The sequence below is a fragment of the Lithobates pipiens genome, unplaced genomic scaffold (assembly GCF_037356315.1).
Source record: "Lithobates pipiens isolate NorthernLeopardFrog02 unplaced genomic scaffold, aLitPip1_a1.2 Scaffold_8, whole genome shotgun sequence".
In the NCBI taxonomy this organism is placed as follows: Eukaryota; Metazoa; Chordata; class Amphibia; order Anura; family Ranidae; genus Lithobates; species Lithobates pipiens.
Window position 1 is genome coordinate 473437596 of NW_027507903.1, and position 64583 is coordinate 473502178.

Here is a 64583-nt window from a genome sequence, read left to right on the forward strand (position 1 = left end):
ATGCACCACATACTAGCACATTATGGCAGGCTTCTTTAAAACTGAGCTCCCAAAGCTACGCTGTCACTGCTGCTGGTGCTCCAATCTTTGCCCAGTCTTCCTTCCTGGTTCATGATCTCCAGGTGTTTGAATGGCTGGACCACAATGACGTCACTACCGTGGATGCACACAGGGCTGGACTGGGACAGAAATTTGGCCCTGGACTTCATCCAGACAGGCCCACTTACATTTTGAGTGTCCCATCAGCACCCCCTTACATCAGAGTGTCCCATCACCAGCCCCCTTACATCAGAGGGTCCCATCAGCACCCCCTTACATCAGAGTGGCCCATCACCAGCCCCCTTACATCAGAGTGTCCCATCACCAACCCCTTACATCAGAGTGTCCCATCACCACCCCTTACATCAGAGTGTCCCATCACCAGCCCCCTTACATGAGAGTGTCCCATCAGCAGCCCCCTTACATCAGAGTGTCCCATCAGCAGTCCCCTTACATCAGAGTGTCCCATCACTAGCCCCATTACATCAGAGTGTCCCATCACCAGCCCCCTTACATCAGAGTGTCCCATCACCAGCCCCCTTACATCAGAGTGTCCCATTACCAGCCCCCTTACATCAGAGTGTCCCATCAGCAGCCCCCTTACATCAGAGTGTCCCATCACTAGCCCCATTACATCAGAGTGTCCCATCACCAGCCCCCTTACATCAGAGTGTCCCATCACCAGCCCCCTTACATCAGAGTGTCCCATCACCAGCCCCCTTACATCAGAGTGTCCCATCACCAGCCCCCTTACACTAGAGTGTCCCATCACCAGCCCCTTACATCAGAGTGTCCCATCACCAGACCCCTTCATCAGAGTGTCCCATCACCAGCCCCCTTACAACAGAGTGTCCCATCAGCACCCCCTTACATCAGAGTGTCCCATCGGCAGCCCCCTTACATCAGAGTGTCCCATCACCAGCCCCCTTACATCAGAGTGTCCCATCACCAGCCCCCTTACAACAGAGTGTCCCATCAGCACCCCCTTACATCAGAGTGTCCCATCACCAGCCCCCTTACATCAGAGTGTCCCATCAGCACCCCCTTACATCAGAGTGTCCCATCACCAACCCCCTTACATCAAAGTGTCCCATCAGCACCCCCTTACATCAGAGTGTCCCATCACCAGCCCCCTTACATCAGAGTGTCCCATCACCAGCCCCCTTACATCAGAGTGTCCCATCAGCACCACCTTACATCAGAGTGTCCCATCACCAGCCCCCTTACAACAGAGTGTCCCATCACCAGCCCCTTACATCAGAGTGTCCCATCAGCACTCCCTTACATCAGAGGGTCCCATTACCAGCCCCCTTACATCAGAGTGGCCCACTGAGCCATCGGCCCACCGGGAAACTCCCGGTAGTCCCAATGGCCAGTACATGCCTGGATGCACATGAGTGGTAGCGCGGCACCGTGCTCTACATTCAGGACATACTGCCACGATTGCATCACTACACATGAGCAGTGGCTAGAGGGATTGTGAATATATTCTAAACGGCAAAAGTTTAGGAGATATTTACCATACCTACAGGTAAGATTTACTCTAAGCCTACCTGTAGGTACAAATTTTAAACTGAGATTACTAGTGCTTTAAGAAAAGCATGCTAAGTAATGTTTCAATAGAACATTTCTAGGTATTTATTACTTCTCACAGAGATCACAGTACTCCCCCTGACAATGCCTTCAGTTGCTTTTCTCTCCAAAAGGTTGGCAGTGGCACCATCTTTGATCACCCATCACCCAGGATCACCGTCTACTTCCAGCTCTTGTCTGTGTTCACAAATATGAAATGTGTTCACATGGATCAGTCCCTCCTGCAGCCTCTCCCCTTTGACAAAGTTACAATGTTACAGTCTGGGCATTCTATATTGGAGGTATAGGCTTTATTCTGTGTAGGTATGTTTTGTTTTGTATGTATGTTTTGAATGCAAATACTGTAAAAAGTAATAATTGAATGAAAAGTGCTGTAGCCCAAGAGCCAATCGCATTTCAGACGTCATCACTGGTACAACAAAGGGACTGTTTATTTCTTGTTCTGACTGCACGCTGTACAGTAATGTACAATGGTGCCAGCCATGTGACATTGCGTCTTCAGTGGGGTCACTGACTATTTATTTTCTGAGTGTGCAGAAAGGGGGTCACATTCTCCATCTTCACCCCAGAGTTGCAGTGCTTTGTAAACATCCCATGAGTGTCCTGCGACATCTTTATAAGGAAATGTTGGCAGAGGGTTTACCCTGCCTATGGAGGTTTATTTTATTATTATGATAAGAAGCCGAGCAGAGACCACATACTGGGAAGAGAGACGCCATCCTCATTATCCATGAAGTGACGTGTGACAAAGGTGATGTGTGAGACAGCTGCACAAAGGGAATTTATCTGACGTTGCATTAACCTCAGAACCACGAATGATAAATGCCCTTCCGATCTCTTTGGGGTCTGTGGATTCTCTTGGCTCTTTTCTTCTTTTTTTTCATCCCTGATTCATTCTGTATCACTCGCTCCCTCTTTATTATTGATCATGTTTACCCAGGGCTGCTGTCAGAAATCACAGGGCCCCATACATCCTTCCTGACGGGGCCTCCCAACTCCACCCCCCCCCCCCCCCCCCTCCAAAATGCAGTGGAACAGTGGCACTGACTTTATCCGCCTACTCCCCGAAAATGAAAAAAGTCCCTCTGCTGCTCCCACTTCCTGGGTCTCTCTATTGACGTGATGGGGCCCAGGGAAATTAAATTTAAGTCCTGGTAAGCAACTAGGAGAGGAGGGTGTGGTCTAGTAAAATCATAGTATTAAGGCCCCTTTCACACATATGGATCGTTTGTCTGTTTTTCATCCATCCGTTGACAGATGAAAAACGGATATCAATGCATTCCAATGGAAAAATGGATGACAACAGATGATCATCTATTCATCCATTTTCATACACTTCTGTCAACATCAATTTTTTTTGAACGGATGAAAGCCCTATTTTTCAACCATCAAAAAAACGGATCGGATGTAAACTGACATATGGTATGTTTTTCATCCATTTTTGCATTGGTTGCTGTCACTGTCAAATTTTAATGTAATTGCCTGCTTTTTTTTTCTTTAGCACCCTGATGTAGGTAGAGTTGCAAACACATTAGGTGATACTTAGTCTGGCTGATAGGGTATTCACTGGCTTTTCCCCTAACTTTGGATTTGATGCACTTCTCTCTTCTGTCACTAGGTGGCATTGTTGCCTGTGGCAGTAGAATGATAAGAGCATAGGGGAGCCAGACTAGGAGTGAATAGGTTGCCTCTGTCCCTTGGCCTGCTGGGAGTGACTATTTATTCAGGAGAAGTCAGGTGATCGGGGTTCTGTGCCACCTGGACGGCTGTCTGGGTGGCTGTGTGTCACAAGGCTCTGGGCTGCTAAACCAGAAGCCTGAGGCCTATCCTCGGAGCACCTGGCTGCTAGGCTGTCTGAAGCCTATCCAGGTTTGAGAGAGACAGTGCGGGGTTGGGGCTTCAGGCTTAGGGTTGCCACATCATCCCTTTTATGCAGGACACACATTAATTACACAGGTTCTGTGGCTGATTAAGGTGGTAATTAAACTCACTTGGTGCCTTATCTGCATTAAATCAGCCTCAGAACCTGTGTAATTAATGTGTGTCCTGGATTAAAGGGATGATGTGGCAACCCTACTCAGGCTGGAAGCCCAACCAAGTTGCAGAGGTTCCCGCTGGACGGGGGGAACTGGATCATTGCCAGCGGTAAGGAAGAAGCAGTTGTCACAAGGGACAACCACTCTTATCGCTAGGGGCAAGTGATGATCATGGCCAGAGGTAAAGGGAGGAATAGTCACCAGCAAGGGACAACCATTCCTGTTATCAGAGGCCAGTGTATTGAAGTCTGAAGGAGTACCAGAGCAGCCTTTTCACCAGCCGGGGATGGTGAAGAAATGGGAAAGCTTAAGCAGAGTGCCAAGCCAGGGACCCAGCGGGTTAACATGGGTGAAGCTTGAGAAGTTTACAGCGGATCCTCTGAGCTGTGGAAGAGCTCAGGTGATCCAGTGATGTTTGGGATCTTGAAGTCTATTGAGACCAAAGACATGCTGGTAGGCTAATTGGCTTCTGTCCAAAATTGGCCCTAGTATATGTATGGGGACCTTGGATTGTGGGCTCCTTGAGGGTAGGGACCGATGTGAGTGTGCAATGTACAGGGATAGGGACAATTGTAGACACTCAGGTTGAACTGGATGGACTGGTGTCTTTATTCAATATTACTAACTATGTAACTATGTACAGAGAGACTGGGAGCTCAGTGAGTAAAGATCTACAGTAGGATACTGTGAGATGTGAAAGAAGATCTATAACGGGTTACTGTAACGTGTATGGATCTCTATTGAGTGTTCAAAGTTAAGTTGCCATAAAAGACAGCCTTTCTAAAAATACAGTTGCTGCATTTAGCTTAAAGGCCCTCTATCTGTATAGCTGTCTGCCTATTATTTTGTCTCGGAGTCTACCAATTACTATTGCATCTGCCTAAGGGTGTCCTGGCCCTATCCCTCTCTCCCCCCAAGGAGAGGGGAAGAAGAGCTTTTAAATGTAATTGTCGGCTTTTTTTTTTTTCTATGAACAGTGCAGAACCAGAGTCAAAAAGAGACATTCTGCGCTGACTGAGAGTAAGGCTACTTTCAACCCGCAGCACCCGGCTGTTAGCGCTAAAGCGCTGCTCATTTTTGCAGCGCGTTAGCGGCGCTTTTGTGGCACTTTTCGGCCACTAGCGGTGTGCTTCTAACCCCCACTAGCGGCCGAAGAAGGAGTTAAATGTTCCCGTGTTGTGGCGCTTCCGAAGTGCTTTTCAGGCACTCTGGAAATACTGCCCATTCATTTCACACTGCACTCCCAAACTACCACAAAGATGCTGCTTGCAGGACTTTTCCTAACGTACCGCCCCAACGTAAAATAAAAAAAAACACACTGAAATGAATGGGAGGTGGTTTTCAGGCATTATTTAGAGGCTATTTCTAGAGCTAAAATGCCTGAAAACTTCCTAAGTGTGAAAGGGGTCATAATGAAGTGATACAATGTATCTCTTGGTTCTTAGAACAAAGAGATGAACTTCAGTTTGTAGATGAGGGCAGTTTAACCACTTACCCTACGTAAGTGGTAAGTGGCTATTAATAAACAAATTGTCAAAAAAAACGGTTCTTGTGTTTTTATTGCATTTCACAGCTTTTTTCGTGAATGGGTAGGGATACGATTCACCTGAAACCCATTCACATTGGTGGAGCAAGATCTGGGGGGCTTCCAGATTTCGATAACCCCCCCCCCCGCCCGCAGACCCCGACAACCACCAGCTAGGGTTGTCAGGAAGAGGCCCTTGTCCTCATCAACATGGGGGCAAGGTACTTTCCCAAAGCATCCCCCCACCCCCCCATGTTGAGGGCATGCAGCCTGGTATGATTCGGGGAGGGGGGGGGGCGCTCACTCGTTCCCTCCCTTTCCTGACCTGCCGGGCGGCATGCTCAGGCAAGTGTCTGGTATATATTTTGCAGGGGACCCCACACCATTTTTTAAAACTTATGGCGTGGGGCGGGGGGGGGGGGGGGGGTTCCCCTCCGAATCCACAAATCCATACTAGACCTGAAGGACCTGGTATGGACCTGGGGGAACCCCACACCATTTTATTTTTTTGTGAAATTTTTTGCCGGCAAATTTATTTATTTTGTTTATTTATTTTGTTTACATTCAGCTTTCAGCGGGGAACACCGCTGACAGCTGATGACTGGGTTGCTAAGAATGTGGTGGCCAGCTTCTCGGCTCCCTCCTTACTAACCACCTATATACAGTGTGTTTTACAATGCGTTTTAAAGAGAAAAAAAATGTAAAATGAAAACTGCATGCAAAAACGCATAAAAAACGCTGGTATAAAAATGCAAAATGCACTGAAAAAACGTGCCTGAAAATGCATCAAGCGCAGCCGCATAGATGTGAACTTAAACTTAAAGACTAAACCTTTTTTTTTGACCCTTGTTGGTTACAAGTTAAAATCAGTATTTTTTGCTAGAAAATTATTTAGAACCCCCAAACATTATATATATATATTTTTTAGCAGAAGCCCTAGAGAATAAATAAAATAAATAAGTCACGCGGTATTTGCGCAGCGGTTTTTCAAACACAATTATTTTGGAAAAAATACGCTTCCATGAATAAAAAAAAAACACTAAACAGTAAAGTTAGCCCAATTTTTTGTATAATGTGAAAGATGATGTTACGCCGTGAGAATCGCAAGAGAATCATGATCTTTATTATAGGCAAAAAAATTGTGATTGTCATTTTATCCAGAATCGTGCAGCTCTAATGTAAACCAAAAATTTGACTCAAGTGGTTAAGTGGATGTAAAGAAGTGATGTAAAGAAGTGATGTAAAGAAGTGATGTAAAGAAGTGATGTAAAGAACTGATGTAAAACTGATGACTGTAATATGCTAATTTTATGTATTTAAACAAAAGAGGAACCTCATTTATTCTCATTTAGTGGTGTTAGTTTAAATGTTTTTCTTTCCTTTGTGTTTTTTTTTTTCTTATGATTTTATGTTCTGGTTTTATTGAATTTTTAGCATCTCTACTTGCAATTCTGTACTTATTGCACGGCATCAGGAGAGTTCAGTGTCAAACAGAATGTGCCGAGCCTGAATTTCTGAATGGCCATAGTACCCTTTATGATAATAGTGAGATATGCTAATTCAGAAGTTTTATGTACTTTCATCCAAATCAACTGTTGAACTACATAATACCAGTTGTTGACTATTTTGGTTGCATAAATATTGTAATATGCTGTGTATATTTAAGCTTTAATAAAAACTATTTGAAAGAAAAACTGATGGCAAACTGATGTGAATTGATCAGTTTTTTCTTTGAAAAACCATGACTGAACTGTTGAAGCAAACTGAAGGCATGGGTGAAAGGTGTCTTATTTACGCAGAAAGGAACAATAAAGCTGCCCCAGGCCCTCCCGTTTAGCTTATGAGACATGGGCCCAGTACGCCATGGCCAGTTGTACTGCCTTATCAGTGGCCCTGGGTTTACCATCATACTTAAGCCTCATACACACGATAGGACTTTGTACAAACTTTCCCTTGGATTTTTGTACAAAGGGCGTCGGCCCTGAACTTGTATTGCATACACACAGCAGGACTTTTTCAGCCAACTTTCACCAAATCATGTGGTTTTTCTGCTCTACCGCCACCTTTGGTCAACTTCTGTATTGTTGTCTGATCTTTTGCATTGGTCCTGAGCATGCCTGTTTGTACTTTGTACAAAAGTCCTATGGTTTTCTGTACACACGATCAGACTTTGCTCCATCTGACTTTTGTTGCCAGAAAGTTTGTCCGTTTGCACAGCCAACAAAAGTCCGATGAAAACCAAAAACGTTTGTCCGATGGAGCGTACACACGGTCGGATGTTGCTCCAAAACAGCTCATTTGCATGTTTGTTGTCAAAAAGTCTGATCGTGTGTATGGGCCTTTATACTTACCCATAGTTACTTCCCTTTCGGGTGGACTTGTCTACTCCTCTCACAGTCACAGCAGTCCTCGTTGGTGCCGGGTGGACAGTGGGGTGTAATCTTCATCACTTCCCCTTTTTTCCTTTATTGGCTGTTGAAGGACAGTGGGGCGTATCCAGGGGGGATCTGCCAATTTGTCTTTTTATGATTGTACAACGTAAGTACTACATTGATGTCAGCGTGAATCCTATGCACCTGCATTTATTATTACCTCTAGAATATTGTTTATACTTGCGGCATTTCAATTAAAATATTATATTGTATTATATTATATATATTATATTATGGAATATTGCACCCTCCTCTTCCCCTGAAGAAGTAAAAAAAAGCATTTCCAAAACACATCGGGATTTATCCTGGGAACACCCTTTATGACCCGGCCTTACACTCTTAAAGGCCAGTCTGGTGCTCCAGTATTGACCGTAGCAGGGTATCTTGCATAAATATTGTACATTGCTTAGTCGCTTGTTTTTAAAGATTGTTTTTCTGCTGTGACTTTTCTGTAATTTTTTTACTGTTTGCAAATAAATTTTTGTATCTTTTATTCTTTCACATACGTCTACCACTTCCTATTCTGCCTTTAACATCCCATTGGGGTCCAGGATTGCGTATTGTAGGTATTGATAGGGATGTTTGTAGATCATTAAGTTTAGAAACAGCACCCATCTGTGTTATACTTTAATCTCCTGGCTCTTTGAAATTTTCATCCTATATGCTTTGAGTTCATCTTCGCTGCAGTTTAAAGAAGAACTTCAGGTAAATGGCTGTATATGTAGATTAAATACTTTTAATGGCACTACTGAAGGATATTTATTTCTGTCCATCCATCCATGACATTTTACTTTACCACACGGCACAGTCATGTTTATCAGGGAAGGGATTTTTCTCTTCTACAGTTAAGTATAGCTTGCAGGTCTTGTCCCTCCCCCAGCCTGTGATTGGAAAGTAGAAGCAGCACAGTGATGAGCTCATCTTTCTGTCAATCTGCTCTCTACTCCTGTCTGCTGACTTTCCAGTGATATAACTGTTTAGATCTATAAACAACACAACCACTCAACCCAACAAAAGAGGGGGAAATATAGAACAAAAAATTAGACTTTAAGTACACCACAAAAAAAGAACTTTAACTGGCAACCAATTGCGCGGTCATGCAATACTACTATGCAATTGAAATTTTTATCATTTTTTCACACAAATAGAGCTTTCTTTTGGTGGTATTTGATCATCACTGTTCTTTTTTTTTTTTTTTTTGCAATATAAACACATAAAGACTGAAAAAAACAAAAAAACTAATTATTTCTACTATCTGTTATAAACATATCCAATAAAATCACATTTTGGCATAAATTTAGGACAAAATGTATTGTGCTACATATATTATAGTTATAGTGTCTACAAACTATGGGATATGTATTTAAAAATTGATCAATGTACTGACGACCTATCTCATTTCTTGAGGCCCTAAAATACTAGGACAGTACAAAAAAAGTAGACAGTCTGAGGCATTTAGGAAGAGGCATGGCGAGTTTTTTTGAAGTTGTATCTTTGTCACATTTTTATATTTTTAAATCAAGAAATTGAATAAAATTATTATTATTTACTTATTTAATTTTTTTACATACTGTCACCAGTGCAGTACAGTGTCATTATATGACTGATGTGGCAGTGATCATGGACACTGGTGGCAGTATGTTTAAAAAAATGAAAAAAAAATTGTATTCAATCCTTTAAACACTTTTTTCATGTTTTATATTTTGTTACATACTGTCGCCATAGTACACTGTACTACTCTGGGGGGGGGGGGGGGGGGGGGGCGATCAGAATTTTTTTTTCCTTTACACTTTGTTTTCTGTTACAATTGGTTAAATGACTGCTGTGATCAATAGCGATCTGTGACTGACTACAGTTAATAACATGGTACAGGGCACTGTGATTAGCCCAGGTACCATGTGATAGCTGTGTGCCAAATCACAGTATAGGAAAGACAGCTGTTATGAATTAGTTCATTCATAACAGCTCTGTTAACATTAGAATTATGTGATTGCATAGCAATCACATGATCACTGGGCCCTGAGTACCGAGATCTGTCTCTAATGCTGGAGCAGGCAAAATGACGTACATGATGTACACGTGCCGCCCGTTGCAGTATATGTACTGTGTCTGGTCGGCAAGTGGTTAAATATTCCCAAAAGAAAGCTATATCTTTCTCAAAAAATTATATAAAATTAATTTAGATACAGTTTTGTATGACTGAGTAGTGTGACAAAGGTGAAATCTGAAAAATGGCCTGGGCAGGAAGGGGTTTAAACAGTCCAGTGCTGAAATGGTTAAGGATTTTTTTATGATAAAAGGTGGAGCTTTTCAGAAAATGTATATGGTTGCTGTATACTGTGACATGTCACTAATTTATTCATGGTGACACATAAGGTTACTGTCAGTTATTCACAGATCTATTTTAATAAGGAAAACAAAAATCATATATTTTTTTCTATTCCTGGCTTTCTAGTTTGATGGGCCAGCCACCTGCCTTGTGTATGCAGTCCTTTAAGAGAAACACTAAATCTGGGTCCCTAATCTCTTGAATCAGACACATCTACAGCACAGAACCCTTCCAACCTAATTTATGGCAGAGTCAGATCCAAAAATTTGTTTCTAATAGTGCAGTTTTCCATAGTAGATCACCAGCCATGCGGCTTGTGACTTATTAAGGATTATGGGCTGCCGACAGATGATGAATGACAACTTTCCATCCTGCGTCTTACAGAAGGTGCTGCGTTGTGTCTGCTCATGGATGGGTGTACAGTTGGCAGAGCCCTGCTTGCAGAATTATGTGCTCTTCTCACCATGAGCGCATTCAGTTCCTTGCCAGATTAATAGGAGCTGGAGCCCCATCCAGAATTCCTCTCCTCTGCCAGGGAGGATGGGATCTTTCTTCCTTTTGATTTAGACAGAAGTGTTTCTTTGTTTATTTCATCACAATAACAACCCCCACGGGATGCAATGCTCTGCAAATTGTATCTGACCCTGCAATGTGCAGTCTGTGCGTTCACAAAGGGTGCCATAGTGCAGCTGGGCATCTGCAACCAGACTTCCACCTCTCTCAGTAATAATTTTTTTAGCCCATAGTTTTACTTATCATTGCTTTATAGCCCCGGAGCTGTGCAATAAACTATTTTTAACCCTTGTGTGTTGTGTTTTATTAAAAAAATTTTCACAGGTGAATGGGTAGGGGTATATTGTATCCCATACTCATTCACATAGGGTGGGGGGCCGGTATCCGGGGGCCCGCAGACCCCGACAACCAACGGCCAGGGTTGTCGGGAAGAGGCCCTTGTCCTCATCAACATGGGGACAAGGTGCTTTGGGGTGGGGGGGCGCGCGGCCCCCCCTTCCCCAAAGCACCCCCCCATGTTGAGGGCACGCGGCCTGGTACGGCTCAGGAGGGGGGCGCTCGCTCGTCCCCACCCCCTTTCCTGACCGGCCGGGTTGCGTGCTCAGATAAGGGTCTGATATGGTCCCAGTGGCTGGTGAGGCACTGGCTAGTATCAGAGCCAGATACACATAGCTTACATACGCTGCGATCGTTAGAGCGAGAACAATAATTCTAGCACTAGACCTCCTCTGTACCTCTAAACATGTGTAGCACTAACCCCTGAAGGAGCTGCTGGTTATTTTTGGGCTTACCATTACCTTCCGTTCTCCTTGTAGCACGTCTAGGGGATGTCCCGTGGTAGAGGGCCCAGTAACTTGAGACTGACAATAGATCCACTTGAATGAATTTTATTTGCAAAACTCATGCAATTGAACAACTTTCAACTTGGGATCAGAGGGTTGGGAAGAGGGTTCAGCTACTCTTAGTGTCAAAGTCAGGAAAACGTTGAAGAACTTGCTTACTTTGAATGCATCCAGAGAATAGCCATTCACAACTGGATGATCACTCAGGTTGTACAGTCCTTTTCTCACAAGGCCTAGCAGCAGGGGTGGACTGACAACTCATGGGGCCCCCGGGCAATAGGAGATTATGGGGCCCCCAGGCAATCAGACATTATGGGGCCACACAGTATACACAAACACACACACACAGTATACAATCACACAGTATACACAGACATGTTTCTATTGGCTGAGAAGGTACTGGAGAGGTGGCGTAGCTATAATCTAAGGATTTTTAGACCAAAAGGATGTTGGTAAGGGACATTTCAGAGACAGATGTAAAAAAAACACAGATTTTTACATACTTTCCCTGGTTTTACTGAGGCTGGCAACCCTGATGGGGCCCCCTAGTGGCACAGGGCCCTCGGGCAGTGCCCGAGTGGCCCAATGGTCAGTCCACCCCTGCATAGCAGCCAACTTAGTGCCTACTCAGGAACAAGTCTCTGCCACAGACGTTGTTGTAGAAACGTGCAAAATAATGTCTCTGCCATAGACGTTGTTGTAGAACCCGTAGGAAAACTAAGCTTGAGAACACTTGTGGGATACCTGGATCTCTCAGCCTGCTTGGCGATATCCACAAGACCGGATTCTCTTGGTTCCTTTAGCCCTTCCAGGCTCTTGCTAAGAAAACCAACCCGCACTTGGTGTTTTTCTGAAGAGTCCTCCCCTGGAATGCTGGAAGTATACTGGGTCTCTCTCAAACCGGAGACGGCACCCAACCACCTCAGAATCCTTCCTTAGTTTCCTTGCCTCAGGCTAGCCAGCCCCGAGACATTAAAGTCGGGTGGATCCGCACCCCAGGCCATAGCCTTCCTGGGGGCTGGTCAGGAGGACCAGGACCATGAAGTCAGCACATCATTCTGGACCGGAACCCCGAACCACGTATCCTCCACATGTTAAATAAATTCTCCCAGAAAGCACAGCGAGAGCGCCCCTCCCACTGGGCGGGCTCCGAGAGAGAGTAACTTAAGCACCTGACCAGACCATAGTTCCATGCCTGCCAGAAGAGACAGTGCCCCCTGTGGCCATGTTGAACATCTCACAGTCCAGTCAGACTGATGCTGAGGCCCAATTTAGATAATTGTACCCAAACCAAACTGCAGTTTAGGCAACTTTAACTTTAGAAAAAAACGCATAGCGCGTTCTCTTCAGGAGTTGCCGCTACACATGTAACCTGTAAAAAATTGTAAAATGAAGTTTGGCGCCATTCCACAAGTGTGCACAATTTTAAAACATGACATATTATGCCGCGTACACACGATCAGACTATCTGGTGGACTTAGTCTGGCGGACAAACCGCTGTAAAGTCACCGCTGTAAAGTCACCGCTGTAAAGTCACCGGACTGTCCGAACGAGCGGACCTGCCCACACACAGGACTTTTCCAGCGGACATATTTTCCGCCGTACTTTTGAAATGAACAGACTCCACACACACACGGAGGAAAGTCCGTTCATTTTGAGCGCGGCTCCAGGTAGCCGGGACTAGCGAAGGAAGTCAATGTCGCCGCCTTCAGACAATGGTCCAGTTCTGGGAGGGAGTCTATTGATGTCCTCCCAGAACCACACCCCCCGCATGCCCGCTGTGGTGCACTCCCGTAATTAATTGTGTCCAATTTATAGCTGATCACAATGTAAACACACTTGCAGGTTATTGGCATTCCTTTACTCACGCTGTCACAGCTTGGGGAGAGGAGAAATCTGATAGTGGGGACATTTACACTGATAATTAGGGCAGCCCCAACAGGGGGGGGGGGGGGGGGGGGGGCGGAGTGGATATCTTCTTTTTAGAGGGTTCTAGCTCCCACTTCCTCCCAGCTCACTGCGGCACCGGAAGGGAGATGACCTCTCCCCCTCCCTCTCGGCAATCATCTGGGACACGTCACAGGTCCCAGATGATTGCCAGACAAGTCACGGCACGCCACGCAGCTTGCGACTGCGCAGTGGGTATTCGGCTGTGAAGCCACAGCCGGGAGCCTACAGTGACAATGCTGGAGCCACAGAGAGGAGGGGGAGATGAGCGGGTCTTCTTTTCCCCGCATCGCTGGACCCTGGGACAGGTAAGTGTCCTTATATTAAAAGTCAGCAGCTGCAGTATTTGTAGCTGCTGACTTTTTTTTTTCTTTAAGCGGAACTCCGCTTTAAATACCACTAAAAGAAAGCTCTATTTGTGTGAACAAAAATGATAAAAATGTAATTTGGGTACAGTGTTGCATGACTGTGAAATTGTCCTTCAAGATGCAACAGTGCTGAAAACTGAATATTGCCCTGGGCAGGAAGGGGGTGAATGTGCCTGGTTGGCAATACTGCCATAAAAATCACAGACAGAAAAAAAAATCAACTACAACTCCTGGCACATATAAAAGAGACAAATTAATTCAGCTCTGTAATCATTATTACATCACTATGAGGGTTATTTATGAAAGGCAAATCCGCTTTTCACTACAAGTGCACTTGGAAGTGCAATCACCGTATATCTAAAATGAGTGGAAGCTCTGCCGATTTTATCATCCAATCATGTGTAAGCTAAAATGCTGTTTTTTATTTTCCTTGCATGTCCCCCTTAGATCTACAGTAACTGAACTTCCAAGTGCACTTGTAGTGCAAAGTGCATTTGCCTTTCATAAATAACCCCCTATGTTCATTTAATTAAATGCAAAAAGTGTACCTGAATGTGAATTGGTATCAGCTTCTTGCAAACTTCTATACAATGTAGCTCAGGTTGATGGTGGAAAAAGCAGCACAAGGAGCCAATCAATTGTGCTGCAGTGCAAGGAGTATACTGATAGGAGGAGAAAGCAGAGTGATAGAGATATAAGCTCATCAGTGTGCTGCTTTGACTTTCATTGGCCAATAACAGGCTGGGAGTGGCTCAAGATATAAAAGTGTTTACTGAACCAAAGCAGAGAGAAATCAGACACATCACCATGACAAAATCAAAAATTGTGATATTGTATTATATAAATATACTGTATATATTGTATTACATAGCATCACACTGTAGAGAACTGGGGGACTTACATGACACTCCCCAGTTTTTGAGGCCACACAAATACATTTGTAATTGGTTATCATGTTATAGATCATGTTATAGATGTTAATAATTTTTTTATTTTTTTTAAGTTAAATGATTTACTGACACTACACTGTAGGAAAAATGTTTTCCTGGATATTTTAATAATTTGATGACATTTTGTATGGACTCCCTGTTAACTTCTGGCTGGCAGGGGAGGCATTACACCAACATTTTGCACCATATAACGTAAGCCCAGCCAGGAATCAGGATTTACTATGGGGATCAGCTAAACATTTCCAACTGATTTGATGTTATAGATTTCCGCATACTCAGTTGCTATTCTGTCAAATCACATCCACCTCGTACATTGTATAATAATTGGGAAGAGGATAACAATTGCAAACAGTTACCAAGATCATTCATAGGGATAACTGGGGGGGAGCGGTGAATTTTATGTACAGCATGTATGTATCCCTTAGCAACCGAAAATTTCTGACTGAAATTCAAATGTGTGTGGGGAACTTTGGATACAAATGTTTCAGTTTTTCTTTTTTATGAACTTTCTGGCTTTCTATCAAATGATTTCCTCAAGAAAAAAAATAAAATGATAAAAAAAAGTGGCACTCACATAGGCTTTGGCGCAGAGTCAGTCATCCAGCTCTAGCCTGTGCGTGCTGCGGAGGGACATTTGTACGCCAGTGAAATAAGATGGTTGTTAAGACGTCTGTGAATCTTCCTTATAAGGAATTGTGTGCTGCAAGCCGTGAGTTGGAGTCACGTCTGTTTCCAGAGCTCAGCTCCACACAATTCTTCTTTATGCTCTGTGTGTGGATGGATGAAGCCGCCTCTGTGCAGGGCAGCACTGGATTTTAGTTTAAAGAGTCACTCCACCCAAAGCTTAAGTATCTTTGGGCCAGTTCACATCTGTGTCATGCCCTTTTGATGCGCTGCATTTTAGGTATGTTTTAAAGTGATTGTAAACCCTTTACAACCACTTTATCCTACAGGCAAGCCTATACGACTTACCTGTAGCTATACTGGATATCTCCTAAACCTGCACAGTTTAGGAGATATCCCTGTATTTGTATGCGCCGACTTCATCGACATGTAACGCAGGCTCCTGAAGAGCACGCGCTATGTGTTTTTGAAATTTAATGTTACACCTAAACTGCAGTTTGGTTTGGGTTTAATTACTCCAAATTTTGACCTCAGCATTAGTCTGACTAGACTACAGGATGTTCTGCCTGGCCACGGGGGACGCTGTCACTTCTGACAGGTATGGAAACACAGTCTAGTTGGGTGCTTTAAGGTTACTTTCTCTCGGAAACCAGCCCAGTGGGAGTGTCGCTCTTGCTGTGCTTTCTGGGAGAGGGTACTGTCACTGATGCGAATGTCATGTGTTTCGGGGTTCCGGTCCAGAAGTATGTTCTGACTACATGGTCCTGGTCCTCCTGACCAGTCCCCAGGACGCCTATGGCCTGGGGTGCGGATCCACCCGATTTTACGTCTCTGGGCTGGCTAGCCCAAGGCGAGGAAACTAAAAAAGGGATTCGGAGGTGGTCCAGTGACATCTCAGGTTGTGGAGAGGCCCAGCAGCTGTGAAGTTATCCAGGGGAGGACTCTTCGGGAGAAGGCAACGCAAGGGTTGGCTTCTCAACAAGAGCCTGGAAAAGCTGAAGGACCCAAGTGAATCCAATCTCGTGGGGTATTGCTGGACCGGCTGCAAGATACTGGTACCACACAAGTGTTCTACAAGTATTCAAGTTTCCTTGTTCAAGTACTATAACAAAGTCTGTGGCAGAGACTTATTCCTACATGTTCTATAACAAAGTCTGTGACAGAGACTTGTTCCTGATTTAAACACCCCGTTGGCTGCTAGGCCTGGTGAGAGAAGGACTATACAACTTGGGTGAGGATCCAGCTGTGAATGGCTATTCTCTGCATTTTATTCAAAGTAAGAAAGTTCTTTATTACTGACTTTGACACTGAGCCCCTGTACACACGGTCGGAGATTTCGACAACCAAATCCGTCGGATTTTGTCCGTCGGATCTTGTCCGAAACTGTTGCATACACACGGTCGGACAAAATTGTCGAAAAATCCGATCTTTCAGAACGTGATAAAGTAATTTTGTTACGATGGGACTACATTCAGGCTAGTAGCCAATAGCTTTGATGTAGGAATTTGATCTGAGCATGCGTGGCACTTGGTCCGATCAGAATTCTCTACACATGATCGGAGTATGTCCGATCGGCCCAGTTGGTCGGGAAATATTTCCAACAAGTTGGAAAATTGGGTCTGACGGATATTCTGACGGAATCAGTCCGATGCATACCACACACAGTCGGATTATCCGACAACACGGTCCGATAGGACACATTCCGACGGATTCTCTGACCGTGTGTACAAGGGCTAAGAGTACCTGGATCTTCCACCTAAACCCTCTGACTCTATACTGTTCGTTAACTACGTTCTTTGCAAATAAAAATCCCTTTAAGCGGATCTGTCGTCAGTCTCTATAGATTTTGGGCATCTACCACGGGAAACCCCTAGACACATACGAGGAGCAAAAGGTAACGGTAAGCCCAATAAGACCAGCTGCTCCTTCGGGGGTCAGTGCTACAGACAAATGCGCACTTTAGAAAACTGAAGCAATGGCACGTACGTGCCGTTTCTTCAGTTGTACTGTGCCATTACCGGCGGCTCCCCCGTGCATGTGCGGGAGTGACGTCATAGCAGATCCGGCCAATCACAGTGCCCGAGGCGCGATTCCCGGAAGTAACCCCCCGGGGAGATGTCAGCCACCAGAGCGGTAAACGAGACCCACTGCGGGGGCTTTGATCTCAGGTAAGTAATTCATAATGAACTATTATGCTATGCATATGAGCTCATTATACTTTGTCTTGCAGTTTTTTTTTAAATGGTTTACAACCACTTTAAGGGCCAGTTTACAACACATGCCGTCCAGTGCATTTTTTTCTGCATCAAAAACGCATGGAAAGTAGGTTATATGGTTTTCAATGGCATAGTTCAATTGCAGTGCTTGCAGTTCCAGTTCCAGAAAAAAAAGTAGAACATGCTGCATTTTTCCTGCACTGGACGGTACTGGAATGCTGTAAAATGCATTAAAAATGCCCTGGAATGCACCTTATTAAAGTTAAGAGAAAAGAGGGGGAAAAAAGCACTGGACTGCATCAAAAACGCACCAAAAATGCGCATGCAGAAAAGCATCTGGAACGCATCCTGAAGGCGTTTCTATGGTGTGACCTGGCTCTTAATGCATTTTAGGTGCATTACCATTGGACTCTACAACACGTGCATTTTGATGAAAGCATATAGAAGAGGCAGCATGCAGGACTGTTTTTTAAAGTGGTTGTAAACCCAAATTATTAACTTTTACTAAGAGGTATGCCTATAATAAGACTTACCTGTAGGTAAAATGAATATCTCCTAAATCTGTACAGTTTAGGAGATATTCACTTTGCATGCAGCCGCTGACGTCAACGGCGCATGCGTTGTGAATGCCCTGCTGAAGGTATAGCAGACGCTGCCGGACCTCGCCGGGAAGAAGACTCTTTGTAGAACCACCTTTCACTGCAACTACAGCTGCAAGTCTTTTTTGGGTATGTCTCTACCAGCTTTGCACATCTAGAGAGTGAATTTTTTTTTTAAATGTAAAATAGCTCAAGCTCTGTCAGATTGGATGGAGAGCGTCTGTGAACAGCAATTTTCAAGTCATGCCACAAATTCTCAATTGGATTTAGGTCTGGACTTTGACTGGGCCATTCTAACACATGAATATGCTTTGATCTAACCATTGTAGCTCTGACTATATGTTTAGGATTGTGCTGGAAGGTGAACCTCCGCCCCAGTCTCAAGTCCCTTGCAGACTCAAAAGCCCCATTCACATGATCAGAAATTCTGCCAGAAAAAGTCGGATGTGAGCTTTTGGTCAGAATGCTCCATTTGCTGGCAGAATTCCAGCCAGCAAAAGATTGAGAGCAGGTTCTCTATTTTTCGGTCGGGAAAAAGTTCTGATCAGAAATTCCGATCGTCTGTACAAATTCCAACAGGCAAAATTCCTACACATGCTCGGAAACAATTCAGCGCATGCTTGGAAGCATTGAAATTCATTTTCTCGGCTCGTCATAGTGTTGTACGTCACCGCATTCTTGACGGTCGACAGTTCAGGGAACTTTTCTGTGACTGTGTGTATGCAAGCCAAGCTTACGTGGAATTCCTTCAGAAAAACCATCCAAGTTTTTTCCAACAGAAAATCCGCTCATGTGTACGGGCCATAACAGGTTTTAAGATTGCCCTGTATCTGGCTCCATCCATCTTCCCATCAACTCTGACTAGCTTTCCTGTCCCTGCTGAAGAAAAGCATCCCTACAACATGATGCTGGCACTACCATGTTTCACGGTGGGGATTGTGCGTTCTGGGTGATGTGTTAGTTTTCCGCCACACATAGTGTTTTGCTTTTAGGCCAAAAATTTTAATTTTGCTCTCATGTGACCAGAGCACCTCCTTCCACATGTTCGCTGTGTCCCCCACATGGCTTCTCTCAAACTGCAAACGAGAATTTTTCTCTTTCATTTATTGACAGCCACAGCATATTCATCTTGACCTTAGGGTTATATTGCCCCTTTAGGAGAGGACTAGGCAGAAAGTGTTAAAAACAGCAAGACTTGCACAGTGCCGCCCAGGGGGCGGTCCTACTGGCTATAACCTCTCATACTACATCTAGCAGCTCTGTTTTTTTCTGCCTAGTGTAGGAGAAAGACCTAGCTCCCGATGGGAATTTTTTAAAATTTTTTCTGTATTTTTGTTTCCTGTGACCTACAATCAACAGCCGGGCTGGGTGCAAGGCTGGATAATATAGATCCTGGTAGTCTCTCCAGCCTGGTCATCGAGCGTGAGCAGGCCCTAGCTATGTGCTGGGTCGGCCCCAACATGCCCCATCTGATCCAGGGGCGGCCTGTGAGCTATATGCTCCGGGGCACACATATGACCAGGCTACTACTGTCTGTGTCACAGTGTGCCATGGCCGACAGCCACCCCGTACTGCTTGGGTGATGGGTCTGTCTGTGGAATATCCCTGCAGGAGGGGTAAGTATGGTTCCACCTGTCTCGGCAGGATTGAGCAGCTGGGCATTCCCTGGGAGGTCGACTAGAGGGTCTCTCACCCTCCCTTTCTTCTCTCCCCTTCTCTCCATCCTCTTCCCTGTTTCTGGCCCATGGTGGGGTGTTTGTGCTGTATTTGACATGTGGGGAGACCAGCGCGTGCTCCGCAGCCATTTTCCTGGGGCCGCAGCCATTTTTCTGTAGCCACAGCATGTTTTTGCCTTTCCGACATTTTCTGAAAGTTCGGCGGCAATTTTCTCGGTGCCCTCAGATGGTTTTTGCTGAGACGGCCGGTGGCCATTTTCTAGTAGCCTCGGGTAGTTTTGCCTTTAGCGCTGGGTGCTTGTTTCCTTCTAGAACAGCGCTCTTTTCACACAGACACCTCGTGGATGACACAGGGGAGAGCAGCTAAGCGCAGTACCTGGGTCAAGGTGGTGAGTCCTACGGGGGGCACCTCAATCTGTGGTAGCTAGGAGGGAGGACATTTTTGTGTGACTTGCCTTAGGTCCCTAAGTAGTGACAGGTGAGTGTGGGTCAGCATGGCGTCGGAAGCTGGCGCTTCTTTTCCAGACATCCCTGTTATTGCAACAGGTTCCCCTGCACATCAGAATTAAAGGAAGGATGTGGCAATCACTATGCAAACTCTTCGGGAGTTTTTAGTTGGGTACTGAACCTCCAGAAGTCGGTGTTGGTGCCCACTCAACGCCTGGAGTACCTGGGCCTACTTCTGGACTCCTCCAATTAGAGAGTCTGTCTCCCTTCGGACAAGCTGCAGACTCTTAGGCCGCGTACACACGCGGGGACTGTTCGCCCAACTTTGTCCGCTGAACAGTGTTTCGGCGGACAGTCCGCCCGTGTGTGGGCTTTCAGCGGACAGTTTCAGCGAACAGTTTGCTGAACAAGGTTTTTCGGAATTTCCGAAAAACTGTCCGCTGAAACTTGGTTTCAGCGAATAGTCCCCTCGTGTGTAGGCTTGTTCGTCAAACTAAGTTCCGCGCATGCTCAGAAAGGATTTACACGCCGAAAGTTGTAATGCAGTGTATAGGACGTTGTATTTTCCGTCCCGTCGTACGTGCCGTTCACGTCATCGCGCACGGTTTCAGCAAACTGTTCGTTCGTCGTGTGTGGGCAAGTCCGTCCATGCTAATTTTGAGCGGACTGTTTGCTGAAACTGTTTGACGGACAAAGTTGAGCGAACAGTCCCCGCGTGTGTACGCGGCCTTAAAGCTGCAGTTTAGTTGTCATTTTTTTTAAACCTTCATTCAGTCACATTGATGTACTGTATTATGTATATGTAAGCTGAGTTTACTGCTAAAATCAGTGTGGCATTCAAGACTTGCATAGGTGTAACAAAATGTCTGCTGCCGCCTTTGTGTTCTTTCAGAATAGGAAACCTATTGGAAAAGCCTAGCAGCCATGCTGGAATGCATTGCTCATGCGCAGTAAGCTATTTTTGTTGGTAACGTCACTTCCGTTCTGATGGGTCGCCTAATCTGATGAAACACCTGTCTTCTGAACACTTCTGTCTACAGAGGTGCTGAGAAGAGATGTTTCAGGAGGCGGAGTTAGTATGGAAATGACTATTTGCAGGCAGAAAGGTACCATGGGATATGTAGTCCTTAGAAAGTGATAGTAAACATCAGAGGAGAAGCTGCAAAACATGGAGGGAGTGCAGGAAGTTGTGGAAAGAGATGATCGGGAGACAGGCAGAACTCCCAACATGAAAGGAGATTTTTCAAGTAAGCGTATATTGGATTGTCAAATATAACTATTGTTCGTATTGTTATTACAATGCTGATTTTATAGAATGAAGGTGAATGTTGTGACTGCTCAAAAAAGCGTAGCCATAAAATGCATCAATTTTCTTTTAGGAAATAGGAAAATATTTATATGTAAACAAGGTTATACTCCAAAAATGTATCCATGTATATGATAACAGGATAAAAGATGTGCTGCACTCATGTCTCCTAGCATCATACTGTCACTTTAATAAAAATATGATACGTGGTACAGCGCTCCCCACTAATAAAATACAACACACTAAGAGCACACTACACGTGAGGTCCTTTACATCATTAGAACCAAAAACATTGTGTGGAATATAAAAATAATAAGCAACAAAAGACACTTTAAATAAAACACCAGTGTGATGTCTAAACCAGTGATAATCAGTGATAGGCATTCCCAGTGATATAAAGTAAGCTTGAAACACAAAAAGTCCAATGTAGTGAAGAGGCTTTCACCCACCAAACGTGGTGCAATCTTCCTCTGAGAGTGAGTATATTAGCTATTCTCCTTGATAAAGTCACGTGGAGTGTGACGAAACTATTTGGGGCAGGGCCTGGTGACGTCAGCGCACTCTCAGAGGAAGATTGCACCCTGTTCGGTGGTTGCCAGTAAAGTGTTTTTAAATGGTTCAGCACTATGTCCGATTTCTGATTCCTTTATGAGTACTACCGATAATGATTGTCACAGGAGATAGAGGATTTACTTATCACCAATGATCCAACCACTCACCAGAGGTTTCTTTAGCTCCTTAAAGGGGAAGGCACAAATTGACCTATGGAAGGTCAGTAACGGAGGTGAACGTATAGTTTGGAAGGTGGCAGGCACTAGAAATTGCTGTGAACCTTTTATGGGACCCATGGACTAGCCTGTTCACTACATCACCCCTACAACACCCCTGACATGAAATGGTTATCTGTAATAAAGGTTAAAATCTTGAATAAAAGTTAATATTTGGTTATTGTTAATAAAGGCCGGACAGGCCATTTTCATCCAGCAGGTGTCAGTGTCTTTTTTATATATAGTATTAAGTAGGGTAAGTGTTAAAACCTGTTTGGGCATTGGGTAGTAAGGTATCTGGCTACCCTAGTCATGTTCTGGGCTGCTGGGAGGCAAGACACTGGGACAGGGCGGAGGGGGGACAGGCACACAAAAGTTGCTTAAACAAAAAAATTTTGCGCTAGTCAGGAATAAATTCAAGGAGGAGTATAATACAGTCAGTACATAAAAGACATCCAAATTGCAAATAAATAAAAAAATATATACCGGTAAATTAGTTCAAAGTTTGTGCAGAAAGTGAATCCTTATAATTGAGGTATATGAAAGTCCAAAAATCATCAAAACAGATAATTCCACCACCAAGTAGTCATCCAGGGCCTACTGTAACACTCCAAGCCCCGTAATCAGGGACACTTACCAGATGGTAGGAACCACCTAGGATGGTCAAACAGGCAAGCAGAACAACCCCTGCAGGGTATAAGGCACCAGGAAGCATCTGGGATACGCCGATGGTGAGTTGGATTCTCTATTGTAGTCACACTCACAGGGGGATCAATATGACAGAAGTCAAGAGGTAGACCATACAAAGGAAACTCTGATAGTGTGATACCGTTTATATGACATTTATTGAAAAAGAAAGCCAATTTGCTACTTAGAATGAATAAAAAACGATCTCACATGTATTAAATTGCCTGCTGGCAAACTCAAATTCTATCACCCACACTTCCGGGTCATGTGGGGTGTGATGGTGTCAGTGCGTAACTCCGCCCCACATGTTTCTTCAAACGTGACGTCTACCCTGGGCACTAAAAAAAGTTGCTGCAGACAGCTTTTTATGGCTGTGGCTTTTCTGGTGGCAGGCATGGGTACCTGCCTCGGGTGTCTCTCCCTGTTCACCACTATGCCTCCCTTCTCTTCAATAAGCCAGGGATAAGCCGAGCAGAAGGGGTGGTCCTGCAGCTTCTCAGGGCACAGCAGACACCCAGCCCCTCCACAGCTGATCCTAACAATCACAAGCTGAGCAGGGAAAAGGCTGCATATTGAAAGGAGTGTAAGTGGGGGGGGGCGTGAGTCAGTGTGACAGGGGGGCCACACTGGACCCCTGCAGCTATGCCATAGCAATGCCCCTGACAGAGACTATTTTTCTGGATTTTCTGGGCAAATCGGGACTGTTGGCAACTATGATATAGGATTCATTCTTTGAGTTTAATGACAATGGTAGGAAACTCGAAGAGCAGTTAATCTACATGTCATATTGGCATGACAATCAACTTCATCAGGAGAATGAGGTGAATTGCCAATAAAATCAATAGGAAGGTTACCTATCTGTCTCACTGTGTTAGCTGACATTCACACTGTAGACATGGGGGGGGGGGGGCTGCAGGGGGCATCAGGGCAAGAATAACAGTCCCATGGGACTACATTCAAACCTGATGATTAAGGCCGGTGCAAATTTTATTGGCAGGAATCTTCTGATCACTATAATGATGGGTCACTGGTGGCTGCATCTATTTGCGGATGTCTGCACAGCCAGTGATTACTGCAGGACACACTTTACTGGACACACTGCTGTTAATCGCTGGCTGTGCAAAGATCCGTGAATAGCCGTAGCCGCCAGAGATTTGTCATATAGTGGACGGGCCAGTGGCTGCACCTATCTGCTAAGAACCGCTGAGAACTGCAGCAGGGGCTGCCGCTACAATTCGCACCAGTCCTAACAGGCGGTGTGAATGTTGCCTTATTTTTCTTTGATGTGACAGGAGAATTGGGCAAAACTTTTTTTTTCAGTTTTACATGGATTGGAGAGGGATTAGAGCCCCTGTCAGGTTTTTATTGCTGTCTGTACCCCTATTAAGGAGATTCACCCCTTCTATTTGCCCCGTTTACCATTATCATTGAATGTGAAAGTGAAAGAAAACCTAAATTCGCACCAGTCCTAATAGACGGTGTGAATGTTGCTTTATTTTTCTTTGATGTGACAGGAGAATTTAGCACTTAAAGTATAACTAGAGGCAAAACTTTTTTTTTTCAGTTTTACATGGATTGGAGAGGGATTAGAGCCCCTGTCAGGTTTTTATTGCTGTCTGTACCCCTATTAAGGAGATTCACCCCTTCTATTTTCCCTGTTTACCATTATCATTGAATGTGAAAGTGAAAGAAAACCTAAAATTTTGGGTTGTCCCCAGAAAAGTAATAGAGTGGAAATCTTGGGTACACTGATTCTGGTGACCTGGGGGTCCCCAAGAAATTCCCTTAACCACTTGCTGACCACAGTAATCAGCGTTTGTCCCACCCCCCTCCCTGTCCCCTCCGAGGGTGCAGATGGGCATCGATCAGGCTGCACTGATGGCAATGATAAGGCTGCATTCATGGCACATAAGGCTGCATTCATGGCAATGGTGAGGCTTCATTCATGGCACATGTGAGGCTGCATTTATTGCAATGTTAAGACTGCATTCATGGCAATAGTGAGGATGCATTCATGGCAATGGTGAGGCTGCATTCATGGCAATGGTAAGACTGCATTCATGACAACAGTGAGGCTGCATTCATGGCAATGGAAGGCTGCATTCATGGCAATGGTGAGGCTGCATTGATTGCAATAATAAGGCTGCATTCATGTCATTGGTGAAGCTGCATTCATGGCAATGGTGAGGCTGCATTCATTGCAATGATGAGGCAGCATTCATGTCAATGGTGAGGCTGCATTCAGAGGCTGCATTCATGGCAATGGTGAAGCTGCAGATGGGCACTGAATAGGCTGCATTAATGGGCACTGACCCTTATTTTGCTTCACAGTTCTTTATCTAAAATATATTTATTTTCCTGAAACTTCCCTCTTAACCACTTTCAGACCGGACCATTTTGCTGGTAAATGACCAGAGGTCTTTTTACACTTTGGCACTGCGCTGCTTTAACTGGTAATTGCGCGGTCATGCAATGTTGTACCCAAACAAAATTTGTGTCCTTTTCTTCCCACAAATAGAGCTTTCTTTTGATGGTATTTGATTGCCTCTGCGATTTTTATTTTTTGCGATATAAACGTAAAAAGACCGCAAATTTTGAAAAAAAATGATATTTTCTACTTTTTGTTATTAGAAAAATCCAATAAACTCAATTTTAGTCATACATTTAGGCCAAAATGTATTCAGCCACATGTCTTTGGTAAAAAAAAAGTCAATAATTGTATATTTATTGGTTTGCGCAAAAGTTGTCACATCTACAAACTAAGGTACGTTTTCTGGAATTTACGCAGCTTTTAGTTTACGACTGCCTATCTCATTTCTTGAGGTGCTAAAATGGCAGGGCAGTACAAAACCCCCCCAAATGACCCCATTTTGGAAAGTAGACCCCCTAAGGAAATTGATAAGAGGCATGTTGAGCCCATTGAATATTTTATTTTTTTGCCTCAAGCGATTGAATAATGACAAAAAAAAATATATTTTTTTTTTTTACACAAAGTTGTCACTAAATGATATATTGCTCACACATGCTATGGGCGTATGTGAAATGACACCCCAAAATAAATTCTGCTGCTTCTCCTGAGTACGGGGATACCACATATGTGGGACTTTTTGGGAGCCTAGCCGCGTACGGGGCCCCGAAAACCAAGCACCGCCTTCAGGCTTTCTAAGGGCGTAAATTTTTGAGTTCACTTCTCACTACCTATTACAGTTTTGAAGGCCATAAAATGCCAAGATGGCACAAAACCCCCACAAATGACCCCATTTTAGAAAGTAGACACCCCAAGCTATTTGCTGAGAGGCATGTTGAGTTCATGGAATATTTTATATTTTGCCACAAGTTGCGGGAAAATTACAAACTTTTTTTTTTTTTTTTTTTTTTTAACAAAGTTGTCACTAAATGATATATTGCTCACACATGCCATGGGCATATGTGAAATGACACCCCAAAATAAATTCTGCTGCTTCTCCTGAGTACGGGGATACCACATATGTGGGACTTTTTGGGAGCCTAGCCGCGTACGGGGCCCCGAAAACCAAGCACCGCCTTCAGGCTTTCTAAGGGCGTAAATTTTTGAGTTCACTTCTCACTACCTATTACAGTTTTGAAGGCCATAAAATGCCAAGATGGCACAAAACCCCCACAAATGACCCCATTTTAGAAAGTAGACACCCCAAGCTATTTGCTGAGAGGCATGTTGAGTCCATGGAATATTTTATATTTTGCCACAAGTTGCGGGAAAATTACAAACTTTTTTTTTTTTTTCACAAAGTTGTCACTAAATGATATATTGCTCACGCATGCCATGGGCATATGTGAAATGACACCCCAAAATAAATTCTGCTGCTTCTCCTGAGTACGGGGATACCACATATGTGGGACTTTTTGGGAGCCTAGCCGCGTACGGGGCCCCGAAAACCAAGCACCGCCTTCAGGCTTTCTAAGGGCGTTACAGTTTTGAAGGCCATAAAATGCCAAGATGGCACAAACCCCCCCCAAATGACCCCATTTTGGAAAGTAGACACCCCTAAATTTAGGGGTACACTAGTGAGACTAGGTAATAAATGGCGGGTGCCCTGAAACTATAAAAAAATAACTAACCAACCAGCGTCACCTGTAACAGTTATATGGTGATCACTGGTGAAAGGGTTAACTAGGGGGCAATCAGGGGGCTTTATGCGGTAGTATATGGGGGTCCCTGGCGCTATAAAAAGCTGCGGCGAACCTAAATACCTACCTGCCTAACTAGCGTCACCTGTGACACTAATACAGCGATCAGAAAAACGATCGCTTATTAGGCTGGGTTCACACTGGAGCGATGCGGGAACGCCACGAATGCGCGGCGGGTTCCCGCATCGCATGCCTCCCGGCGGCAGTTCACACTGCCCTATGCGAACTGCTGGGAGTGTCAGTGAAATGTTACTGACACCCCCAGATCAGTTCGCATATCGCAGTGCGATCTGCAAACTCGGATCGCATGGTGTGAACACCCATGCGATCCGATTCTGCTGCGGGCCAAAAAAAGGGTCCCGTACGAATTTGCGGCAGGTGCGGCGGGTGCGGCGAATGGCTGAACTCGAATCGCACAGAGATCGGATGTGATTTGCACTGCAGTGCGGTGCGAATCACATCTGTTCTCAAACCGCTGCAATGTGAACCCAGCCTTAGTGACACTGGCGACGGGGGGTGATCACGGGGTTAAACCTTTATTGGGGGGGTTAGGGGGGTACCTTAGAACTAAAGGGGGCTAACCCTAACTGCCCTAACAGTTATTAGTCACAAATGACACCCGCCGGGTGATCAGGGGGTTAAACCTTTATTAGGTAATAAATGGCGGGTGCCCTGAAACTATAAAAAAATAACTAACCAACCAGCGTCACCTGTAACAGTTATATGGTGATCACAGGTGAAAGGGTTAACTAGGGGGCAATCAGGGGGCTTTATGCGGTAGTATATGGGGGTCCCTGGCGCTATAAAAAGCTGCGGCGAACCTAAATACCTACCTGCCTAACTAGCGTCACCTGTGACACTAATACGGCGATCAGAAAAATGATCGCTTATTAGGCTGGGTTCACACTGGAGCGATGCGGAAACGCCGCGAATCCGCGGTGGGTTCCCGCATCGCATGCCTCCCGGCGGCAGTTCACACTGCCCTATGCGAACTGCTGGGAGTGTCAGTGAAATGTTACTGACACCCCCAGATCAGTTCGCATATCGCAGTGCGATCTGCAAACTCGGATCGCATGGTGTGAACACCCATGCGATCCGATTCTGCTGCGGGCCAAAAAAAGGGTCCCGTGCGAATTTGCGGCGGGTGCGGCGGGTGTGGCGGGTGCGGCGGGTGCGGCGAATGGCTGAACTCGAATCGCACAGAGATCGGATGTGATTTGCACTGCAGTGCGGTGCGAATCACATTCGTTCTCATAAACCGCTGCAATGTGAACCCAGCCTTAGTGACACTGGCGACGGGGGGTGATCACGGGGTTAAACCTTTATTGGGGGGGTTAGGGGGGTACATTAGAACTAAAGGGGGCTAACTCTAACTGCCCTAACAGTTATTACAGTCACAAATGACACCAATGCAAAAAAAAAAAAAAAAGAAATGACATTGGTGTCACTGTGACTGGGGGGCAGGGGTAATTGGGGGGGTGATCGGGGGGTAAAGGGGGGGTGTGAGTGTGCCTGGCATGTTCTACTGTGTGTGTAGAGTGTTGGTGCAACTCACCGATCCGCTCTCCTCCGTGTCGGAACGAAAAATACCGACACGGAGGAGAGAATACATCACTTCCTCTCCTGTGTTTACATTACAGGAGAGGAAGTGATGTCACGGGGGATTTCCATTCGTCGAGAGCGATCGCGAGGGGGTGGCCATGAATGAATGGCCGCCCCCTCATCCCGGATCGCTCTCGAAGGAATGCCGACCGCCACAGGCACCGGGGGGGGGGGCCCGATCGGGCCCCCCACCCGCGGGCAGGCAGGGACTTATATATACGCCCATATGCCTGCCCGTGCCATTCTGCCGACGTATATCGTCGTGCGGCGGTCGGCAAGTGGTTAAAGTGAAGGTGCGTGTTATATGCATGTACGTGTTATACGCCAATAAATCATTAGTCCTAAGCGGCGCTTGAGGATTCGTTTGGGGCTACAAAAGATATATACAGTGGGGAAAATAATTATTTGATCTGCAGATTTTGTAAGTTTGCCCACTTAGAAAGAAATTAAGGGTCTATATTTTTTTATCATATGTGTATTTTAAATAATAGAGACAGAATATCAACCAAAAATCAAGAAAAAACACATGATACAAATTGTATAAATGGAGTTGCAGTTCAGTGAGTAAAATAAGTATTTGATCTCCAAGAAAAACATGACTTAGTACTTGGTGGAGAAACCCTTATTGGCAAGCACAGAGGTCAGACGTTTCTTGTAGCTGATTACCAGGTTTGCACACATCTCAGGAGGGATTTTGGTGCACTCTTCTTTACAGATCTTCTCTAAATCATTAAGGTTTCTTGGCTGTCACTTGGCAACTCAAAAGTTTCAGCTCCCTCCATAAATTTTCTATAGGATTAAGGTCTGGAAACTGTGCTTCTTCTTGAGCCACTGCTTTGTTGCCTTGGCAGTATGTTTTGGGTCATTGTCATACTGGAAGACCCATCCATGACCCATCTTCACTGTTCTGGAGGGAAGAAGGTTCTTTTCCAAGATTTTACAATGCATGGCCCCATCCATGGGCCCCCTCCATGAGGCAAAGTTGGTCTGTACCTTTAGAAGAGAAACAGCTCCAAAGCATAATGTTTACACCTTCGTGCTTGACTGTGGGATAATGTTCTTAGGGTCACAGTTAGCATTTTTCTTCCTCCAAACACAGCAAGACCCCCTCCTCAAGAAGGCACATGTACAGTCATACCAATGAACATCTAAATGATTCAGAGAAGGATTGGGAGAAAGTGCTGTGATCAGATGAGACCAAAATTAAGCTCTTTGACATTAATTCGACTCCTTGTGTTTGGAGGAAGAAAAATGCTGACTACAACCCTAAGAACATCATCCCAACTGTCAAGCATGGTGGTGGCAACATTATGCTTTGGAGCTGTTTCCCTGCTAAAAGTGCAGGTCGACTTTGCCACATTGAGGGTCCAGTGGATGGGGCAGTGTATTGTAAAATCTTGGATGAGAACCTTCTTCCTTCAGCCAGAACACTGAAGATGGATCGTGGATTGGTCTTTCAGCATGAAAATGACCCAAAACATAACGCCAAGGCAACAAAGGAGTGGCTCAAAAAGAAACACATTAAGGTCATGGAGTGGCCTAGCCAGTCTCCAGACCTTAATCCTATAGAAAATGTATGGAGGGAGCTGAAACTTCAAGTTGCCAAACAACAGCCAAGAAACCTTAAGGATTTAAGAGATCTGTACAGAAGAGTGCACCAAAATCCCTCCTGAGATGTGCGCAAACCTAGTCACCAACTACAAGAAACATCTTACCTCTGTACTTGCCAACAAGGGTTTCTCCACCAAGTACTAAGTCATGTTTTGCTTGGGGATCAAATACCTATTTTACTCACTGAACTGCAACTCAATTTATAACATTTGTATCATGTGTTTTTCCTGGAATTGTGGTTGATATTCTGTCTCAATCATCTAAAACATGCCTGTGATAAAAATTATAGACCCTTAATTTCTTTGTAAGTGGGCAAACTTACAAAATCTGCAGGGGATCAAATAATTATATATATACAAATAACACACCCAAGCTCATCTCTTCACCATACACAGCCACAAAGGCAAGAGAATTCTTGTTGGGAAGTGTACTAATGCTCGGACAAACACACTTAGACTGAATTTTAATGGTTCAAAGAATTTTAGACAAAATGGTTGGCCCTCACGCATGTTCACATCATCAAATCTGGCCCTCTTTGAATAAAGTTTGGACACCCCTGGCCTAAACCTACCCCCACTCCCATTTTAAGATGGTTCTATCTACCTTGTAAAAGAAAAGATGTCTATACTTACCTATTCTGAAGTCACTTCAGTCCAGTCACATGACTCACTTCCAGCACCAGCTTCAGTGTATTGGAGGGACAGCCAACAATGGATGGCCTATAGGAAGCCAATGGGTGAAATCATTGCCCAGGCTGTTGCTGGCAATCTCTCGTCTACACTAAAGCAGGTGCTGAAGAAATTATGTGACTGGACCAGAGCGACTTCAGAATAGGTAAGTATACACATCTTTCATTTTACAGGGTAGATAGAACAGTCTTAGCATAGGGGGAAAAAAATGTGTTTAGGTTTAGTTAGAATTTGACTCAAATTTCATTTTAGGTGCATTAGGCTAAAACAGCCAATGGTTCAAATGTTTGCCAATACTAAAAAAGGTCCATGTTCACTCAAGATAGTCCGAAAGGCTCCTAGAATGTAATTAAATGATAAACCTCCTACCTGTAAACGATCTAGGATTATATTTTCCAAGCTGGAATAGCCCAATATCATTTGTATGTTCCCAGCAGTGCTGGACTTCTCCACTCAGATCCATCTTACATGTTACTTCCCCAGTGTTCCCATGTCTTCATTTCCATGTCACCCCCATATGTGTACAGTTTTACGGGGGAAGGGATCCTTAAAACCAGCCCTGAAATAACTCTCATGGTGTACTTACTTTAGAAATCATTCCTGTCATACAGAGGACGTTTTTAGTGATTTGTATTCCTCAGGAGAGTCAAGGACTATGTGAAGTCTGAGCCATTCTCCAATATTAGCTATGAGATGGAGTAGTTGTTAGGTTAGATGCTTGTAGAACTGAATTAAATCAGCCATTGGCCCGAACCATGTGTGGACAGGCTAGCAGCTGTTATAGTCGATAGCAATAATCACTGTGTTCTCCGCGTAGGGGTGGCTTCCCCTGCACCCCCTCCGGGGGAGAACACAATGGCTGTGCAGGGGGAATTCCCCCATCAAAACTGACTGTGTTTGCAGGAAAAAAATTTGCTCCATCTATGGCTGGCCTTAATGTCTGTGGCAGCACCTACTCAACACCCACTTGATCTCAACATTGGCCGTATTACAAATAAGTGCTTGGACCCTAACAGCCCTTCTGCCTACCCATGTAAGTTGATAAACTTCTGTGTTCTGTGCTGATGAACTGAGAGATATAAATGGCATGAATAGTACCTTTTTGTAAGTTGAAAGACATTAGCCAATCAATTAACTTTTCACGTTACTGTTCAGAGGCATTTAATGTGGTAGAATTCGGGATTAATAATTTTATTAAAAGTGCTCAAGGAAGTAAAAAACTTTTCAAATTCTAGAAGAACAGGAACGTGTTGTATACAAGGCAATAAATATTGTTCGTAAACCTCTACAATTGGAAAGAAGACTAAGTTGCTGCAATGTTTCTGTCATGAATCTAGTGTGTTCTGTTCTGGTGTCATAAACTGGACCTTTGGCATGATCAGTCCAGAGTTGTTCCTTCTCATAGAATTGTTCCTCCGCATTGAATTGTTCCTCCTCATGGAATTGCGTTTCCGCAGTGAGTTTTGATGGGACAGCTCGCTTTTCTGAAGTGTTTGAATGAGGATGGAAGGCTTCTCGTCCAGTTCTCGGGCACTGCACCTAGGAGTGGCCACTTTTGCTGTGTTGCCAAACTTGGAGTAGTCCACTGAATACATACCTTCTTCCTCTGAGACAATGGACACGAAGCGATGACCCCACAGGATTTCCTCTGGGATATAGGAGGTCCGGGCCTGAGTAGTGATCCCAGTTGTCTCTACAACACCCTCCAGTATGACGATTACCTCCAGATCTTGGCTAGGAAGATCAGATGCTGAAATGTCATAGAGGGGGCTTCTCCTGTCTATGATGTGGCAGATAATCAGCGGGGACACTAGAAAGATGTTGTTACTGTCAATTGCATTGTCCACTGGGATGTCGATTTGGTGGATGGGGATCACCTCCCCCTCTGGCGTGACTGTTTTCCGCACGACCTGAATCCTCACGGAGGCACTAATGATCATGCTTTTCCGCAAATCCCCAACCCGAAGCATTAGGCATAGACGGCCATTCCTGACAGCTATGACCGCGTGGCGACTGAAGATCAGAGTCTCTGCCCGTCTATGGGATTGTGCTGTCTTCATGAAGATGCAGCCCAGCATGACGGCATTCACGATTAGACCCACAATGTTCTGCATGATGAGGACAGTGATTGCCAACGGGCACTGCTCAGTCATCATCCTCCCGCCGAATCCGATCGTCACTTGGACCTCTATGGAGAAGAGGAATGCTGCTGTGAATGACCTGAAATATGAAAGAATTAAGTTATTACTACTACGTGTGACAGCTGATCTTATATAACCCCCAGGCCGCATGCCAAGGTAAGCATTATAAATACAATTATTGGTTGTTTATTCCAGGAAAGCGTCAAAGAGAACATTCTGGAAACAAAAATGATTGCTGCTAAAGGGGATACTTTACACAAAGTGAATGCCTTGGTGTTTCATTGATGCCACGCCCATGAGGAGGAGTCCCACTTTCCAACAAACGTTAAAAGGTCAGCTGCAGCTAAAAAAAATGTTAATATTTGATGCTAGGTAAGTAAAATCAAAGTTTTTATTTTCTGTCTGTGTTCTCATTAGGCAGATTCCCTCATGTCCTGTTATAATGACACAAGGAATAGAAATGGGAAAGTGCAGATGCCACAGGCATGGGTGTAGCATAAGGGGTTGCAGGGGTCACGACTGCAACCCCACCCTTAGCTCCAGGGGGTCCCTGCAGCCTCCCTGTCATATTATCATATCCTCCACAAAATAAAGCTCAGATCTGCTATAGGGTCCCACAGCCACGCTCCAGTACTGGGCTTCTACTTTACCATCCACACCCCTCTGTTCCCATTGGCTGGGGAGAAGCTGTAAGACATTTCCTGAATGGAGAGGAGCACAGCCCAGGATGGGGAAGTGTCTGTGATGTGTGCTGGCAACATGGAATGGTAACCAAGCTCAGCAAGGCAAGAGGAGGAGAGTGCCGTCCTGTAGCCACAATGGTACCGATGTCACTGGTAAGGTATGACACTGCTCAGTGACTCCTACTCACCAGCTGAGATTCTCTGTACCCCCCACCCGGGGATGTCTACTTACCCCACTTCCCTGACAACTAGGGAAAAGACGCACACCTCCGGGAGGTGACCTTCCCCCAACACCTGCCAACACTGAAAGAGAAACCTTCAGAAATTGCTAAAACAAATCCCTTAACACCTCCTCAGGGGGCCCCTGAAGGGCTGTAGGCTCCAGATTTTGTGTCACATGGCTTTGCCCTCCCAGATGTAAGTTGCCTCCTCAAATCCCCCTGACCCCCCCCTCCCTCCACCCTGCATGCTATGCCGGGCTGCTGAGCTACTTTCCCATTACAACCCTCTATACTGCTTCTCCTCCACAAGGTTGAAATCACATTCCTTTACAACACAGCCAGTTAGCCATGATCTGCGCAGGGTGTATCTGTCCTCTGATGTAAAGAGGAACTCTGGGAACTCAAAACTCTTAAGCCACTTTGAATATCTTTGCGTGTGGTGGGTGTATCTGCACACACATTGGAAGTAGTGGGGGGGGGGGCCAGGTCAACATTTGCATCGGGCCCACAAGCTTCAAGCTACGCCTCTGGCCACAGGGATATGAAGGAACAGAGAGGAATAAAAATAAAAGTGATAGTAAAGTCTTGTTTTTTTTCTTTAAAAATAACAAACATATTATACTTACCTGCTCAGTGCAGTGGTTTTGCACAGCAGTGGTGCCATTGGCTCCCGCTGCTGTCATATAGGCACTTGTGCACATCGCTGGGTAAAGATGGGGCTCATATAAGCATGAGGGGGGCTGCTACACACAGAAGGTTTTTTTTATCTTAATGCATAGAATTCCAGAAAGTTTGACAATCAGCAGATAAAGATACTCCTCCAAATACCTGGTGTTAGCGCTTTTGAAGAGCTTTTCAGGTGCTTTTGAAGCGCTTTCCGTTGATTTCAATGGAGAGGGACTTTTTTTCACCACCCTGCCAGCACTTTGCCCCATTGTGAAAGCATTCATTGATTTTAATGAAAATAGGTTTTCATGAGCTTTTCAGGTACTTTTTTAGCGTGAAAACGCCTGAGAAGCACCTCAGTGTGAAAGGGGTCTTATGGTGTCAGGGTGATTGAAGTGCATTATTTCTATTATTACATTGTAATATAAAATGAAATCATTCAACTCACCATAATGTAGAATCAGTGGGAGCCATGAATGTGTCACTTGCCACGTCGCCTGCCACCAGATGCCATCAGGCATTCCCAGCGGAGTCTCTCCTTACATCAGGTGTCCCCAGCAGAGTCTCTCCTTACATCAGGTGTCCCCAGCAGAGTCTTTCCTTACATCAAGTGTTCCCAGCAGAGTCCCTCCTTACATCAGGCATTCCCAGCAGAGTCCCTCCATACATCAGTGGTGTCCCCCTTACATCAGGTGTCCCCAGTAGAGTCCCTTATTACATCAGGTGTCCCCAGCAGAATCCATCCTTACATTAGATGTCCCCAGTAGAGTCCCTCCTCACATCAGGTGTCCCCAGCGGAGTCCCTCCTTACATCAGGTGTCCCCAGCGGAGTCCCTCCTTGCATCAGGTGTCCCCAGAGGAGTCCCTCCTTGCATCAAGTGTCCCCAGCGGAGTCCCTCCTTACATCAGGTGTCCCCAGCAGAGTCCCTCCTTACATCAGGTGTCCCCAGCGGAGTCTCTTCTTACATCAGGTGTCCCCAGCGGAGTCCCTCCTTACATCAGGCATCCCCAGCAGGGTCCCTCCTTACATCAGGTGTCCCCAGTGGAGTCCCTCCTTACATCAGGTGTCCCCAGGAGTGTCCCTCCTTACATCAAGTGTACCTGCATTTGAGCCCCCCTTACATCAGGTGTCCCCCCACTTTGGAGCCCCCTTACATCAGGTGCCCCCCATTGGAGCCCCCTTACATCAGGTATCCCCCCACTGGAGCCCCCCTTTCATCAAGCATCCCCCATTGGAGCCCCCCTTACATCAGTTATCCCCCCAATTGGAGCCCCCCTTACATCAGGTATACCCCCATTGGAGCCCTTCTTACACCAGGTATCCCCCCCATTGGAGCCCTTCTTACATCATGTATCCCCCCCATTGGAGCCCGTCTTACATCAGGTATCCCTCCATTGGAGCCCTTCTTACATCAGGTATCCCCCCCCCATTGGAGCCCGTCTTACATCAGGTATCCCCCCCATTGGAGCCCTTCTTATATCAGGTATCCCAGCAGCGGTGTCTCTGCTGCCATTACAGAGATGCAGAAGTGACAGAGGCCGAGGGGGAACAAAATAGAGGCAAAGCCGACCGGGTGGCTACAATAGAAATTGAGCTGCGGAGCCGCCCACCCCCGTCCCTTTCCACAACAGGTCACAGACGGACTGGCAGGCAGTGGGTGGCACGGCAGCTCAATTTCTATTGTAGCCACCCGGCTGGTGTTTCGTCAAATTAGGCGACCCGTCAGAATGTGTAATGGAAGTGATGTTAGTAGGGGTAAAGCGGACAGCTTGTTACGCCCACCAGAGTTTTGCATTTTACACTTATGTTTAACAGTAAAGTAAGTTTATACTGTGAAATACAGTACTTAGAACTCCATCTGAATGTTTAGATGTTGAATTTTTAAAGCAGTGAACTTCTGTCAGATTAGCAAACCTATGAGATGAGCAGGCATGTCGCTGCTTTTTTTTAAAATTCAACATCTTACCAGTCAGACATCGTTCTAAGTACTGTATTTCACTATATAAACTCACCTTACTGTTAAAAATAAGTGTAAAATGCAACACACCAGTGGGTGTAACAAAATGTCCACTCTCCCCCATTCTTAGTGTATCCTTACTATGGAGGAATACGGGGTGTAGCAAGATGGCGGTGAAGGAAAGTCACTTCCGTTACACATTCTGATGGGTCGCCAAATGTGATGAAACACTGGCTCCGCTTCTTGTTTTTTCTCCCCGTTACTTCTCCTGGTCTTCTGTAAAATGGTCTCCGCCGGCCACGGAACCCTATCGGCGGCGGCAAAAAATCGTGAAAAAAAGAATTTCCCGGGAAACTGTAAAATCGGAAAAAGGGTCTAAATCTCAAGAATGTCCCAGGAAATTTGGGACAGTTGGCAGATATGCAACACTAACTCTCTGTATATTTGTTATTACTGTATATATTAGATAGATAGTTGGAAGCAATACTATTGCTAAAAATATGTTTTTTTTTATGACAGATGGTAGCATACAATGTCTAAATATTTGAACAAATCACTCAAACAGCCTGAGATTGCCTGATTTTCTTCAAAACTCTACAAAAAATACCCTATAATGACAACGTGAAAGAAGTTTATTTGAAATCTTTGCAAATTTATTAAAAATAAAAAGCAAACAAAAATCACATGTACGTAAGTATTAACAGCCTTTGCTCAATACTTTGTTAAAGCACCATTGGCACCAATTACAGCCTCAAGTATTTTGGATTATGATGCTACAAGCTTGGCACAACTATTTTTGGGTAGTTTCTCCCATTCTTCTTTGCAGGACCTCTCAAGCTCCATCAGGTTGGATGGGGAGTGTCTGTGCACTGCCATTTTTAGATCTCTACAGAGATGTTCAATCGGGTTCAAGTCTGAGCTCTCAAGAACATTCACAGAGTTGTCCCATAGCCACGCCTTTGTTAACTTGGCTGTGTGCTTAGGGTTGTTGTTCTGTTGGAAGATGAACCTTCATCCCAGTCTGAGGTCCAGAGTGCTGTGGAACAGGTTTTCATCAAGGATGTCATTGTATATTGCTGCATTCATCTTTCCCTGACTAGTCTCCCAGTTCCTGCTGCTGAAAAACATCCCCACAGCATGATGCTGCTATCACCATACTTCACTGTAGGGATGGTATTGGCCAGGGGATGACCAGTGCCTGGTTTCTTCCAGAAAGGGCACCTCCCTGACTAAGGCCCTCCTCTCGCTCAGTTTGGCCAGCTGGCCTGCTCTAGGAAGAGTCTTGGTGGTTCAAAACTTCTTCCATTTATGGATGATGGAGGCCCTGTGCTCATTGAGACCTTCAACTCTGCAGAAATATTTCTGTACTCTTATACCCTTTATAGACAGGTGTGTGCCTTTCCAAATCATGTCCAATCAACTAAATTTACCACAGATGGACTCCAATCAAGTTGTAGAAACATCTCAAAGATGATCAGTGGAAACAGGATGCACCTGCACTCAATTTTGAGTGTCATGGCAAAGGCTGTGAATACCTGTGAATAGTAGTGATTTTTTTCATTTTTTATTTTTAAGAAATTTGCAAAGATTTCAAACAAACAAACTGGTGTGTTTTACCACTCACTGTCTTTATATATCTTGAGAGCTCTACTAGTGAAATCTTCCTGCCATAGTTCCTGAGTGTTCTCTACCCCCTGGGACATTTGGGTGTTCCTCTCATAATGGGGAAAGCAGGTGTGCAGACCCAGGAACTCAGCACGGGGATCTCACTGATACAGTTCTCACGACATAGAAGAAACTGACAACAGGTTTATCTTTCCAGCATCTGCTAAACATAGAAAAATCATATCTGAGTAGAGGGAAGCTTTAATGGAACATTTATGGTAAGGTTGCCACAAGACAACTCAGCCAGGAAAGGGATAAAAATTAGCTAAATCTGTATGGAGTTATTTTAAGGTTCTAAAGCCATAAATTGTAATTGTTGGTGTTATCTGTGCTATTAACAGCTTGACTTAAATATAACAAAGAATCATCAGCCCAAGTCCAGCGGAAAGCTAGAAGTCAGCGGCCTCCTCCACCATATACCTCACCTGACATTGGCCACACAGGGCTCCCAGTCCTTATGGTTCTCCGGGATGTCCATGTCGCCATGTCCAAACGACACAAGCCACCACATCATCGCAAACAGCAGCCAGCTGCAGAGGAAGGACATGGTGAAGATGACCAATGTGTGGCGCCACTTCAGGTCCACTAGGGTGGTGAAGACATCCTGTAGGAAGCGACCCTGTTCTCGGATATTCTTGTGTGCCACATTACAGGCCCCATTCTTGGCAACAAAGCGAGCCTTGCGCTGCCGATCGTGAAGTCGTGGTTTGCGCAGGTTCTCAGCAGCAATCCTGGCCAGGACATATTCCTCGGGGATGATGCTCTTTCGGGCTAGCATGATGCTGCACCGGGGCTCTGGTTATGATTCAGAGATGAGAGGGGAGGTAGTGGTATGATGTCACCGGCACTGCTATCGGCTGTGGTCACAGCCTGGAGTTCATAGAGGAAAAGAGAAAAAAATTGTCAGCCACAGATCATTATGTGATTTTAACTGAACCCTTTTAGGGCTCCTTAGTAAGATTTTGCTAAACTTTCACTAATGACAACATCATAATGGCTCTGTTGATAAACAAAGCCAACCATAAACCCTTACCCTAACACTAACCCTAATGGTAACCATAAACCATTATCCTTACATAACTTCATAACCTGAACACTAACCTTAACACTAATCCTAATTCTCAACCTAACTCTAACCCTAATCCTAATTGTGACCCTCTAATCCTAACGTTGACCCTTATTCTTACCCTAATCCTAATTTCAACCCTAATTCTAATTTGAGCTATAACCCTAATTCCCAGCATCCTCTGGGACTGTGACATCATAATGGGCGGGGACATCATCCGGGATGTCCCTATATAAGTCGCCGCAGGCCGCGTCCCTGTCATTGTGACCGGAGGCAGCGATGAGGCAACATCTCCAGAAGAGAAGAACAGAAGGCCAGAAGACAGCGGCGACAGAAGACCGGGCCACCGCTTGTAAAAGAGCTAGAAGAAGGCGCGGTGGCCAGGCAAGAAGAACCGAAGAGGGGGGACAAGACCCCCCCCCCCCCCCCGAAGTCAGAAGAAGAGGGTGGCGGTGAAGAAGAAAGCCGGGCTCCTCCTAGTTAGTTAACTAGCTAGTGAAAGAGCTAGCAAAAGAGCAGAAGATAGCGGAGAAGTCCGGCGAGAAGACCCCCGAAGACGGAAGAAGACCCCCTGTGCTGTGCAATAAATAATTTTAACCCTTGTGTGTTGTGTTTTTTTTTACTTTTTTCACAGGTGAATGGGTAGGGGTACATTGTACCCCATACTCATTCACATAGGGTGGGGGGCCGGGATCCAGGGGCCCCCTTATTAAACGGGGCTCCTGGATTCCGATAAGCCCCCCGCCCGCAGACCCCGACAACCAACGGCCAGGGTTGTCGGGAAGAGGCCCTTGTCCTCATCAACATGGGGACAAGGTGCTTTGGGGTGGGGAAGGCACCCCCCCCCATGTTGAGGGCACGCAGCCTGATACGGGTCAGGAGGGGGGGGGTGCTCGCTCGTCCCCACCCCCTTTCCCGTCCGGCCGGGTAGCATGCTCGGAAAGGGTCTGATATGGACCTGGGGGGACCCCCATGCCGATTATTCGGCGTAGGGATTCCCCTTTAAGTCCATACCAGGTGACGGGGCCAGCGACGAATCCTTCGCTGGCCCCGGCTACCTGGAGCCGTGCTCAAAATGAGAATACATTTCTCCGCGTGTGTGGGCGAGTCCGTTCATTTCAAAAGTACGGCAGATAGTTCAGCGGACTTAGTACGCCGTATTAGTACGCCGTACACTAGTATCACTATGAAATTCACAACACTAATACAATAGCAGCAGATTATTATGAAAAAGTTAAGTTGAACTGTAGCTTGCTTCACTATTGTTCTGCTGCTGTGCTTATACTTAATTGCTAAATAATTCAGGTTCTCTAACAAATGGACCAACTAAGATTGACTGTCTTCTGAAATGATTACGTTTGTGTGTCTCTCTCTGCTAGCAATCGTAAGTGAAAGCAAGTTGGCTGTACGTGTGTACTTAGTTCTAGCTATTTTACTGCTCCTTCTCTTTGGTTATAATCAGCCAATAACATTCATCATCATCATTATATTTATTTTACTTCCTCCACCCAATTCCAGCAGCGATCTTTTCTCTCTCTGTCGAATCTTTTCTCTCTCTGTGAAATCTTTTCTCTCTATGTCGAATCTTTTCTCTCTATGTAGAATAATCCTGGACTAATAGAGGTAAGGTTAGGCACATTCGACCACAGGTTCAATAGACACAGATTGTTATTGTCAGCGTCATGTCGAATCTCCTATCTATATCGAACTGTTGTCACAACGAAAATGAAAATAAAGCATTTATTTATGTCGGATCTTTCATTTTTTGGAGTCTGAACTTTCGTTATCGTTTGTTAAAGCAATAACGAAAATACCTGAAATTCGGACGAAAGCGAATGCACGCGTCTATTAGGAGCACTAAGTGTCATTTCTGTCTGCTGCTCTGTTCCTCTGCTATCAGCATGAATCACTTCTGACAAGTGTTCCTGACACCAAGAGAAAACTGGTGACGGGTAGAGGCCTCCAGCAGAGTGACAGCCTCAGCTCTGTTCTCATGAGCTGTATGGAGGGGGTGTGTCCCTTCCCTCCAATCAGCTCCTAGAGCTCCCCTAACTGAGCTCTATAGAGTGTAACTTCATCTCTCCACCCCCTTTTTTCTCACAGCCCAGACAGGCTGTATAAATTCAGCACTTTGAGTAGCTGTAGAAAAGAGAAGACTGCAGATAGACAGGCACAAGGAGGAGGATTCAATTCATCTCTGTGTATCACTTTAGGCCAGTCACATCACTGGGTATATGAAACGGTTTCCGTGCATGATACACAGAGATGATACAAATGCTTTCACATAGGTTGTACTTCTTTATTTGCAGCTTTCTCTCCTCTACATCTTTTAAAAGTCCAGAATTTATAAAGCTTGTCTGAAAAAAGGGGGTGGAGAGCTAAAGTCACACTATACAGAGCTCAGTGAGGAGAACTCTGTGAGCTAATTGGAGGGAAGAGACACACACCCTCCACACAGCATACAGGAACAGATTTGAGGCTGACAATCATAGGCTGTGTGCTGCAAGTCCCTGCTCGTCACCTCTTTTTTTCTGGTGTAAGGAAACTTGATTCATGCTGATAGCAGAAGAAGGAGGCAGCAGACAGAAATAACACTTAGCCCTTGTACACACGGTCGGAGATTTCGACGGAATGTGTCCTATCGGACCGTTTTTTGGGATATTCCGACTGTGTGTGGTCTGCATCGGACTGTTTCCGTCGGAATATCCGACGGACCAAGTTTTCCAACTTGCCGGTAACATTTTCCGACAAAATGCTCCGATCGGAAATACTCCGATCATGTGTAGCCTACTCCGACGGACAAAGTGCCACGCATGCTCAGATCAAATTCCTAGACCAAAGCTATTGGCTACTAGCCTGAACGTAGTCCCATCGTAACGAAATATCGTTATCACGTTATGTACAATAGGATTTTCCGACAACTTAGTCCGACCGTGTGTATGCAACATCACTTCCGGACCTCTTCCGGAATTATTCCGTCTGAATTACTCTGACGGATTTGGTTGTCGGAATCTCCGACCGTGTGTACAAGGGCTAAGACCCCTTTTACACTGAGCCGAAGTAGCATTTTGCCGGCGGTATCACAGCGCTGCCCCATTGAGTTCACTGCTCCAAAGAAGCTGCTGGCAGGACTTTTGCTGATGCCCTGCCAGCGCACCACTCCAGTGTGAAAGCCCTCAGGCTTTCACAATGGAGTGAATGGAGCCACTTTTTTCAGGCGCTATGCAAGCGCTATTTTTAGCACTGTAGCGTCTGAAAAATGCTCCAGTGTGAAAGGGGTCTTAGGGATTGATTTACTAATACTGGAGAGTGCAAAATCCAGAGCAGCTCTGCATAGAAATCAGTTTCCAGATTTTTTTGCCAAAGCTTAAAAGAGAAGTATTGTTTTTTTTGTTTGTTTTTTTTGTTTCACACTTACCTGGGTGGATGCTGTATCTATCCCCAGCTGCCTCCGCACTGAGAATCGAGCGATTGAACACCGTCGATGGCTCAGTTCTCACAGCTCCCCGAGAGGAGAGCTGCTGACTGTCAATCAGCAGCTCTCCACTCTGCCCCTCCCCTACGCTCACTGGAGCGATGAGTTGTGGAGGGCGGGGAGCGGTCGTTTCATCCTCTCAGAGGCTTGCTGAGAGGGGTATCAATCAGTCCAGACACCTGGATGACCCAGACTTTATTGTTGGGATGACACATTGCCTGGACTGCTTTCTGTGACTTCAGATTGCTCTCTGCTGAAAACGGGTCACATGAGTGCAAAACGAATTGCACTCCTATGACCCATAGGAGAAGCCCAGCCAAACAAGCTCAGGTTGGACTCCTCATGGACTACTGCTATTTGGACTTCTCCTTTAATTGAATAAACAGTACACAAATAACATAGAAACATAGAAGAGTGACTGCAAAAAAAAGGCTTAAATGGTCCACCGAGTCATCATTTCTTGAAGAGTCCCTTTACACTTCCGTGCTGCAGAAATGTGTCTATTACCACATACATGACTGCAGTTTGCAGTAACCACATAACATGCGTTCCTTCATTCATTTTATATGGCACCCCAATGCACTAAGGCGATGCACCTGCATTGCATTAGAAAAACAGGTCATGTACTTTTTAACCACTTGCCGACTGGCGCACGCTGATGTACGTCAGCAGAATTGTGTGCGCGCCACTGGCGGGAACCTGCCTAATGACAGTGTCACTGATCTCTGCTCCCTGTGATCGGGAGCAGAGATCAGTGACGTGTCACACACAGCCACGCCTCCCCACAGTTAGAAACACTCTCCAGGGCTCACTTAACCCCTACACTGCCACCTAGTGGTTAACCCCTTCACTGCCAGTGTCATTTACACAGGAATCAGTGCATTTGTATAGCACTGATTGCTGTATAAATGACAATGGTCCCAAAAATGTGTCAAAAATGTCCGATGTGTCTGCCATAATGTCGCAATCACGATAAAAATCGCTGATTTGCCGCCATTACTAGTAAAAAAAAAATTATTCATAAAAATGCCATAAAACTATCCCCTATTTTGTAAACGCTATAAAGTTTGTGCAAACCAATCAATAATCACTTATAGTGATTTTTTTTACCAAAAATATGTAGAAAAATACGTATCATCCTAAACTGAGGAAAAAAAATGTGTTTTTATATATTTTTGGGGATATTTATTATAGCAGAATGTAAAAATAATGTGTTTTTTTCAAAATTGTCGCTCTTTTATTGTTTATAGCGCAAAAAATAAAAACTGCCCCATTGATTGATCAAATACCACCAAAAGAAAGCTCAATTTGTGGGGAAAAAAAGGACGTCAATTTTGTTTGGGAGTCACATCGCATGACCGCACAATTGTCAATTAAAGCGACGCAGGGCCAAATCACAAAAAGTGCTCTGGTCTTTGGCCTGCAAAATGGTCCGGGGCTTAAGTGGTTAAACACGTTATGGTGTGATGACAAGCCATTTTTTTTTTAAAGGGCTGCTTTGATGCGACGCACATTAACATATGACATAACGCACATTAATGTACTTGTCTTCAGACACCACAAAAAAAGTATATGGCCCCAGAGTGATTAAATGTTACAGAAACTCCTTTCACTTATCCTGAACCTGTTCTGTGCCAAAAACATGCATATGTTTTCTTTTTTTCAGAGAAAAATAAAAGCTTCCATAAAAAAAAAATATGTAAAGATTTTAGGCTGGCCATACGTTATATAATCTGATGGCACAGATTTACTATGTAGTACAAGGATCTGTCTGACTTGATATACTGTAAATTGAATGGCTTGTTTAAGTTTGTCCTCATTTTACATTGTTTTGGTAAATCTAAAAGGAGATTGTACAACCATATTGTATAGTGTATGGGAAGTTCTGAACAACAGATCAGAAATAAGAGCATAGTAATAGCAAAGTGACAGCAAAAAAAAACTGTTCATTAAAGCTGGCCATACATGGATCGTAATTTTCAATCCATCTTTGAGCACCCTGCTTTGATACAAGTCAACTTGTGTATAACCAGCCTGTTGGGTTTTTACACAAATTATTAGTGCCACCGTGGCACTGGCTATAGCTAGCAACACTAATCATTGTGTTCTGCCAGTGGGGAAGGCTCCCTGCGCTCCCTGCCGGCAGAAAACAATAGTTCTGCGGGAGGAAGTAATCAAGCAATTTTCTTTCATTCCACTCATGGGCTACCTAAGGATCCTTTTACACGGGCGGACCTTTCGTTTCCGCCTGGAAGTTTTTCTGGTGGACCCGATCGGACCATCAATTGCCCTCTATGGAGCAGCAGGTGTCAATAAACGTGTCACAAAACACGACATTAGCAGAAGGTGCCCAAAGGGTGGCGCTCAAGTGCTGAAATTCCACATAGTACTTCACTACATTCGTGTTGGTTGGCCGACAATTGTGTACCGTTTGTATGCAAGATAAGTTCACGGCATATGCCCTTCGGACAAATATCTGGCGCTTTGACTGTGAAAAATCCGATCGTGTGTACGAGGCTTAAGGCACCCTTTCAGATGGGGCTGACTCCGCTCCATCTAAAAGGGTGCCTTAGTCTGCCCCCTATTTTTTGTTTATTTGCTGTTGTTTTTTTTTACCTTTATGTCTGTATATGGATCTACAGTGCATCTGGAAAGTATTCACAGCTCTTCACTTCTTCCACACTTTGTTATGTTACAACCTTATTCCAAAATGGATTCATTTAATTATTTTTCTCAAAATTCTATAAACAATATGCCAAAATAACAACAACAAATATGTTTGTTTTAAATATTTGCACATTTATTAAAAATAAAAAAAACAAAAGAAAACAAACTCACATGTACATAAGTATTCACAGCCTATGCCATGACACTCAAAATCGAGCTTGGGTGCATCCTGTTTCCACTGATCATCCTTAAGATGTTTCTACAACTTGATTGGAGTCCACCTGTGGTCAATTCAGTTGGAAAGGCACACATCTGTCTATATAAGGTGGTCCCACATTTAACAGTGCATATCAGAGCACAAAGCCATGAAGTCCAAGGAATTGTTTGTAGACCTCAGAGACAAAATTGTATCAGGGAACAGATCTGGGGAAGGGTACAGAAAAATTTCTGCAGCATTGAAGGTCCTAATGAGCACAGTGGCCTCCATCATCTGCAAAAGGAAGACATTTGGAACTACCAGGACTCTTCCTAGAGCGGGTCACCTAGCCAAACTGAGCGATCGGGGAGAAGGGCCTTAGTCTGGGAGGTGACCAAGAACCTGATGGTCACTCTGGCAGAGCTTCAGCATTTCTTTGTGGAAAGAGGAGAACCTTCCAGGAAAACATCCATCTCTGCAGTACTCCACCAATCCGGCCTGGATGGTAGAGTGGCCAGATAGAAGCCGCTCCTCAATAAAAGGCACAAGACAGCCCACCTGGAGTTTGCCAAAAGGTACCTGAAGGACTCTCAGACCATTAGAAACAAAATGCTCTGGTCTGATGAAACAAAGATTGAACTCTTTGGCATGAATGTCTGGAGGAAACCAGGCACCACTCATCACCTGGCCAATACCATCCCTACAGTGAAGAATGGTGGTGGCAGCATCAGGCCGTGGGGATGTTTTTCAGTGGCAGGAACTGAGAGACTAGTCTGGATTGAAGGAAATATGAATGCAGCAATGTACAAAGACATCCTTGATGAAAACCTGCTCCAGAGCACCCTGGACCTCAGACTGGGGCAAAGGTTCATCTTCCAACATGACAATGACCCCAAACACACAGCCAAGATAACAAAGGAGTGGCTACAGGACAACTTTGTGAATGTCCTTGAGTGGCCCAGACTTGAACATCTCTGGAGAGTTCAGAAAATGTCTGTGCACCGACGCTGCCCATCCAACCTGATGGAGCTTGAGAGGTCCTGCAAAGAAGAATGGGAGAAACTTCCCAAAAATAGGTGTGTCAAGCTTGTAGCATCATACTCAAAAAGACTTGAGGCTGTAATTGGTGCCAAAGGTGCTTCAACAAAGTATTGCGCAAAGGCTGTAAATACTTATGTACATGGAATTTTTTTTTGTTCTTTATTTTTTTTAAATTTGCAAAGATTTCAAACAAACTCGTTTCACATTGTCACTATAGGGTATTGTTTGCAGAAATTTGAGGAAAATAATGAATTTAATCCATTTTTGGAATAAGGCTGTATGTTATACCTGGCTGTACCTACCACAGAAATATGCTGATTTGGGTCGCGTATGACCATTAACAACCATACGAATGAGCCCTAACATTCAAATACACAAAAAGGGGAAAAACATGTCTTTATAAAGCAAAGAATCTGACATTCCACAAACATTCACTTCACTGATACACTGATCAGCGGCTGTAGCTGAATGGCTGCAGCCACTGATCAACAAATGTCTTCCAACTTGTCATTCTAACTATCATCTTCTGTTGAATGGGTCACACACTGATGGAAATTCATCCCGTCCTTGCTGAATCGTCTGAATTTCGATCCATCTATGGCCACCTTAAAGCTGTATTAAACCCAAAACCAAAAATGTGATATATTGCAGCTTACCAATTAATAGATGTGGTGGCTGCATTTGTTTTCTTTTTTTTGGGCTTTTTTTCCCCCTTTGTTTTCACCTGGTGATCTGGCCATTAACACATCTCCTGTATTAGAGCGCCCCCACTCTGAATGAAGAAACACAGGGGGCATAGCAGACAAAAGTGTTTTCTGTCTGGGAGGAGGGGAGTGTTAGATGCAAAACTAGCAGATTTAAGTTCACTAACAAACTAAAGCCAAACTCCAGCCCACACTTTATAAGCAGTTACAGCAGTTTGTTTTCCTTTTTCGGATAAAGGTTTTATATGAATAAATATAAGCACCCCTGTCAGTGGTTAATGGCTTGCCTCATCTCTGTAACTGATACATCTGGAAGCGAGCGTGTTCTTTTGAAAAACAAGAGACTTATTGTCCGGTCTAGTGTCATATTTTGCTCCCCCTAAGTTACCCCTTAGTTTGGAAAGATCTCCTCTCGCTTCCAGGGCTGGACTGGGACAAAAATTTGGCCCTGGACTTCATCCAGACCGGCCCACTCCAATTTTGCAAACACGCACAAAAACAGTATAATGCGCACTTGCACGAGAGTGACGTCATCACGGCCCGGCTAGACACATAGCAGGAGTATGCAAACTCAGAAGCCGACAGCACACTGCTGGTGATCTTTTATTTTCCAGCCCCCCCACCCCCTGGTGTCCCCCTGTCACCTGCCCGAAGTCTGGCTCTGCATTATATATTTTAAAATAAACAACTAATGCGCACACCTATTTTTGATCAACCGCAGTAATGAGAAGCTGCCAACATCAAACAGGTTTAAGCCCCTTTCACACGGGACGGATCAGTAATGATCCGCCCCGTGATGATCCGCTCGCTCAGCGGGGATCGCTCCGTTGTCCCCGCTGAGCTGGCTGCGGACAGGGCGGTCTCCGCACACTGTGCAGGGACCGCCCTGTCAGATCTCTGCTCTCCTCTATGGGGATCGGATGCGCACGGACCGTCTGTCCATGTTCATCCGATCCGCTGTGCAGACTGTTGCGGAGGCGGATGAAATCTGGTGTCTGCGGATGTTCATCCGCAGACACCCGCTATCCCATAGGGATGAATGTATGCCCGTATTTCATCTGCAAACGGATGGATGAAATACGGACATATCATCCGCATGTGTGAAAGGGGCCTTACACAAAGCCACAGATAAATTGAATATATAGCAAAGGATGTGATGCTAACCAAAATAACATAAAAAAAATCCATTTGGTGCAAATAATGATTCAAATAATACAAAAAATCCAACATAGCTAAAAGTACATCAAACGTGTCAATTAATATTGAAATGTGCATAAAAAAAATTTCAGCAAAAAATTCGTATATAAACGATGCTTATAATTAAAACCATTTTATCCAAACTATGTCCTTGGTATTAAAGTGTAATAAGAGTGCAAAAAAAGGGGGGTTTTTAATTATAAGCATTTTTATATATGATTTTTTTTGCTGAAAATATTTTTATGCACATTTTAATATTAATTGACAGTTTTGGTGAACTTTTAGCTATGTTGGATTTTGCATATTATTTTAACCATTATTTTCACCAAATGAATTTTTTATGTTATTTTATTTAGCACCACATCCTTTGCTATGTATATATATATATATATATATATATATATATATATATATATATATATATATATATATATATACACATACACACAGCCATATTCTGTATACAGCTATATATATATATATATATATATATATATATATATACAGCCATGTGCTATATACAGTATTCAATGGGCCGGCCGGTTACCTGGATGGGTTCCTGCAGCACCGCCATCCTCCAGGCTCCCTCGTCTGCTCCAGGGACTTCTCTGCCTGTCGGCTGCTCTCATGGCGGCCCCCGGGTCATTTAAACTCACAGCGTCCGTTACCGCGGGGGCCGCCGGAGATAGCCGAGTTTTGTTCGCTGTCGGAGAGGAGCAGGGCGGGGGAAGCCGAGCGGTGGCGGAAAAGGACGACTGTGGGCCGGAGGTGGCCGAAGATGTGTTATGAGAGCGCCGAGCGGGGGCGGAAAGAGCCGAAGTGCGCCACGCTGTTCTCGGAAGTACAGCGGTGCTCAAATGAATGGCTGTGCGAGTAGCGCAGCCATTCATTTGGCTAGGCTGTCACTGAAACCGGCCCACTGAGCCATCGGCCCACCGGGAATCTCCCGGTAGTCCCGATGGCCAGTACATGCCTGCTCGCTTCCTGTTGTGTATTAGGACAGGAAGTGATGGACAGTCTTACCTATTGGACTCACAGCAATAAATAAGTAAATCTTGATAGAGGTTTACTAAAGTCTTGTGTTTTTTACATAAAAAATAACAAACATGTTATACTTACCTGCCCTGTGTAGTGGTTTTGCACAGAGCAGCTATGATCCTCCTCTTCTCGGGTCCCTCTTCGGTGCTCCTGCCCCCTCCCTCCTGTTGAGTGCCCCCACAGCAAGCAGCTTGCCATTGCTCCCTGTGTCCATTCAGACATGAAGCTGTGGACCGGCCCATCCCCACTCTCTCCTCATTGGCTGACTGACTTTGATTGACAGCAGCAGGAGCCAATGAGGAGGGAAGTCCTGGGCAGCCGAGACACTCCTGCAACATTGCTGGATCTAGATGGACCTCAGGTGAGTATTGGGGGGGCTGCTACACACAGAAGGCTTTTAATCTTGATGCATAGAATGTATTAAGATTAAAAAACCTTCTGCCTTTACAACCCCACTTCTCACTTTATAGGAAAAAAAACAACGAAAAAGTTCCAGCTTTAGATAAAGGAGTGGTTGCCAACTTACTTGATATGGGGGATGGGCTTAAAGAGGAGCTTCAGTCTCCCCCCAAAAAAATGAGAATTCAGCAGCTACAAATACTGTAGCTGCTGACTTTTAATATAAGGATACTTACCTGACCAGAGATCCAGCGATGTTCTCACCTGAGCCGATTCTTCAATCGGCTTTGGGTACAGGCGCTGGCATCTTAGGTAAGGGAAACTGGCAGTGAAGCCGCCTATTGCGCATGGATGAGTCTCTCTATGCTTTGTGATTGGTCGCATAGTCTTCTGGGATCTGCGATGTGTCTCAGAAGGCTGCGGGGGAAGGTGGGGGCTAACTTCCGGTCAGATTGCCGCAGGGATCTGACCATAAGTGGGTAAAAAACAGGTACCTGCTCCCCTCCCAAAAAGTGCCAAATGTGGCAGTGGGGGGGTTTAATCAAACTGAACTTTCCCTTTTGGGTGAAGTTCTGCTTTACGTAAAGCCCCCAACATCATCAAAGTGCCACATTTAAAATTCAATGATTATTTATTATTACATAATGAGATACAGTTAAAAGACTAGGGGCGTGATAGATGAGATTGTTGGCATGATACAGGAGATGTTCAGAGACTGCTAACATGATACAAGAGATGGTCATCAAGCATGGGTAAAATACAAGAGATTGTCAGAGATTGCGGACATGATACACAAGAGGGTCAGAGACCACTGACATGATACAAAAGATGGTAAGAGACTGCAGACAGGATACAGGAGATGGTCATAGAATGCACACATAATACAGGATATGGTCAAAGACTGTAGACATGACATGGGAGAAGGTCAGAGATCGCAGACATGATACAGGAGATGGTAGGAGACTGCAGACATGTGACAGGTGATGGTAAGAGACTGCAGACATGATACAAGAGATGGTCAGAGACTGCAGGCAGACATGATACAGAAGATGGTCAGAGACTGCAGACATGATACAGGAGATGATCAGAGACTGTAGACATATTACAGGAGATAGTCAGAGACTGCAGAGATGATGCAAGAGATGGTCCGAGACTGCAGATATTCTGGATATGTTATAGGAGTTGTTGAAGACTGGGGACATGGTTCAGGAGACTGTGACAGACTGGAGACATATTATGTGAAACTACTAGAAAGCACCGCTATAATAGGGCATTAAAGAAACATAGATTAGTGCCTTGAGGGGTGCACAAAAAGCACCAAAGGGCCACATGCAGCCTTCAGGCCACAGGTTGGGCACCAGGGCTTGATACCACCTGATTTTTTGTGACACTGCAAATCCCAGCAACAGCTGACTTGAATATCTGTGTGGAGTCTGGAGGATGGCGATGACGAGCCAGGAATGAAAGCTGGCAGTTATGTCTAACCCTCATCCATCCAGATCCAACACCGAACCTGACTATATTATTCTGCAGATGTATAAAACAGCCTCACAAGGTGTGATTTAAGGAGGTGCTGCTCCTGTAGGGTGTCCTCTGTCCCCAGCCCACCTTGGAATGTCATTATTACTTATGGACAGGAGTGACAAGGGGTGACACAGATTAGTGACTTACTGTAATGCAACATGTTACAGGTGCTGGGGTCCAGTGTGGATGGCGATGGTAAGGCGACAGTCTGACACCAAAGCTGTCTCTGAGTAAAAGGTGGTCAGTCGTAGCAGCCTGAGTGCTGATCCCGGGATGTTGTATAGAGGATCCCAGCAGTGGTAGATCTGGGTGGTCACTGGTCAGGGGCTGCTTCATGCAAGTGTGATCACAACAGCTGGTCTTTAATATTTGGTATATCTGCCCCTTGCTGATTTTTGGGGCCCCAAGCAGGCAGGTGGTTTCTGTTCGTGGAAAAAAGGTGATTTCTTCTTGTTTCAGAGACCCCAATGATCGGTCACACCTTCCTGGTACAGGGTATTATTTTTCTGCTGTCTGGAGGATATAGACTGTTCTCCGTTCTTGTGGACAGGAGTCTGTTTTAGATATTTTAGATGCTTAGATCTTGCAGTCAGTGCAGTAGGCGCTCAGTTCCTGTCGTTAATATGCAGTAGGTGATCAGCTCCTGCGGTTAGTGCAGTAGTTGCTCAGTTACTGCAGTTAGTGTTGGGTAGGTGCTCAGTATTTGCAGTAGGTGTCAGTAGTTCTGGCATTCAGGGTTTGGTAGATGCTCAGTTTGTACAGTCAGTATATAGTAGGTGATCAGTTCCTCCAGTCAGTATGTAGTAGATGCTCAGTTCCTGCAGTCAGTATGCAGTAGGAGCTCAGTACTGGTAGTCAGTGTTGGGTAGGTGCCTAGTTACTGCACTGAGAATGCAGTAGATGCTGAGTTCTTGCAGTTCGTATGCGGTAGGTGCTCAGTTCCGGAAGTCAGTGTTGGGTAGGTGCCTAGTTCCTGAAATCAGTATGTAGTAGGTGTTCAGTTCCTGTAGTCAGTATGCAGTAGGTATTCAGTTCTGGCAGTCAGTGATGGGTAGGTGCTTAGTTCCTGAAATCAGTATGCAGTAGGTGTTCAGTTCCTGCGGTCAGTGTGCAGTAGATGCTTAGATCCTGCAGTCAGTGTGCAGTAGGTGCTCAGTTCCTGCGGTCAGTATGTATTAGATGTTCAGTTCTTGCAGTTAGGAAGTAAGTTCTGAACAGTCCCTCTTGGCAGCTTTCACCCAGCAATCTCTGCTCTCAGCTTCATACTCTGCTCCTCTCCTGTTCACAGTCTGGAAGTTTGGGAAGTTTTTCCTGAGTTGCTGCAGCAGCTGCTGGTGACGTGAGAGGGAGGTTCAGCCTTTATCTGGGGGCAGAGAGCAGCCGGTATTATCCTGGAAGGGACTGTGTGTACCCAGGATCATGGGGTTGTACCTGGGGAGGGCACAGAACCTGGCAGAACACACTGTGCCCTGCCACCCTCAAATTGTGTCATTGTTATTACTACCTTAGATGACAATGAGTAGAAGATGGGGGCTGTGTGGCTGCATCCTTCCCTCCTGTACATCCATCTCCCACAGCTCTCAAGAGTTTCTCGGACATTCCAACAAAAAAAGATTTAGGAATTCTCTTTCTGATATTCAAGGCTCATAATATATGAAACAAAATAAAAGCAAGACATTGGGGTTGATTTACTAAAGTATAAGTATGCATCTTGACGTACTAATCTTACAAGTAAGCCACATATTCATGGAATGTACCATTCCTATGCAATTACAATGTGCAACAATAAAATGGTACAGGTTGCACCATTTATACTAGTGTGCCTCTATGCGGGTTGAAATTTAGCCAGGTAGGTGCTGTCCTGGACAGGAGGGTAAGAGTTAATGTCTTTCCCAGTTCTTTGGTTTTGGCGGGTTTATTTCTGCATCCAACCCACTTGTTCTGTGCATTATATAAGGGACAGGGGTCCGGACCCAAGAGAGCGAAGGTTCAGTAGATATATACTAGGGTGGTAGTTACGGCGCACACCTCTTGTTCATTATATTTGCGGGCTAAACCCGCCTGCTGATCCTTGTGTCTGATTATTTGCAGGAGTGAATATAAAGATAAAATTAAATTAAAATTAAAATATAAAGTGGAACGTGGAAAAACCCATACAGAATCTGTATGAGATATGTGGAAAATTGCTCAAAACAAAAAACCCCTTGTTTCAATAATTAAAGTGCTTCTCTAAATAAATGTGCAAATATGCATAAAAAGATGCTCAAACAAACCTCTTCTAGCAATACTAAAGTGCTTATATAAGTTGTGCAAACCATACGAAAAAGTGCTGCGTGCTTAACAAAGTGCCATAATAACAATGTCAGCTATGCAAAATAGTGCAAAAAAGTGTCTCTTGCTCTTAAGGTACATAAATCCAGTCTATTTAATTCATGAAATCACTAAATTGAGGCATGCGATTATTTAAAAATAAAAAAAGAAAATATGCTATTAATTGCACATTTAAAGTTGGTAAAAAAATCACGACAGAAAAAACAGTAATATCAAAACTGAAAAATTCCGCTAAAAACAGGTGCCAATGTGCTTCTATGTCAGTGAATTCCTGGGTTGCAACCGGTGCAACTTCCGTGTGTAAGACAAATGACCTCACTCACCAGCTCCCTCTCTGCAGTAGAGTTACCCTAGAAACTCGTAAGGGTGAAGATCGGAACGCAACACCCGGGAGAAGCACAAGAATGTCACCTGCTATTGCCGTAACATAGGAGGTCTTCTGTACTTCTGGTTCGCCCCGAAGACCCCAGCTGCTGGAGAATGCCACTGATGGACCCTGTTTAAACACATGGATTCTACCTTTGCAGGCAGTGCCGGGACAAAATCATCCAGTGTCCAGGGCAAGGATGCCAAACTGCACCTTCTCTCCCTGTTTATGAAGTACAAGCTTAGGGGATCCTACACCCAGCAGTCACTCACTTGTTCAAAAATCACCTTCTCTACCACTTCTCCTGTCAGCATTGCAACAAAAGGAAGGCTCCCCCATACCTACTGTAAAACATTGCGCCCAGGGCAACTGTCCCTCGCATCCACCTATTGTCCCAGCCCTGTTTGCAGGTATAACGGGGCAGCACATAGCCTGAATTAGGAGTAGGGACGTAGGAAAAATCCTGTTCTTGTATGTTGGACTTTCTGCACTTTTCTAAATTAAGCATTGAAAACTTGTTCCTGCCTGGTCTGAAGTTATTAAAGGGGTGTAATTCAAGTAACCAGCACTTTTCCACAGTTCAGGTCACTATGAAGATATCACTACAAGAGTTGGTTGATATAGTGTGAAGATGCAAGTGGTTACCTAGGGTAACAGAAGTCTACCAGGCAGCCTGACGTTAAGCGTGTGCCTGAGATAGGTGGGATAGCCTCTTGCAGGAAGGGAGTTGTTGTCTGCATTCTCTCTGAGGGCAGTCCATCATCCATAGCAATGGGAGCAGACTCACGCTGCAGAGGTCCCCAGCCTGTGCTCAGGTATAGAAGAGTTAAGTGAAGTGCGCCTATGGAGTTACTGAAAATGAGGTAGCGGCGATACGCTGGACAGGTGGATGTGGACACGGTTCAGCATGTCACTCCTAAATACAAGTTACAGAGAAGGTGTACATTGTCACAGGGACCCAAGAGTTAACTAGATTCTCAAGGTAAGGACCAGTGGCATCCCCTGCATTAAGGGGTGGGGGGGGGGGGTGCTGTCAGTGCTGCGAGCCCCACGCCAGGGGATGGGGGAATGCTGTCAGTGCTGCGAGCCCCATGCTGGGGGATAGGAGGAATGCTGTCAGTGGCGCGAGCCCCGTGGCGAAGGGGGGGGGGGGCTCTATACACCCTATATGTAATGCTCACCTATATACTCTATCTGTAATGCTTACTATAAACCCAATCTGTAATGCTTATTATATACCCAATCTGTAATGCTGGGCTATATACCCAATCCATAATGCTGACCTATATACCCTATCTGTATTGCTGACCTATATACCATATCTGTAATGCTGAGCTATTTACCCTTTCTGTAATGCTGACCTATATACCCTTTCTGTAATGCTGACCTGTATACCTTATCTGTAATGCTGACCTATATACCCTATCTGTAATGCTGACCCATATACCCTATCTGTAAAGCTGGGCTATATATCCTATCTGTAATCCTCACCTATATACCCTGATCTGTGAAGCTGAGCTGTATACTCCTGATACTATGTATGGAAGCAAGTGGAATACAGGGGATGGAGTGGGTGGGTTATATAAGGGGTGGGGCTTATGAGAAGTGCGAGGGGTCAAAAAGAAAGGGCACCCCCCATCCTAAGACTTCACCAGCCTGCCACTGGTGAGGACTACCACTGGAAATCATTACCAACAATGGTGTACAGATTATTTCAAAAGAGCTTGAGATTTTCTTTAAATCAAAGGGAATAAAGCACACCTTAATGCCACAATACCACACAGAGGCCAATGGAGGTGGAGCCTTTTACTCAGACATTTAAAAATGGCACATACATCTGCCTGATGGACTTCTCTTCAGCAAAGTTGCAACTGCTGCTCTACAACACTTAATGTCAGCTCCTCATAGCACCACTGGTGAAGTGACTGCAAAACTGTTTATAGGTCAGGATCTATAAACCCCACTCATAAGTTTGAAGCCACCAAATAAACTAGTGTAGACAAGTCTGGTGGCCCCTGAGGCCTAGTGGTGACCTCCAGGGTTAGGGACAGCCGACATCCTTCTATGCAGAGTGGGTTACGAGGCATGGTGGGTGCAATGCTAGGTAGATTCATGGGCGCCAGACACTTCTTGAATGCAAAGAGACTTATTGTCTCTTAAACAGAACTGTGGGAGAGAGGGTTACACCAGGACACCCTTTAGTAGTTGCAATGTTAATTGGCAGACTCCAAGACTTCTACAGGTAGACAGCCATGCAGGGAAAGGCATCCAGCAAGACACCACATCTGCACAAGTAGGATCATTGTCCCCTATGGCAACAGTCTTGTAACAGTTTCTGCCACAAGTTGTAACAAACTCCTTTACTTCCTCTACAATCTCCTTTTGTAGATCTTTACTCAACTGAGCTCCCAGTCTCTCTCACTGCACTTGCTGATCCACTGCCATTGGATCCCCTGAGCTCTTCCAATCTTCTCATCATAGGTGTGCACAGCCTATTGTATTAGGGTGTGCACCACAAAGCTTAAACACAGCATGTGCATGTGTATATATACTGACAGTTTCAGTAGAACAGTGTATGGTGTCAGTAGGTCAGCGGATGGTGTCAGTAGTTTTCATAATTTTATTTTTTATTATTTTTTACAATTTTATTTCTTCAATTTTTTTCTAATTTCTTTAGGGGACTTTGGTGAAATATCTGGGGTCTAAACAGGGGGAATCTGCAGCACGCAAGGTGATTGGGGTGTGCCCAGGCACACCTGGCACACCCTGTATGCACGCCTATGCTTCTCACACAGTATCTTCCTCAAGGGTCACCCCTGCGTCCCTTCTGGTTCCCAAGCTTGGCACCCACAGATACTATTTAAGCTTCACCCATAGTTGCCAACATTGTAAAAAAAAAAATTGGGACACTTTTTTGCCTGTAGGCGGAGTCTTGTTATAGTTAAAGGGTGGGAGCATGATTTGTAGGCATGTCAATGGGGAAAAATAAAATTGTGCAGTGCGAAAAATGGGCGTTGTTTTACGTGAATAGTGGGCGTGGCTTAAATGGGCATGCCTCGAAGGGGGTGTGGTTAGAGTCTGAGATGAATGAGGGATGGAGAGGGAAAGGGGGAAAGGGGGGGGGGAGAAGGATGGAGGGACAGCAGACCCAGATTCTACACAACAATAGAAATATATGTTTTCTAGAAAGTTTAACAATCAGCACATATGGGATCCCTGAGCGTGTCACCTGCCACGTCGTCTGCCACCAGCAGAGTCCATCCTTGCATTAGGTGTCCCCAACAGAGTTTGTCCTTGCATCAGGTGTCCCCAACAGAGTTTGTCCTTGCATCAGGTGTCCCCAGCAGAGTCTGTCCTTGCATCAGGTGCCCCCAGCAGAGTCTGTTCTTGCATCAGGTGCTCCCAGCAGAGTCTGCCCTTGCATCAGCTGCCCCCAGCAGAGTCCCTCCTTGCATCAGGTGCCCCCCACAGAGTCTGTCCTTGCATCAATATATATTAGAGGGTACTAGTGCGCTTCACCTTACTAATCTAAGTGTAACAAACCAAAAAGAAAAATAAAAAAAAAAAAAAAAAAAAAAAAAAAAAAAAAAAAAAAAAAAAAAAAAAAAAAAAAAAAAATTTTTAAATCATATTAAAGTGTGGAAGCAGCCTGCAAGAATAGTGATCTCCACACTACTAGTGAAACAATAAATAAATAAATTGCGGCGCTCACCATAAAAAAATAGCTAATCAATAGTAAACTGAAAAATATATATAGAAAGTGCAATGAGTGTGAATCACCTCACAAAGTGCAAGTAGTGCAATTAGATAAATGCAATTAAATAAATACAATTCAGGTAATTGCTGCAATAATCAATGTGCTCATATAATATATATATGCCCAAAAAGAAAAATGCAAAATCAGAGGGCATAAACAATGTGCAAAAAACAATATTAAAAGACACAGTGAATCTGTAAATCATAAATGTTCATAAATTCCCGTTCGTGCAGATGCTTTGTGAGCTATAAACAAAGTCCATGCATAAAAGTGCCTTCCGCAGTGTATACTAATCCAGTGATTCAATTCAGTGCCAAGCCAGTGCACCACCTGTTTCCCCAGCCTCTCACCTCCAATGCTTGATACAGAAGCACAATTTAAAAGCCAGAGCTATTTCCTCCACAATCATCCAGTGGTTAGTATCCAGCTGACTTTTTCTTTCCCTGGTTCTCCACCTCTCACATAAGTAAAGAACAGAAGGACAAGGGGGCTCTCATGTGTAGTATCCAAATAAAGCGATTTTAATAACAAACAATAGTAACTTACAGTTCAGTAAATGACAACGAGTAGATGTAGCAACAATCCGAACTTCCGGTCTCGGCCGCGACCGGAAGTAGCAAGTGCAATACCACAGCTCCTTCCCTGACGCGTTGCGTCACGATCACATGACTTTTTCAAAGGGTAAACCCTTTCAAAGGTTTACCCTTTGAAAAAGTCATGTGATCGTGACGCAACGCGTCAGGGAAGGAGCTGTGGTATTGCACTTGCTACTTCCGGTCGCGGCCGAGACCGGAAGTTCGGATTGTTGCTACATCTACTCGTTGTCATTTACTGAACTGTAAGTTACTATTGTTTGTTATTAAAATCGCTTTATTTGGATACTACACATGAGAGCCCCCTTGTCCTTCTGTTCTTTACTTATGTGAGAGGTGGAGAACCAGGGAAAGAAAAAGTCAGCTGGATACTAACCACTGGATGATTGTGGAGGAAATAGCTCTGGCTTTTAAATTGTGCTTCTGTATCAAGCATTGGAGGTGAGAGGCTGGGGAAACAGGTGGTGCACTGGCTTGGCACTGAATTGAATCACTGGATTAGTATACACTGCGGAAGGCACTTTTATGCATGGACTTTGTTTATAGCTCACAAAGCATCTGCACGAACGGGAATTTATGAACATTTATGATTTACAGATTCACTGTGTCTTTTAATATTGTTTTTTGCACATTGTTTATGCCCTCTGATTTTGCATTTTTCTTTTTGGGCATATATATATTATATGAGCACATTGATTATTGCAGCAATTACCTGAATTGTATTTATTTAATTGCATTTATCTAATTGCACTACTTGCACTTTGTGAGGTGATTCACACTCATTGCACTTTCTATATATATTTTTCAGTTTACTATTGATTAGCTATTTTTTTATGGTGAGCGCCGCAATTTATTTATTTATTGTCCTTGCATCAGATGCCCCCCACAGAGTCTGTCCTTGCATCAGTTCTCTCCAGCAGAGTCTGTCCTTGCATCAGGTGCCCCCATCAGAGTCCCTCCTTGTATCAGATGCCCCCAGCAGAGTCCGTCCTTGCATCAGATGTCCCCAGCAGAGTCTGTCCTTGCATCAGGTGCCCCCAGCAGAGTCCCTCCTTGCATCAAGTGCCCCCAGCAGAGTCAGTCCTTACACCAGTGTTCCTAGCATCAGTCCTTACAGAATGCATTAGGATAAAAAAAACTGCTTTTACAACCACTTTAAGTGTATTGCCATTTTAAGAAAATGTTATGACATTTGTGCTTCAAGAGCGAAGAGAAGGAAATGGAGCAGGTCATTTGTGTGATTAGTAAAGATGGTGACCTGTGTCTGCACACAAAAGGACCATACACACTCAATGAAGATAATGTTTGAATAAAAATCATGCCAAATGTGTGACCTTGAGCTGGTTGAGTACAGCTAAACTTTGAGAGGACATAAACTTTGTTCATAATTTACCTTTGGTCAGTGGAGAACTCTGCCAAAAGAAGGTCGATCTTTGGATCATCATCTTAGCTGACTAAAATGAAGACTATACCCGGTGTCACAATGAACTCTAAACCTGCCAGTGGACGGTGCTGTTTTTTACCTCAAAGATGTGTAGTACCCTCTAGTGTGCTACTAGTGGTAGTGCAGGTAAATTATAGTCTGGCTCAGGGCTAAGCCTGAGCCATGAAATCTGGGTCGGAGTTCATTCGAGTTCAGGGCTGGATGACTCATCCAGGCATCTCTCTGGTGGCTCCCCCTGGTTCTAGAATATTCTAGAAATTAGTGGACAAAAGATAGGAGGGTTGTCTTGCATATTTAGGGGCCCTTAGCCAATCCCAAGGAAGTGGGCCTGGCAGGGAACCAAGGGAGCCCTTAAATATACATCAGTCATACCAGCAAGGGAGTTGGGTGGAAGGTAGAGATGCAGTGCTGAGGGAATCTGTCAGGGAGGGGATCTACCATGGGCCAGGGCTCAGGTGGCTGGCCTGGAAGGATCCTGCCATGGGAGGCAGTTGGAAAAAGGCTTTCCGGAGAGGCAGTGGGAGCAAGGAAGGGCAGTGTGAGTAGATCAGCACAGTGCAGGGACAGACAAGGGGAGAGACTCTCTTGAACATGGCGGTGTGCTAAGTCCTCATCAAACCTTTCTCTGGGAGATCTCCAGTGTGTCAGTCGGGTGCATTGGTAAAGAGTGTCAGTCGGGTAGACTGACAAGAAGAAGCAGTCAGGTGGGCTGGTGAAGAGTCATCCAGGTGCGTTAGCATTTCCTGCAAGAAGTAGAGCTGAGACCAGTGTCTACAGGGAGCTGAAACAGTTTCAGGATGCAGTTCACTCCACATGTGCTACTTTTCTAATGGATTGAGAGTTCCTAGCCTGTAAGGGTCTTTTGCTGAGCTAACAAGAGACTGTTAGTTTCCAAAGAACAAATTAATTGGAGTTCTGCAGAGTAAGTCAAGTGGAGATGTACAAGGATCAAGTCAAGCTGTGTAGGAGGAACAAGTGGAACTGTAAATAGGGAGGAAGTTTTCCCTGGTTTGTTATGTTAGTGTCGAGTTGGGCATCCCATAATCCCTAACCCCATTCAAGTTATTATCCCCTCAATAAAACAACAAGACCAAAGCTCAAGGACTGATTTCTGAGTCTGGATGCAAGTTGAAAATGATATGTGACTGGCTGTGCAGCAGTGGGGAACCTTTTCACCTGCGGCATCTATGGGTGTAGTACTACAGATGAATCATTTGTTATCTTCCATTAAAGCAGCAGCATCTGCTGGACCTTCACAGCGCATGCACCGCTGACGTCAGTGGCTGCATGCAAAGTGAATATCTCCTAGACCGTACAGGTTATAATCATCCTTATTATAGGCTTACCTGTAGGTAAAAATATAAAAAAAGGGTATACAACCACTTTAACATTATATACAGTTACATATTTAGGTTACAAAAACACTAGTCCACCTAGTTCATCCAAAAAAAAATTGAAAATATACTTAATCCTATGCCTACAGCTGGTCCAGAGCAGTGGAGGCTGGTGCTCGATAATTTGGGGGGGGGGGGGGGCGGCAACTGTATGACAGCTGATTGGAGGAAAAGCACACATCCCCACCCCACACAGGCAGAGGAAGGAAGGAATGTGCAGAGCTGTGAAAAGCCCAACTCTCTGCTAATTTATAGCACCCACCTGACACAAATTTCAAGCTGGTTTTATCTTGTATGTCGGAGAACTTGTCAGAAGTGATCATGCTGATAACAGAATAATGGAGCATCAGAAAGACTTGGGACTCAGGGCTTTAGAGAGAGATAAGAAAACACTACAGATATATGTGCTTAGGTCAAATTTCATGAATCGGATTTACATCCACTTTAATCTCCTCTTCTCAAGAGGGAGTAAATTCAGTTCCTCTAATCTTTCCTCATAGCTGTGCTTCTCCGTGTCCTTTATCAGTTTGGTTGCCCTTCTCTGCACTTTCTCCAGTCCCCCCAACATCCTTTTTGCACACTGGAGCCAAAAATTGAACTGCATATTCTAGATAAGGTATTACTAATAATTTGTACAGGAGAGAATTATGTTTCTCTCTCTCTGAAGTCTATACCTCTTTTAATACAAAAAAGGAGATTGCTTGCTTTAGAATCTACAGCACAGGTGTAGGCAACCTTAGAGAGATGGAGATCTACTTGAAGAACACTGATAAAGTCAAAGATCACTGGGCACAACGTCCTGCTGTTAGAACCAGTTCACACCAAAACGTGATGCGAGAAAGGCATGTGTGTTTCCTGCACCGTGTTCAAAACGCACTGCCTTTGTTATCTACTATGGGGTGGTAACACATTGTTAACCCCAAATGTAGATTGCAAATGGAGTGGACACAAAAAAAAGTATTACAAGACAGTGCAGGGTCCAGGAGTGCATTATGCTCAGAATGCAGGGTTCAAGAGTGCATTACACTCAGAATGCAGGGTTCAGGAGTGAGTCGAGCTCAGAATGCAGGGTTCAGGAGTGCGTTGCGCTCAGAATTCAGGGTTCAGCAGTGTGTTGAGCTCAGAATGCAGGGTTCAGCAGTGTCTTACACTCAGAATGCAGGGATCAGGAGTGTGTTATGCTCAGAATGAAGGGATCAGGAGTGTGTTATGCTCAGAATGCAGGGATCAGGAGTGTGTTATGCTCAGACTGCAGGGATTAGGAGAGTGTTATGCTCAGAATGCAGGGATCACAAAAGCATTTCGCTCAGAATGCAGGGATCAGGAGTGTGTTATGCTCAGACTGCAGGGATCAGGAGAGCATTGCGTTCAGAATGCAGGGATCAGCAGTACGTTGTGCTCAGAATGCAGGGATTAGGAGCGTGTTATGCTAAGAATGCAGGGATCAGGAGTGTGTTATGCTCAGAATGCAGGGATCAGGAAAGCATTGCACTCAGAATGCAGGGATCAGGAGTGCGTTATGCTCAGAATGCAGGCTTCAGGATTGCTTTATGCTCAAAATGCAGGGTTCAAGAGTGCATTACACTAAGAATGCAGGGTTCATGAGTGAGTCGAGCTCAGAATGCAGGGTTCAGGAGTGTGTTGCACTCAGAATAAAGGGTTCAGCAGTGGGTTGGACTCAGAATGCAGGATTGAGTGGTGTGTTACACTGCGTTACGCTAAAAATTCAGGGATCAAGAGGGTGTTATGCTCAGAATGCAGGGATCAGGAGAGCATTGAGCTCAGAATGCAGGGATCAGGAGTGTATTATGCTCAGAATGCAGGGATCAGGAGTGTGTTATGTTCAGAATGCAGGGATCAGGAGTATTTTATGCTCAAAATGCAGGGGTCAGGAGCACGTTGCACTCGGAATGCGGGGTTAAGGAGTGCGCTATGCTCAGAATTCAGGGTTCAGAAGTGCGTTATGTTCAGAATGCAGAGTTAAGGAGTGCATGGAGCTCAGAATGCAGGAATCAGGAGTGCGTGGAGCTCAGAATGCAGGAATCAGGAGTGCGTTATGCTCAGAATGCAGGGTTAAGGAGTGTGTTGCACTCAGAATGCAGGGTTAAGGAGTTTGTTGCAGTCAGAATGCAGGGATCAGGAGTGTGTTATGCTCAGAATGCAGGGATCACAAGAGCATTTCACTCAGAATGCAGGGATCAGGAGTGTGTTGCGCTCAGAATGCAGGGATCAGGAGAGCGTTGAGCTCACAATGCAAGGATCAGGAGTGTGTTGAGCTCAGAATGTAGGGATCAGGAATGTGTTGCACTCAGAATGCAGTGGCCAGGAGTACGTTGAGCTCAGAATGCAGGGTTTAGGAGTAAGCTATGCTCAGAATTCAGGGTTCAGGAGTGTGTTGAGCTCAGAATGCAAGGTTCAGGAGTCCATTACACTCAGAATGCAGGGATCAGGAGTGTGTTATGCTCAGAATTCACGGTTCAGGAGTGTGTTAATGTCAGAATGCAAGGTTCAGGAGTCCATTACACTCAGAATGCAGGGATCAGGAGTGCGTTATGCTCAGAATTCAGGGTTCAGGAGTGTGTTGAGCTCAGAATGCAAGGTTCAGGAGTCCATTACACTCAGAATGCAGGGATCAGGAGTGTGTTATGCTTGGAATGCATGGATCAGGAGTGTGTTATGCTCTGAATGCAGGGGTCAGGAGTGCGTTGAGCTCAGAATACAGGAATCAGGAGTGCATTACGCTCAGAATGCAGGGGTCAGGAGTGCATATCGCTTAGAATGCAGGGATCAGGAGTGTGTGGTGCTTAGAATGCAGGGTTTAGGAGTGCGTTGCAGTCTGAATGCAGGGCTAAGGAGTGCGTTGCGCTCAAAATGCAGGGATGGGGGGGGTGATGTGAAGGGTGGCAGAGGACACTGCCATGGGGGTGGCTCTGCCCATAGCAGTGTCCACTGTCACCTTAGTATCCTCTTCCCCCCTTTCCCTCCCATGGCATTGTTCTATTGCATCTTACCTGTGCACACATGAGACTGAGAGGCAGCACAGTTGTGGACAGTGGGTGGGAGCTGGCAGAGTGACTTTTCATATTAAGAA

The 64583-nt window shown here is 44.9% G+C and overlaps 1 protein-coding gene across 1 annotated transcript; it reads right to left on the bottom strand.

Moving 5' to 3' along the window:
• Positions 1-32140: 32140 nt before the first annotated feature.
• KCNJ8 (potassium inwardly rectifying channel subfamily J member 8) lies at positions 32141-52943 on the bottom strand. Its single transcript, XM_077468689.1, has 3 exons — positions 51754-52943; positions 38725-39169; positions 32141-33185 (listed from the first exon to the last, which is right to left on the bottom strand). Exons 2-3 carry the CDS (start codon positions 39075-39077, stop codon positions 32291-32293), a joined length of 1248 nt encoding a protein of 415 aa, XP_077324815.1. The 5' UTR covers positions 39078-39169; positions 51754-52943; the 3' UTR covers positions 32141-32290.
• Positions 52944-64583: the final 11640 nt, after the last annotated feature.

Excerpts from the sequence above, each read along its gene's own strand:
- KCNJ8 (XM_077468689.1), bottom strand. The coding sequence starts at position 39,077 with ATGCTAGCCCGAAAGAGCATCATCCCCGAGGAATATGTCCTGGCCAGG. Across the intron at positions 33,186-38,724 it reads CCCTGTGTGGCCAATGTCAG|GTCATTCACAGCAGCATTCC; the intron begins GTGAGGTATATG and ends TTCATATTTCAG.